At 41.5% G+C, this 72,089-nt stretch overlaps 1 protein-coding gene across 1 annotated transcript; it reads right to left on the bottom strand.

Annotated features, from left to right (window-relative positions):
- Positions 1–203: 203 nt before the first annotated feature.
- Positions 204–35,183, bottom strand: CYSLTR1 (cysteinyl leukotriene receptor 1). The gene is made up of 4 exons (XM_034435001.2): positions 34,866–35,183; positions 15,297–15,438; positions 10,574–10,662; positions 204–5,443 (listed from the first exon to the last, which is right to left on the bottom strand). Exon 4 carries the CDS (start codon positions 5,424–5,426, stop codon positions 4,416–4,418), a length of 1,011 nt encoding a protein of 336 aa, XP_034290892.2. The 5' UTR covers positions 5,427–5,443; positions 10,574–10,662; positions 15,297–15,438; positions 34,866–35,183; the 3' UTR covers positions 204–4,415.
- Positions 35,184–72,089: the final 36,906 nt, after the last annotated feature.

Below are 72,089 nucleotides of genomic sequence, written 5' to 3' on the forward strand. Positions count from 1 at the left end.
ATATATTGGCTGGGAGGAAGTGGATAGGAAATGGGATGTATGCCTATTATTCCATTTCTCCAATATACAGTAGTGGCCAAAATTGTGGAAACCTTTTGGGGAAAGTGTATTTTCTAAAACTAGCTAATAACACCACTTTTTTTTTTTGAGTACTACCATAAAATTATATATCAATGGAAAGATAATTTAATCAAGAATGTAATGTAATAACCTTTATGAAGGATTTGCTAATTTGCTGTTAGAATAGCAGTTACAGTATAAAGAAGAAAAGTGAAACACGTAGAAAAAAATGAGGTATAAAAAATGATCACCACATAAAATGCGAAATGTACAAAAATTATCACCATGTCAGTTAATACTTAGTTGGGTAACCTTTAGCATGAACGACAGCCTTACAATGTCTTCCCATGGAGTGAACCAAGTCTTTTAGTTCTGCAGCTGTTCTAATGTGAAACCAAGATGGAATGATGGCTTCTATTAACTGAGTTTTATTATTGGGTCGCTTCTGATTAACAAGTTTCTTTAGTCGGCTCCATAGATTTTCAATTGGGTGAAGGTCTGGGCTATTCCCAGGCCATTCCAGCAGTGGAATAGGATTATCTTGAAACTCTAAAAAAAAAGTGGTGTTATTAGCCATCAAACCTCAAAAATACACTTTTCCCAAAAGTTTCCACAATTTTGGCCGTTACTGTACAGAGCTATTTCTGCACGAAAGAAAAGAAGTCCATTTTTCTTTCCATTCTCTTTCTTGGGCTACAGTTATTGTTGCTATATAAATCATGGCCCATGTTAGCTAGATATGGCTGGCCTACACAGGTAGTCCTTGACTTATGACCACAATTGAGCCCAACTAAGCGAAACATTTGTTAAGTAAATTTTGCCCCATTTTACCACCTTTTTTTTTTTTAATTTGATTTATATGCCGCCCTTCTCCGGAGACTCAGGGTGTCTTACAATGCGTTAAGCAATAGCCTTCATATTTTTGTATATTTATACAATGTCAGCTTATTGCCCCCACAAACTGGGTCCTCAATTTACCTACCTTAGAAAGGATGGAAGGCTGAGTCAACCTTGAGCCTGGGGAGATTCGAACTTGCAGTAATTGCAGGCAGCTGAATGTTAATAACAGGCTATTAGCCAGCTGCGCCACCAGGCCACAATTTTTGCCATAATTGTTAAGGGAACCCCTGCAGTTGTTAAGTTAGTGACACGGTTGTTATGCGAATCTGGCTTCCCCGTTGACTTTGTTCATCAGAAGGTCACCGAAAGTGATCACATGACCCCAGGACAGTGCCACTGTCATAAATATGAATCAGTTGTCAAGCTTCTGAATTATGATCACATGATCACAAGCATCCATTGCAGGGATGCGGCAATGGTTATAAGTGTGAAAAATGGTCGAAAGTCACTTTTTTCAGAGCCATTGTAACTTTGAAAAGTCACTAAATGAATTGTTATAAGTCAAGGACTACCTGTACTGGAAACCTCAAGTTTCCCAGTCATATGTCAAACAATACTCCTCTCTTCTCCTGGAAATAGATTTGCTCTTTGCTCCTGTGCAGTCCTTAAAACTGGAATTAGATTGCCCTCCAAAATTTAATATTCATTTACTATTACATAGTGTTACATAGTTTAAAAAAATACCTTTTCCTCTATTCTACTCTTCCTGAAAGTTGAATGACAGTTTTGTTTCAGTTTTTACCTGAAGACTAGGGCAAAAGGCAATATTTCATAATAGATTCTCCTTCTTTCTCCAAAATCTCACTGTCCCACATCTCCTTTTCTTTGGTTTATATTTTTAGCTCTCTCTGCCATAATTGCCTCTTCCTTTAATAGCAGATTGCAACTCCCAGTTTAAAATAAGAAGCTCAATTTCCTTTTCCATGTCAAAGAAAGAAAAGCTTGCTTTTAGGATGAAAGAGAAAAGTCTCCCATTATCAAGAGGATATCCTCAAGATGACTCAGCCGAATATTCCTCATTCAACAGTTCTTTACCAAAAAGGGAAAACTCTTTTTTTTTTAAAATAACTATCAGTGTGGAGCCTTAATTAACCTTAGTTTTTTCCCAATTCAGTATTCTCCTCAACACATTATACCAAAAATTACTAGAATCTCTAACCAGCACAAAGGATTCCAGAATTTTAAAAAGTCCAATTCATCAGGAGATTCCCAGGTTAGGAAAATATGGCTTTTTGAACCAGTGGGGGAATTCAATTTTTTTTACTACCAGTTCTGTGGGCGTGGCGGTGGGTGTGGCATAGCTTGGTGGGCGTGGCTTGGTGGGCGTGACAGGGGAAGGATACTGCAAAATCCCCATTCCCTACCCACTCCTGGGGGAAGGATATTGCAAAATCTCCATTCCCACCCGACTCTGGGGCCAGCCAGAGGTGGCATTTGCCGGTTCTCCGAACTACTCAAAATTTCCGCAACCGGTTCTCCAGAACCTGTCAGAACCTGCTGAATAGCACCCCTGGCTTTTTCCCCATATAGTTCATCTCAGCAATCCATATATGCTCATAGTCAGGTACTTGTTGGAGTTGAGAATATCACAGCAAGGGTAGGCAGCCATAATATCACATTAGACATCAATTCAATTCTGACTAGAGCTGGAAGGGGCCTTCGAGGTCTTCTAGCCCAACCCCCTGCTCAAGCAGATGACCCTATACCACGGGTGTCAAACTTGCTACGTCACATTGATGTCACATGACGTATCACGACGGTTTTTTGCCTTTCCCGAGCTGGGGTGGCCATGGCCTGCGCGTAATGTGTCTGGCCCATGGGCCACCAGTTTGACACCCCTGCCCTATACCATTTCAGACAAGTGGCTGTCCAGTCTCTTCTTAACCCCACCTCCCCAGTGATAAAGCACAACTTCACAAGGCAAGCTGTTCCACTGGTTAATTGTTCTCACTTTGAGGAAGTTTCTTCTTAATTCCAGGTTGGTTCTCTCCTGGATTAGTTTCCATGCATCGTTTCTTGTCCTGCTTTCAGATGCTTTGGAAAATAAGTTGGCCCCCCTCTTCTTTGGGGCAGCCCCTCAAACACTAAAGAATTGCTATCATGTCATCCCTAGTCCTTCTTTTCTCTAGACTAGACATACCCAATTCCTGCCACCGTTCTTCATCCGTTAAGTCTCCTTAAATCATCTTACTTGCTTTTCTCTGCACTTGTTCCAAAGTCTCAAGATCCTTTTTGTAATATGGTGACCAAAACCACATGCAGTATTCCAGGTGTGGCCTTACTAAGGATTTACAAAGCAGTAGTAATACAACCAAAGATATTCAACTTGCTCTTCCATGTATGGGCAAAAAGACGGAAGAGATTTGTATCGGATAAGCGTGGCATGCAGAGAGGTGTTCAAGCGCAAACAGTCTTGGGCTTCAGAGAAGAAAAAGCAAAGCATTATTATGAAATCGAGTTGTCTGGTTTAGAGCAGAAATCCCCAAGGTTTGGGGTGGTCATTGGATCCTTTTGGTGTCTTGAAAATCTTGATTGCAAAAGGTCTTCTGGAGGAGGAAATTGTCTATTTGCAAAATAGCTTACTAGGGGATATAACCAGTTCTTTATATTATATCTCATCTTTATTATTTTTAACAAATAAGGTGTGCATATGTCCAATACACTTTCTTCCTCCTATTTTCCCCACAATAACAACTCTGTGAGGTGGGTGGGGAGAGAGAAAGAGGCACTGGCCCAAAGTCACCCAGCCACCTTTGATGCCTAAGGTGGGGCTAGAATTCACCGTCTCCTGGTGATTGGCCCATAGTCACCCAGCTGACTTTCATAGCTTAGACGGGACTTGAACTCATAATCTCCCACTTTCTAGCCTGGTGCCTTAACCACTAGACCAAACTGGCTATTACAAGGCATCAGCTTCAAAGCTACTTACAATTCCTTTAGTCCCTTCTCTTGCCCTATTCCCTTGCTTATCACTGCCTTTTTTTTTTTGAGCAAGTTTTTTTTTTTTTTGAGCACAGTTCCAAACAAAGCATTGGATTGATTTCATCATCATCTTTATGTCTTAAAATATCTTTTAAGTTTCATTCAGGTCCCAGAGACATATTTGGAAATACAGTTGAAGCAAGGAATCTGGTGGTGGCCAAGCGAATGTCTATATCAGAGGTCTTCAAACTTGGCAGCTTTAAGACTCCACAAGTCTTAAAGCTGCCAAGTTTGAAGACCTCTGGTCTATATACACACACTTGCTCCTCTGGGCACCATTTTGAGAAACTAGATAAACCACTGACACACAATAACCAGCATCTCAGGTTGGCATCTGTTAGGAGGGAGTTGGTATAATGGCAAGGGCATTGCTCACACCAACTCATAGTTCGAGTTTTACAGGTTGCTAGACCTACAGTCTTCCCATCACTTCCAAAATGTATGTTTTTGATGAGGAACAGATGAAAAGACCCTTACAAGTTCCTGTGTAGCACAGCGTTTCCATTCACGGCTTCCTCCATCTTTGACATCTTCCGCTGATGAGAACTGGAAATAGAGCCCCTTTGGAAAGTGGAAAGTCTCCTACGGAAATTACCTCCAGAAAAGTAATAGAGAAGTGGGTTGAAGCAACAGTTGAAGGCTGCAAGGGAGTAGGTTATCACCACGGATTTCTGCATGTAAAGACTCTTCTCGCAGGAAGTCTTGTCTTTCATGAAGTGGAGGTGGACCGTGCGCTGGACATGATACGGGGTGAAGCTCACGAGGAAGACGACGGTCACAATCACGATCATCCAGATGGCTTTTCTACGAGTGCCTTCTTTCTTATGCATGGAATTCTTCAGGAGCTTGTTTAGGATCATGGCGTAACAGATGGTGATGGTGATGAAAGGAAAGATGAAACCCACGAACAGTGAAATGTAGTGGAGAACCATCAGCTTCCTCACATCTTTGTTCCTCGGTGGCTCAAAGCATTTGGTTATATTTTCATCAGATAACTGGACACTTTTCTGCAAAAACGGAGTGGTGGTCACGATTACGAAGAACCAAATGCCAACGCAGACGATGATGGCCTTCTTCCGGGAGATAAATTGGATATTCCAGATGGGGAAAACAATGGCAATGCAACGGAAGAAACTCATCGCCGTCATGAACAGGATGCTACAGTACAAGTTGACATACATGGCATAGGAGCTGATCCGGCACAAAAAGTCACCAAAGAACCAGTTGCCGTTATAGAGGTAATAGACCACTCGTAGGGGCAGGGTGCATACAAAGAGAAGATCTGCAATGGCAAGGTTGAACATGTATATCTGGAAAGCTGTCTTCTCCTGGCAGGTCCTGATGAGGACACACAACACGAAGCCATTTCCCATAAATCCCAGGATTGAGATGATGGAGTATGTCACAGGATACACCTGACTCCGGAACTCATCAATGGTGGCATTGCATGACATGTTTTGCGTTGTGTTTGCAGGAAAAGCCATGGGAACACACTCATCTCCTAGGGAGCAAAAAAAAAAAAAAAAAAATGGTGGTGTGGGGGAGAGAAGATATAAGACACTCAATGAGATTCAAACATAAGGATGCTACCAATCAAGAAGCTTAAAAAATGAAATTTTTTTGATTAAAAAAATGTCAGAACCTGGAGGTGGCGTGAAAAGAGGGCTCAGCCTAGAATCCTTATGTAGCCACAAGTGAACTAAGGCCAACCTCACTTGAGTGCCGTAGACCCTTATTTAATTCCAAGCAGGTGCTAACCATTAGTTGAGAAGACTGATTCAATTTAATTGAACCTTCATGGTGACGCAGTGGTTAGAATGCAGTATTGCAGGCTAACTCATTGCTCACGGCCAGGAGTTCAGTCCTCATTGGCTCATGGTTGACTCAGCCTTCCATCCTTCCGAGGTTGGTAAAATGAGGACCCAGATTGTTGGGGGCAAGGGGCTGACTCTGTAAACTGCTTAGAGCGGGCTGTAAAAGCACTGTGAAGCAGTATATAAGTCTAAGTGCTATTGGTATTGCTATTGATGTGTGGATCTGGTCTTTCATGGACAATCATAAACACAAAAAGTGTGGTTCCAAGAATTTCTTATTCAGTTTAATGAAGAAGAATTGGTACTTGAAGTTATGTTCAAAGATGTTTCTCTCCTAGGGTGCAAAGAAAAAAAATCTGCTGCGAACTCCATCTGGCATCAGGAAGGGCATGCAGCCAGTAAAGGACCTTGTGGCTCAGCAGACTGAACATTGTGATTAACACCAGCTGTCTGCAATTACTGTAAGTTCAAATCTCACCAGGCTCAAGGTTGACTCAGCCTTCCATCCTTTCTAAGGTAGGTAAATTGAAGACCCAGTTTGTGGGGGCAATAAGTTGACTTTGTATAAATATACAAAAGTATGAAGGCTATTGCTTAACACATTGTAAGCCGCCCTGAGTCTCCGGAGAAGGGCGGCATATAAATCAAATTTTTTTTAAAAAATGCTCAGCTCTATTTGGTCATCCCAATTCTATCCGGAATAGGGACCCCAGGGTCATTAAAAGGTTTTTGTCTACTTTATATTCAAAGTAGACAAAAAAAAAAAATCAATGAAGCTCTTGTGATATGTGTTCCTGACCTTATCTTAGTGACAAAATGGTTGATGGATGAATGCTATTGTCTGCCTCTCTCCGGTAGTCTGCAGCCTCCCTGGCTGCTCATACAAAGGTCCCAAGAAAAATTATCAAGGCAGCCAGGTTACAGCTGCCTTGTACTGCAGAGTACAGGTTAATCCTTGAATTGTGACCAGTTGCTAAGCAACCATTGGAAGTCACAATCTACTTGGAAAAAGGGAATCATCACCCAGTTCTGAAGTTCTGATGACGTTCTTTGGGTGCTTGACGACATGACCATATTTCCAGCAGTTTGCAGTAACCCAATAGTCACATGACTGTGTTTTATGACAGTTTTAGTTACTTCTGTTTTTTTGCAAAACTGTGCCACGGTGAACAATGGGTTTGCTTAGTAACTGTGGCATTCGTTTAACGTCCACATTGTTCGCTTTAGCAACTGCTACAAAAAAAAAAAGGTCATAAAAATTTGGACAGTCGCATGACCGACCCAATTTACGGCTATTACCATATACGATCATAATGGGCAGACTCTATTATTATGGTTGTATGTCGAGGACTGTCTGTAAGAAGAAGAAAAACCCGGTACCAGTAGCATCCTTTGTCCATTACCGGGGATGAAATGAGCTCAGAACATCCTCCAAAGACAATCTAGAGCAGAGGTCTTCAAACTTGGCAGCTTTAAGACTTGTGGACTTCAACTCCCAGAATTCTCCAGCCAGCTGGCTGGAGAATTCTGGGAGTTGAAGTCCACAAGTCTTAAAGCTGCCAAATTGGAGAATTCTGGGAGTTGAAGTCCACAAGTCTTAAAGCTGCCAAGTTTGAAGACCTTTGAACTAGAGAAGTTCTAAAGACTGAACGGTTTCCATCTAGGCTGCTTCTCAAGACAGAAGAGGAATAGCAAGCATAAAAGTGTTAGCACCTTATCCCAATTTGTGAATCTGCCAAATAAATGAATTCGACTATTTAATTAGAAGTTCCCCTAGGTATCACCTCCTGCCTTACATTCTGCATTGTGTCCAGTGAGACTTTTAATTTATTTCTATTGAAGACAATATAATGAGATAACCAGAAGGGGGCAATCCTGGTTAAAAGGGATTAGACTACACGGCTAAGTAGAAGAACTAGTGACGTTCTCAGTCGGATCTCAGCGAAAAGGCAATTGGTGCAGTATTAAATAGAAAAAAGGAGAATAGTCCTACAAATAAATATATATATAGTATGATGTGCCAGACTGGAAGGATGTACATTTTTCTCTGATTCGTTAAAATCTCATGTTTGCTTTTTGGAATAATCCTCCACGGAATTGAAATGACCTTGTTTTGGGTACCCCTGGAATCTAGAAAGCAGTGGTGAAATTCTTTTTTTTTTTTAGTATCGGTTCTGTGGACGTGGCTTGGTGGGCTGTTGTGGCTTGGTGGATGAGGCTTGGTGGGCGTGGCAGGGGAAGGATACTGCAAAATCTCCATTCCCACCCCACTCTGGGGCCAGCCAGAAATGGTATTTGCCGGTTCTCCAGACTACTCAAAATTTCCGCTACCGGTTCTCCAGAACTGGTCAGAACCTGCTGAATTTCACCCCTGCTAAAAAGTGATGGTTAGACGTCCTGAAACACCATCAATTGATGGAAAGTTAATTGCAAAGCCCAAGTTTTGTAGCAAGAAAATCCAGGTTCTTCCTTCGCATCTCTAGCTAAAGCCAAAAAAGATTTATGTTAAAACCCAGGAGGTGGTGTAAACAATGCCACACTGGATGAACCAATGCTCCTCACTTTCCTTCCCTCCTAAATATGCAGCTTATTGAAATAAAATATTTATTTCTTTCAAAGATAATGGATTAAATTGAAGATGCAGAAGAAATTGAAAACATAACGCCCCATTAGAAAAAACAAAAAGCATTCTTCATTTGAGGAAAACCTCAAAGAGTACATCTCAAATTGTTATATTATTTAGCAAGGAATCAAATAGTTTAATAAATAAGTTTCCAGATCATTTCAAGTAGCTGCATTGTGTAGAAAAATTGGGCATATTAAACCTACATTTGATTAGTCAGATATATCTTCACTGAAACCATTTATCCTAGTTAAGTGTACTGTATCTTCTATTTCAGACTCCCTCAAATTCTATTAGGGTAAGGTAAAGGTAAAGGTTCCCCTTGCACATATGTACTAGTCACTCCCTAGTACTCCCTTTAGGGGGCAGTGCTCATCTCCCTTTCAAAGCTGAAGAGCCAGCGCTGTCCGAAGATGTCTCTGTGGTCATGTGGCCGGCATTACTAAACACCAGAGGCAAACAGAACGCTGTTATCTTCCCACCAAAGGTGGTCCCTATTTTTCTACTTGCATTTTTAATGTACTTTCGAACTGCTAGGTTGGCAGAAGCTGGGACAAGTAACGGGAGCTCACCCCGTTACGCAACACTAGGGATTCGAACCGCTGAACTGCCGACCTTTCAATCGACAAGCTCAGCATCTTAGCCACTTAACCACATCCCAAATCCTATTAATTGCCAATTCATGGCCCTAAATTCCATAAATGTATATACTATTAAAACTCTCACTGCCATGACCTTTAACTGGGCAACAATTTTTGAATCAATGGGCTTAAATGGGCTAATGTATCCAAAATCTGGGATCCATGACTCCAGAAGGAAAGAAATTTTGGAAAGTTTTGGTTGCTTCAGGAGTATTGGCTGCCACTGCGCTGCTGCTGCAGCCATGAGATCTTCATTTCAATGTTCCATGACAGTTTCCAAGCCACTCTCACAATCCCTCGCTCCCTCTCTTATCTAGCAGCAGCCACTTCTTTTCCTTTGATTTTTAGAGTTAACCTATCCATTTCTGCACATTCCAGATTTTTTTTGATTATATTATCATCTGTAGAGGTTTCTAGATTTTTCCAGTATTGTGCATATACAATCTTGGCTGCTGTTAAACATGTAAAATTAAATATGTGTTACCCTTATTATTTTCCTAGAAGCATGCTCAACAGAAATGTCTCAGGTTTCAAATCTATGTGTTGTTTTGTCACAATTTCCAGCCATATGTGTATTTTCTTTCAGTATTTTTTTGCTTTGGGATATGTCCACCATATGTGATAATATGAGGTTGGTATTTGGTTGCATTTCCAATATTTAACAGATTTATTTTTATACATATTCACTAATCTTGCAGGTGAATAATGCCATCTATAAAACATTTTATAGAGATTTTCTTTCCCAAAAGGAAACTCAATGAGAAAGCCAGCAAGAAATCAGAAGTTTCTCCTGCTCCCACTACTTTTTTTTTGCCTGCCTGTGGTCATTCTGTTTCTCTGTTTAAGTAAGGAAATATCTCTGACATGGTCACCCAATGGGGCACGGATTGTCTCATCTCAACTATTTGGAAGAGATGGCACACTGGGTGTGACGTCTTGAAACTAGGGCATGCATCCAAAGATTACCCAACATTGTTTCTTTCACAAAATATCAGATTGTCCACGCTTCCCTTTGCACCTATAAAAAGATGGTTGGGGAACCTAGCTGAAGTGCCAATGGAGGCATTGATTTAAATCCAAGGATTGAGATAGCCATGGACAAATACCACCATGAATCACCTATAGATGGCAAGGGTTGTTGAAGATGGGGCCAGAGTTCAACATTTGTGGATGTACAGCCCTTGGTGCTCTCTAAGCTTGGTGGTTTTCCTGCAGAGGTTTCATTACTCAAACTATGCAAAATGCACTGACGATTGACTCAGCCTTCCATCCTTCCGAGGTGGGTAAAATGAGGACCCAGATTGTTGGGGGCAGTATGCTATTTAGTATACTGTCTTTGGTGTAAGCCGCCCAGAGTCCTCGGACAGTGGGCGGCATAGAAATATGACTAATAAATATGAATAATAAATAAACGAACTGTCTGCAAGAAAACAACCAAGCTCAGAGAGCACCAAGGACCTCTCATTTCAACCCTAAGCTGCAAATATTCCTCTTAATCAGAGCCCTTCATGTACTCTCTCTCCAAGCCAAATAACCATTCAAGTTCTACTCACATCCTTCTGAAGATTTCTCCTTTCTGAACTGAGTTGAGATCCTCCAGAAAGAGTGGAAGAGCTAATAACTGGACCAAAAGTCTCCAATCCTGTTCAAGAGAGAGAGAGATGGGGAGGGAGGGAGAGGGAGAGGGAGGGAGGGAGGGGGAGAGAGAGAGGGGGGGGCAATAAATCTCTTTCAGTAAGTTGAAGTCCGGGAAAGTGTTTTTTCCCCCCTATAATTTCCGCTTTGAGAGGTTGTTAAGGAATAAGTGCTCCTAACCACATTTTTCTAAGTGCTTCCTGGAAGATTACCAAATTAAATTACCAAAACTGATTCAAGCACGAACCTCACACCCTTCAGCTTGAAAAAAACCAAAAGGAACAGAAAATCTTTTAAACTTCTACGGTATATGCAGGGATGGTTGATGGATCAGGAGTTGCACAACTTGAGTTCAAATACTCAAAACAGGCATGCACACAACTGCTCCACACATACGTGCAAGCCTACACACAAACTTGGAGGCAGACACATCCCAGGAAGAATATAGTTACAAACAGAGAAGCACACTCACAAATTCTTCTCCTGATTTCCAGTGATTTAGGCTTGAAATACTCTATTCTTGTTGCAGTTTCCAGAAGGACATAAATCATTTCATTTGGAACGGCTTAGGTGAACAGTTGTCAGTTTGAGTAGCTGTTTTTAAATTGCTTTTATTATTATACAGATAGTTCTTGACTTACAACAGTTCCTTTAGTGACTGTTCAAGGTTACAATGGTTTGCCAATTGCCCAGGGGCAGATAGGACAGCGCTCCAGAGGGTTAACATCATTGCCCAGAGGATCAACAGTTGCCTTCTCCTCTCCTTGGAAGAGCTTTATAGCTCCCGCTGCCTTAAGAAACTTCAAAACATTCTTAAGGATCCATCTCATCCTGGGCACCTTTTTTTTGAACTATTACCATCTAGCAGACGGTACAGGATAATAAAAACAAGGACAAATAGGCTGAAAAACAGCTTCTATCCCAGGGCAGTAACTCTATTGAATTCTACTGTATAGTGCAATATTAATGCAATATCAGGGGTTTTCAATTTCAATTATATAGAATGTGAAGATGTGTATTTGTGTTTTTATTTTTATAGTTATAATGTACACCGAAGACGGCATTTAATTTCGTTGTACCATGTGCAATGACAATAAAGTAAACTTAACTTAACAACAGCCCTGAAAAAAAGTGACTAAGGACCATTTTTCACACTTACAACTTATGGTCACATAATCAGAATTTGGATGCTTGGCAACTGGCTCATATTTATGACGGTTGCAATGTCTCGGGGTCATGTGATCTGCTTTTGCGACTTTCCGACAAGCAAAGTCCATGGGGAATCTGGATTCACTGAACAACCCACATTACTAATTTAACAAGTGCAATGATTCATTTAAGAAGTCTGGCAAGGTAATTGGCAAAATGGGTCAAAACTCACTTATCAAATGTTTCACTTAGCCACATAAACTTTGGGCTCAAGTCGAGAACTGCCCGTATTTATTTGTATCCTGCCTTTATTAGTCGTAATTGGTCAGCAACAGTTTGCATGCCTTGGGAAAGAATAGATGGTCAGTGCCATAACCTTCTTTCTTTCTTTCTTTCTTTCTTTCTTTCTTTCTTTCTTTCTTTCTTTCTTTCTTTCTTTCTTTCTTTCTTTCTTTCTCTTTCTTTCTTTCTTTCTTTCTTTCTCTCTCTATTTCTTTCTTTCTTCTTTCTCCTTTCTATCTCTCCCTGCCTCCTTTCTTTCTTTCTTTCTTTCTTTCTTTCTTTCTTTCTTTCTTTCTTTCTTTCTTTCTTTCTTTCTTTCTTTCTCTCTCTCTCTCTCTCTTTCTTCTCTCTCTCTCTCTCTCTCTCTCTCTTTCTTTTTTCTTTCTTTCTGATCTCTAAATTACTTCTAGCTATCATGAAATCTAGGGCTGCCACCCCCCCCTTGCATGATTACATTTTTTTTTTTTGGGAGGGACACTTGGCAACAGCTCACATTTTACAACTGGTTGCAGCATCCCATGGTCACACAATCACAATTTTATTGCCCGTTTCTAGCAAAAAGCGACCCATTCAGGAGAAAGGGTTCAGACTTACGACTGTATGATACACTTAATAACTACTGTCAAACAATCATAAAATTGAATCCAGCCACATGAGTGCCTTAATTTACAACCATCACAACGTACAACCAAAATTCCAGTCCCAATTGTGGTTATAAGTCAAGGATCCCTTACATAGCTACCCATTTGCATACAAAATTATACTTCTCCCTGCCATCCTATCATAAAGAGGAAGCAGCAAAATAAAAGTAAAAGAAGAACACCTTGAGAGCCTCCAAATACTCTTCTAGCTTTTTGCATACGAGGAGGAGGATGTCCGGACAAATTCTAAGCTAAAATGTGTCTGCCCACTTCCTTAAAGTTTTATACCTTTGAGGACTCAAGGGTAGAAAACTTTAAAGAAATGTGATGAAATATTTTAGCTTAGATTTATTCAGGGCAAGATTCAGGATTCAGGTGCCAACTTTCTTTCCTTCATCCGAATTTCGTGTCATTATTTTTCTGCAATTGGTGGGGAAAAGAGGTTGCTTCCCTCTGCCCCCGCCCCCCCCGGCCCCAACCAACCCCAATCCATCTCTTCAGCTTTCTGCTGTTTTCCTACTTCTTTCTGCTTCTACCGAGGAATGATTGAGTCTGTCATCTGCGCCTCTATAACTGTCTGGTTTGGTTCTGCAACCCAACAAAAGAGACACAGACTTCAGAGGATCATTAGAACTGCAGAAAAAACAATGGCTACCAACCTGCCTTCCATGGAGGACCTGCATACTGCACGAGCCAAAAAGAGGGCTGTGAAAATATTTACAGATCCCTCGCATCCTGGACATAAACTGTTTCAACTCCTACCCTCAAAATGACGCTATAGAGCACTGCACACCAGAACAACTGGACACAAGAACAGTTTTTTCCCGAATGCCATCACTTTGCTAAACAAATAATTCCCTCAATACTGTCAAACTATTCACTAAGTATGCATTATTACTATTATTCTTCTCATCGTTCCTATCACCCATCTCCTCCCACTTATGACTGTATGACTGTAACTTTGTTGCTTGTATCCTTACGATTTATATTGATTGTTTCCTAGTACGATTTGATTGCTTATTTGTTCCCTATGACTATCATTAGGTGTTGTACCTTATGATTCTTGACGAATGTATCTTTTCTTTTATGTACACTGAGAGCATATGCACCAAGACAAATTCCTTGTGTGTCCAATCACACTTGGCCAATAAAGAATTCTATTCTATTCTATTCTATTCTATTCTATTCTATTCTATTCTATTCTATTCTATTCTATTCTATTCTATTCTATTCTATTCTATTCTATTCTATTCTTATTCCATTCCATTCCATTCCATTCCATTCTATTCTATTCTGAGTGAGGAGAGTCAGGGAGGCTGCAGACTAGGAGAGGCGATGAAGGAAATGGCTCGAATGTATCTCTGAGTCACTCAGATGGGGCAGGTGTTTGTGTGTTTGTGGAGGTCTATGTGTGTGATTTTGTAAAAAAGCAATATGGTGTGTGTGTGGGGGGGGGAGAAAGGTTCAACATAGCCAAAGTCAGAAACCAGATCCAGGGATCACAGGTGTGAGTCACCTGTGACAGGATGCCAAAAAAGGCTTTTGACTTAAATCTTGTTATCTAAATGTTAGCTGCTCAGCAGATCCATTAGCTCAGGGGTGTCAAACTCGAGGCCCAGGGATCAGATCCAACCCACAGGGTGTTTAGATCTGGCCCACGGGGCAGCCGTAGAAACAGCAAAGGACCAGCCCATGGTGCCTCTGCGAGTGAAAATGCATGCGAGCCCCTCCCCCAAGCTCCATTTTTGCTGGCAGAGGGTTGCAGGCGGCCATCGCAGCTGAAAACGGAGCTCAGGAGCCCGTTTTCACTGGCTTGGGCCACCACAGGCACCCCTGACACGAGTGACATCGAGCTGGTTATGCCCACCCTGGCCACGTCCACCCCATCCCCTCGACTGGTCAAACACAACTCTGATGTGGTCCTCAATGAAATTGAGTCTGACACACACACACACACACCCTGCATCAGCTCAATAGAATATTGCTTTCTTGACATCTTTGTGGAACTGTTAAAGAAGCTGGAGGAGGAGGGGACAGAGGGAAACTAGCCCAAACTAAATTAAGTCTTCACTTGCAAACCTTATTTAGGTTTAAAGCCTCCTGTTTGCCCAAATGGTGCAATCTTCTAATTTAAGCTGTGCTGAATCATAAATTTCCTTTTTAACTTTGACCAGTGGGTTGTCTGGATCTAAGACTGAAGGTTTTAGAGTTGACCTCCAAAACCTCCCAACAGAACTAGCGAAATTCTGGAGAACTTCTCCCATTTAATGTTGATGATTGTATGCTAGCAAAAAAGAAAAAAAAGAATCTGACTTCATATTTGGCCTGACTTTAGTTTTCAACTGGTTGAAGTAGTTTTGTAAGAAACCTCCCCTCATTGAGCCATCTTTTCTAAAGAACACACTATCGCATAGTTGTTTATGTCTGCTTGTTCAACGCAGTTCTTCCATTATTACTAGGTGGCATTTGATTTTCCCGTTGATTCTAATTTAAGTCATACGTTGCCATGGTATTCTTTAAAACATAAAGGCATCAAGAATTCTTCTTCAATGACATTTTTCTTACTAACCTGCTCACAGATGGTCTGTGAACTTGCTGGGATTAATCTGATGATGGTGAAGGCTCCGTTCCGGAAGACTGTCCCAAGAAGTCTACTTGAGTAATCGTGCAGTAGTCATCGTGGAGACATCGAAAGTTATCTGTGTTGTTCCCTGAAAGTAAAGAACAAAAAGCACAATGAAAACAGAGGTGAATAATTATATTTCAAACATTTATTTGTGTGTGTGTGTGTGTGTGTGTTTGTGTAAAACTCTTGATCACGGATGGATAGAAAAGGAGATGTAGGATTAACTACAACACTTAGAATCAGAGAATCATAAGCCTGAATGGGACCTTGGAGGTTTAAGCCCCTGCCCAAGACAGCAGTCCCGGGCAAATGGATATCCAATCTTTTCTTGAAAATCTCCAGTGATGGAGCACCCCAAAACTCAAGGAGGCAAGCTTTCCCACTCATTAATTGCTCTCACTTAGTAACACATCACTCAAAAATGTCAAAAATGTATCACCTAACACAAGGACAAAAGAGACTACTGGATTGTTAAAATAGTATGTAGGAAGTTAGCACCCACCCTCTCCTAGGAAAATGAAATATTCTAGGAAATATTAAAAAGGCAAAATATTATATTTCCCTGGTTGAGAAATGGAGAAACATGTTTTAGGCAGGAAACAGACTCACTCTTAATAGCCCCCACCATCCTCACTAGCCCACAGCAGATGTCCACACTTAAGAGATAAAGAGATAGCTAGGTCTATTCATAGGCAAATGCCTTCACCCAAATTCCAACAAAGGTAGGATTAGCCCTCTGACCCATCTCACCACATGGCAAGATGAGCCTTGGTGGCGCAGTGGACTAAGTGCTGTTAAAGTAGTACTTAGCTGCCAGCTGCCTGCAATTACTGCAAGTTCAAATCTCAAGGCTCAAGGTTGACTCAGCCTTCCATCCTTTCGAGGTAGGTAAAATGAGGACCCGGATTGTGGGGGCAATAAGCTGACTTTGTATTAAAAAAAAAGAACACCGCTTAATGGCCCCCGAAAGCCCTATTAAGCAGGTATATACAAAAGTATGAAGGCTATTGCTTAACGCATTGTAAGCCGCCCTGAGTCTCTGGAGAAGGGCGGCATATAAATCGAACTAATAAATAAATAAATAAATAAGATTACATCACCCAGCAAGGCTCAGTCGAGCTTGGGACTCACAAACACAACCTACAGAGTTGCCCCTGCATGGCCCCATGGGAATATGACAACCAATCATAATACAAGCTCAAATTCAAAAAGCCCAGAGAGGGCATAAAAGCCAGGCACTCTCAGTATCTCTGCCCTTTTTTTTTTCCACCCAACATCATCAAGGCATGTGATCCTGTCCATCATTAAAACCATCTTTCCGAACAGTCTCCATGTTTCCAGTGTCTTTTTCCCCACTTGGAACTGAACCCAGAAGGAGATTTCTTCCAACAAGTACCTATTAATTTACAGATATCAGAATATATGCAAAAACAATTATTAGGATTTTGAAAGGAAACACCATTTATCCAGCGGAGGCTGAGGCGTGTATGACCAGGTAAAGGATGTGCTATTTACCATGCTCCCTTTTCGTGGTCCTTGATCTTTAAACAGTTTGAAGTCTGGATATGCCATCTTCCAAAAGCAGACAGTCTCATGTAAAATTACCCTTTATTGATATTCTTGGAATATTTTTATTGCGAAATAAATTGAAAGTGAAATAGTCAACTGCTGAAATTGTTGTAACTCCATCCTTTTCATCGCAATAAATCTTGTTAAAGAAGATTTTGTGCTCGGAAAGAATTCCAGTTTGTTTGGCAGCTGCTGCTAAAAAGCTTGACCCCGTAAAAAGGCCTTGCATGTTGGCTCCAGTGCCCCACCCTGTTTTGCCGAGTGTACTTTACAATGTGATGGAGATTTAATATTATTACATCGATAGAGACTAATCAGATGGAGACTGTTCCATTAAACTGACAATTAATGGCATCCACATTTAAATTATGTTAAGTAAAATTTAAGCTTTGGTCTGCCTCCAATCACTTCTTCATCCAGAATCTACATACATACATTCATACATACCTCAACTTTCAACCACAACTGAGTTCCAAATTTCTGTTGCCTGACAAGAGCGTTAAGTGAATTTTGTCCCTGGTTGCCAGGTGTCCACTATTTGAGCGGACAGTCCGCTTTTTTCACATTATGTTCACTATTTTTTTTTCACAAAATAGTGGACATTTTTTTTATTCAAAAGCTTTATGATGAAATGGTCCGTAATCTAAACTGTACAGTCTAAGAGAATAAGGATAGGAGAATCGCGTTTTGTCTTTTTTTTTCATGAGTTAGAATGAGACAAAGATCGAATATCCATTGAACTCGATTCTCCGAAAAAATTAATGATGAGATTAAAATAAAAATTTATTATAAAATTATGTACAGTTCACATTTTTAAAATGTATTGTAGCTTGTGTCGACTGACCTAAAATGGCGTGTTAAAATGTTTGTAAGAAAATATATAATTTAATTGTAAATTTTTTTTTAATTTTTTTACTTCTTAACATCCCCCCTTATTTATTAAATATTCAAATATATAGAATTAGCTTACTTTTACATCTGTATCTGACCTATGTCCTTTCCTTACAAATGTGGAACTGGAACTGCTGGATGACCACGAGGGAGAGGCCTTTTGTACTCAAAGGGAGGAGCTTTGAGGTAAGGTGGGATTATGGGGATAATGGGTTGTGTGGTTGGGTTAACCCTTGCAGGGTAGTATGGAATAGATATACAAGCAAGTTAGACATTTCACCTGACAGGAAGGCTGAGTCAACCTTTAGCCTGGTGAGATTTGAACTGCCAAACTGCTGGCAGCCAGTGATCAGCAGAAGTAGCCTGCTCTCATTTCCTGGTTTTAATTAGATCACAGACTAATCTGATTGGTTCAAAAATGCTTTTCAGCTCCTAACTGTCTTCTTGGGATGTTCTTGATTAGAGCCAGAAGCACAGCAGGGGCTTTGCTAGGAGATGCTGTGTGAACATGACCAGCTGAAACAACAATGAAAACCGGAACAGCATCTTGCAGGAACAATGCTGCCAATCTTAAAATCTTCTCAGTTACATAATAAAAACACAATCGTTTCGTGGAAAGTTTAAGACACATCCCAAAATGTTTCCCGCTCTGTTTATTTGCTTAGTTTTAAATCTACCTGGCAGCTCAGAAATTTATCGAAACGGTACTTCAGTTGGCTACGTGCAATCACTATCTGCTGTTGAATTTCCTGATAACTTGATTTTGATCTCTGTTGTAAGAAACTCTAGCATTTATTTGAATAAGAAAGCTAGAAATGAGTAAGGGTTTTTTTTTTTTTAGAAAAAGCAACAAAACAAAACAGTGATTGACGTAAAAACAATTCAGCGATCTTTAAAAAAAAAGAAAAAAGAAACCAAACCATTGGGAAAAAATGAGAGCTAAACACAGAATAAAACTTAAAGGGTTAGAGTAGAAAATTATATATATGGCTGGAATGAATTTCATGTTGGATTCCAATTTTGCCTTACTTAGAAGAGACTTAGTTAAAATTAAAGGATAAACTTAGAGTACAGTGTATTCCTACATTCACTTAACTGGAAATAAACATTAATGCAGTCAGTGGGGTTCACTTCCTATGGATACAAAAAAAAATACTTTTCTAATAGAATAATTACAGGTACTCCTCACTTAACGATGGTAATTGAGACAGGCAATTATGTTGCTAAGAGAGTCATAAAACAACACAATGTCACGTGACTGGGCTGATTTATGACGGCAGCTCCAGTAATCCCAGTTGCCATTGTTAAGGCGAATCCAGCATAGCTGCAGCATCTCATGATTATGTGATTGCCATTTTCTACTTCCTGCTGGCTTCCCCATTGACGTTCCAGGCACTGAAAATATGTGATAATGAATTATTATTATTATTATTATTTATTAGATTTCTATACCGCCCTACTCCCGAAGGACTCAGGGCGGTGCACAGCCAAACAATAAAAACACATACAATACAAAATTTAAAAAATAGAATAAAATCAAATTAAATAATTTTGGCCCCGACAAATTTAAAACCCCAAACTTTTAAAACCAATTTAAAATTGAATATATAAATACTAAAAAATATTTAAAATTTTAAAAATCTTTTATAAAAGAGGGGGAAAATTAGGCCAGGCCGGCCTGGTGAAATAGTAAGGTCTTTAAGGCGCGGCGGAAGGTGCGCAGATCCGGGATCCTCCGTATCTCTGGGGGGAGCTCGTTCCAGATAGTAGGTGCCCCCACAGAGAAGGCTCTCCCCCTGGGGGCCGCCAGTCGGCATTGTTTGGCTGACGGCACCCGGAGGAGCCCCTCTCTATGGGAGCGTACCGGCCGGTGGGAGGCTATTGGTGGTAGTAGGCGGTCCCGCAAGTACCCGGGTCCTAAGCCATGGAGCGCTTCAAAGGTGGTAACCAAAACCTTGAAGAGCACCCGGAAGACCACCGGGAGCCAGTGCAGCTCGCGCAGGAGAGGTGTTACATGGGAACGCCATGTCGCTCCCATTACCACCCGCGCGGCCGCACTCTGCGCCAGTTGGAGCCTCCGGGTGCTCCTCAAGGGGAGCCCCATGTAGAGAGCGTTGCAATAGTCCAGGCGGGAGGTGACAAGGGCATGAGTGACCGTGCGTAAAGAGTCCCGATCCAGAAAGGGACGCAACTGGCGAATCAGGCGAACCTGATGAAAAATCCTCCCGGTCACGGCCGTCAAGTGCTCTTCTAAAGACAGCCGTGAGTCCAGGAGGACGCCCAAGTTGCGAGCCCTCTCCGTGGGGGCCAATGATTCGCCCCCAATAGTCAGTGATGGCGTCAACTGACTATATCGGGACGTCGGAAACCACAGCCACTCAGTCTTGGATGGGTTGAGCCTGAGCCTGTTCCTCCCCATCCAGATCCGTACGGCCTCCAGGCACCGGGACATCACTTCAAGGGCATCGTTGGGGTGATCCGGGGTGGAGATGTATAGCTGGGTGTCGTCAGCGTACTGATGGTACTCCACCCCGAAACCACGGATGATCTCGCCCAGCGGCTTCACATAAATGTTGAACAGGAGAGGCGAGAGGACCGACCCTTGCGGCACCCCACATATGAGGGGCCTCGGGGTCGACCTCTGTCCCCCTGTCAACACAGACTGCGACCGGTCAGAGAGAAAGGAGGAGAACCACCGCAACACAGTGCCTCCCACCCCCAACTCTTCCAACCGGTGCAGCATGATACCATGGTCGATGGTATCAAAAGCCGCTGAGAGATCTAACAGGACCAGGACAGAGGAGCACCCCCTGTCCCGAGCCCTCCAGAGATCATCAACCAATGCGACCAATGCCGTTTCCGTGCTGTACCCGGGCCTGAAGCCCGACTGGAACGGATCCAGATACGTCGTTTCATCCAGGTGCTGGGGGAGCTGTTGCGCGACCACACTCTCAACAACCTTCGCAACAAAGCGAAGATTGGAGACCGGACGATAATTTACCAACATTGCCGGGTCCAGGGAAGGCTTCTTGAGGAGAGGCCTCACCACCGCCTCTTTCAAGGCGGCGGGAAAGTCACCCTCACTCAGCGAAGCGTTTATAATCCCCTGGAGCCAGCCTCGTGTCACTTCCCGGGAAGCCAGTACTAACCAGGAAGGACACGGGTCCAATAAACAAGTGGTCGCGTTCAGTCTACCCAGAATCCTGTCCACGTCCTCAGGGGTCACAGGATCAAACTCATCCCAGATAACATTCTCAAGACCTGCCCCTGTCTCTCCCCCTGAGACTACCCAGTCGGAGTCCAAATCTTCCCGAATCTGAGTGATTTTGTCATACAGATACTGAACAAAATCCTCGGCTCTACCCTCCAAGGGGTCCTCCCGCGCTTCCTGGTGGAGCAGGGAGCGGGTCACCCTAAAGAGGGCGGCCGGGCGATTATCTGATGACGCAATAAGAGCAGCAAAATAACTACATTTCGCTGCTTTTATCGCCACTAAGTAATTCCTAATGTGGGATCTTACTAGTGTCCGGTCAGATTCAAGAAGACTGGCCCTCCAACTACTCTCTAGGCGTCTTTTCCGGCGCTTCAACTCCCTCAGCTCCTCGGTAAACCAAGGAGCCAATTGAGATCGGCGCCGGGTCAGAGGCCGCAAAGGCACGACCCGATCCAGAGCACCAGCAGCCGCCCTATCCCAGGCGGCCACCAGGTCTCCAGTCGAGGCGTGTGCCAGAACCTCAGGAAATGGCCCAAGCTCCGTCTGGAATCTGTCAGGTTCCATCAGGCGCCTGGGGCGGAACCATCTGACCGGCTCCGCCTCCCTGCGGCGGGGTGCAGCGGTTCGAAAGTCGAGACGAAGGAGAGAGTGATCTGACCATGACAAGGGTTCAGTAACTATATCCCCTATATCAAGATCCCTCAACCACTGTCCAGAGACAAAAACCAGATCCAGCGTGTTTCCCCCTGTGTGGGTAGGGCCATGAATTAACTGGGTCAGGTCCATAGCTGTCATGGAAGCCATGAACTCCCGAGCCATCTCTGACGTCTCACCCACGGACGGCAGGTTGAAATCCCCCATAACCATAAGCTTAGGGGTATCAACCGCCACCGCGGCGATGACGTTGAGTAGCTCGGGCAGGGCTGTTGCCACGTGGCAGGGAATGGGAATGATAATAGCAATAGCACTTAGACTTATGTACCGCTTCACAGTGCTTTACAGCCCTCCCTTTCTAAGCAGTTTACAGACTCATCATATTGCCCCCAACAATCTGAGTCCTCATTTTACCCACCTCGGAAAGATGGAAGGCTGAGTCAACCTTGAGCCTGATAAGATTCAAACTGCTAAATTGCAGGCAGCCAGCAGTCAGCAGAAATAGCCTGCAGTACTGCACTCTAACCACTGTGCTACCACGACTCTTAATAGTTATATGAATGCAAGATGCTGTGTCAGTCATAATTGGAAGCTGGTTGCCAGGCACCTGCATCAGAACCATATGGTCCATGGGGATGCTGCAACGGCCACAACTTTGAGGAACGGTCATAAGTCTCCTCATAGAGCAGCATTTAACTTCGAATGGTCACAGAACATGAGTGTCAAGTGGGGACTTCCTGTACAGCAGAGAAAGAAAACTGGGTGATTAAATTTTCAGCCATAACTTAAACACACTCCTGCAAACCAGAACTGCTACCAAACCAAGTGGCAGATTCTTTGGCCAGTGAAGGAAAGAAGAAGTGAATTTTGGAATGCTAAAAGTGACTGCTAAAATAAAATGAACAAACAAAACACAATGCCACATCTGGGCAGCTGATCAAATGAGAATAAATATGAAGACATTCGTGTTTTCCCCACGTCTGCTCAAATGAACGCCCAATGCAATGCACCCGTGGCAAAACTGAGGCTCCCGACAGAGATATACAGGAATATCTTACATTGGAAATTTTTATTCTCCTGCTTGTTTACATTTTTGCTTTAACCGTGCTGGATTTATGAGACAGATGTTGTGGGAGTTTGAAGTATTTTGTCCTAGTGTCAACATTCCTGCGCATCAGAATCTAATCTCAAAGCAAATTTTAAAACGAGCAGAAAGAAAAATTATTCTCAGGAAATAAATCATAGGGATTAGCAAAGATTGGCAGCTAAGTATGTCTATCCTATCAGGAAAACACTCCCAAAAAAGTGTTCTGTGTGCATTTATTTGCCTGGAAGAATGAGAGAAGGGAATAACCTCTAATTAGCTATTTCATAGATTAAAAACAGGCAGAGGCAAAGTAGGTATCTATACCCCACTGCCCCTTATGGTTAGTAGGTCATGAATTGTGTAGCACTCAGTGGCATATAACAGACTAACAAACAGAATAACGGAGAATAACCAAGATGGAAGGGACCTTGGAGGTCTTCTAGTCCAACCCCCTGCTCAAGCTTTTTCTTCATCTTGTGCCATAACTGTCACTGGACGTTGGCGATCCTATTTTTATCAAAAGCCTCATGAAAAAGTGCTGCTGAGTTTTGTCCAAACCAGTTCCTTAGATTTTGAAGCCATGATGTTCTTCTTTTGCCTGGACCTCGTTTGCCTTCAATTTTTCCCTGGAGGATTAAGTGAAGGATGCCGTATTTTTCCGGGTGTTGCATCACATGTCCAAAATATTCTAATTTTCACTTTTTTATGGTTTTGCTCAAGCAGGAGAGCCTATAATATTTCAGACAAATGGCTATCCAAACTCTTCTTAAAAACCTCCAGTGATGAAGCACTCATAACATCCGAAGGCAAGTTGTTCCACTGATTAATTGTTCTCACTCTCAGAAAATTTCTCCTTAGTTCTAGGTTGCTTCTCTCTTGGATTAGTTTCCAATGATTCTTGACTTGCCTTTGGTGCTTTGGAAAATAGGTTGATCTCCCCTCTTCTTTCTGGCAGCTCCTTAGATATTGGAACACTGCTATCATGTCACCCCAGTCCTTCTGTTCTTAAAACTAGACCTACCCAATTCCTGCAACTGTTCTTCATACGTTTTAGCCTTCAATCCCCCATTTGATTTGACTCCCAACAAATATCTTAAAAGTAGTTGTGAATGCACTTACTGTCTTTAGTTGTGTTGCATCCAGTAATGTTGGTTCTGAAATATTTTTACCAACACTGTAATCATACAATGCTTCACAAACACTGCCTTCCTCATCATTTGCAATTTCATGCCTAATGTTGTTGCACCATAAAAATCTTTGATGTGCATTCTGGTAGTAACTGTAGCATGTCATTTTCCAAACATTCTATCTTCTTAACTGAACATCACTTAGCAACAGTAGTGGCTAAAATTGTGGAAACCTTTTGGGAAAAGTGTATTTTCTAAAACTAGCTAATAACACCACTTTTTTTTGGAGTAGTTATATATATACATATAAAGTTATATATCAATGGAAAGATAATTTAATCAAGAATGTAATGCAATAACTTTTATAAAGAATTTGCTATTAGAATAGCAGTTACAGTATAAAGAAGAAAAGTGAAACACGTAGAAAAAACGAGATAAACAAAAATGATCACCATAGAAAAAAATGAAATATACAAAAATTATCACCATGTCAGTTAATACTTAGTTGGGTAACGTTTAGCATGAATTATGGCCTTACAACATCTTCCCATGGAGTGAACCAAGTCTTTTAGTTCTGCAGCTGATATAATGTGAAACCAAGGTTGAATGATGGCTTCTATTAACTGGGTTTTATTGCGGGGTCACTTCTGACTAACAAGTTTCTTTAGTCGGCTCCATAGATTTTCAATTGGGTTAAGGTCTGGGCTATTCCCAGGCCATTCCAGCAGTGGAATATAACTATCTTGAAACTCCCAAAAAAAGTGATGTTATTAGCCATCAAACCAAAAAAATACACTTTTCCCAAAAGGTTTCCACAATTTTGGCCGCTACTATATTTGATCAACTGGCTCCAACAAGCACTTTATATTCATTGTCAGGTTTAAAGCACAAAATAGTTTGCAAGCCAAGACTACTGACTAATGTAATAGTTGATGGATCATTAATGTACAATGGAAGGAAGGGATCTCGGCAATGTCCTAAGTGATCACTTGGTTGGCTCCCAGTTTTATTTTCAGCCAATTCCCTGTTATTTAGGGACCTGTGGCCTTTCCAATTCAACATCCAGATGTTGCTGAATTACATCTGTGAGGATGGTCAAGGATGCTAAGAGCAACACCTGAAAACTGGAGGTTACCTATCTTTGCCTAGAGATTAAGAGATTAAGTGGAAGTAGAAAGATCCAAGCAATAATATGGAATGAAAAACAATGATTCAGGATCAAATTTAAGGAATCAATTTGACTCTATTGATCTGTCTATTGATCTCGTTGGGTGAACAATCTCTTGAATGCCTAGCTTAATTCCATCAGTCTGAAAAAAGGATTTTTTAAATGTCAGAAGGCGTTGTCCTCCCTGAAGCCGATGAACTCTTGAAGCCATACAATGTTTTCATGAGCATCACAAAGTAGAGCCTACATTTCATATTACGAACCATTGTATTTAACTCAGTTTTAAAATATAATAGGCTTTAATGGCAGTCTGTTTGTAAATATGAGTTATTTGTAAGTCAGACATTCTTAACCTGGAGGCTGTTTGTACATGTGTAAGATTGCCCATTTGAAGTATATTCTCTGAATTGCTTAGAATTCTCATTATCATGCATCTTATAAGTACAATTAACTGTTAATAGCTTCAGTAGGCATGTAGAACACTTTTATTCTCTCTCTCTTTCTCTCTCTCTGCCTTTTTATACAGACATAAAGCTAAAGGTTCCCCTCGCACATATGTGCTAGTCGTTCCTGACTCTAGGGGGCGGTGCTCATCTCCGTTTCAAAGCCAAAGAGCCAGCACTGTCCAAAGACGTCTCCGTGGTCATGTGGCCGGCATGACTAAATGCGAAAGGCGCATGGAACGCTGTTACCTTCTCACCAAAGGTGTCCCTATTTTTCTACTTGCATTTTTTAAGTGCTTTCGAACTGCTAGGTTGGCAGAAGCTGGGACAAGTAACGGGAGCTCACCCCATTACGTGGCATTAGGGATTCGAATCACTGAACTGCTGACTTTTCAATCGACAAGCTCAGCATCTTAGCCACTGAGCCACCGCGTCCCTATAGAGACATATAGCTGAAATTAAATATTGACAGCATGATCTCTAAATCAAAGAAAGCAGCCTGTAAAAGCACCACCTTTAGATGGAAAGTCAAGAAAGGTCTCTTAAGGTTAGTACCATGAAGCACCATGACAAAAAAAAAATCAAATTAATTATCTACTGGAGCATTAGAGTTATAAGTGTTAACACCGATAAGTTATAAGTGTTAACACTTACAGTATAAGTGTTTTGAAGTTGTAAAAACCCTCATCCAATGTGATCTCTTGAATACACTTTATTGTATTTTACATTATTGAGCAATGCTGCTTTTAGAAAAGCTTAACTCTAAAAGTTGGCTGAGACATATTCCAGATATATACCCATATAAGAATTTGTATATATGAACAATGTTATTAAGCTGGCCTATGACCATAATGGAGATTAATTTGACAGATGATCAGTGTCTGTTTTATTTGTGTCTCTGTGTGCATGTCTCTGTGTGTATATTTGTGTGTGTGTGTTATTCAGTGTATTTTTGGCAAGGGATGAAATCATGCCAGCCTTTCATAATTTGCAGATATGTGTTGCAATAAAGTCCACTTAAAAGAGTGACTAAGAGACTGTTGGACAAAAAGTTGGCAAGCAGCCTGAGACTAAGGTTGGATCAGAGAAGGCCCTTTTGCAGGGAAATAACACAATTGGGCAACTGGAAATATTTTTCAGCACCATCTTAGGCTAACCCCACTCTTGGATCAATCCGGGAAGGCTTACATCCAGGGTGTGCTACTGGGGACAGAGTCCTTACATGGTTCTTGAGTTCTGGAGGCCGTTTACGAGAAAGTAGCCACTAAAATCTGCCCAAACTAAAACAAATGATCTTGCTTTACTTCTAAATCTAATTGAAATTAGGTATACAGGTAGTCCTTGACTTACATTCACAATTAAACCCAAAATTTCTGTTGCTTGTTCAGTGAATTTTGCCCCATTTTATGACTTTTCGTGCCACAGTTGTTAAGTGAATCACTGCAAATGATTCACTTAACACGGTTGTTAAGTGAATCTGCCTTCCCCACATTGGCTTTGTTTGTCAGAAGGTTGCAAAAAATGGCCACATGATATCACCACACTACAATGGTCATAAATACAAGTCAGTTTCCAAGTATATGAATTTTGATCACATGACCATGAGGATGGTCGTAAGTGTGGAAAACTATCATAAGCAGAGGTGGGTTTCAGCAGGTTCTGACCAGTTCTGGAGAACCGGTAGCGGAAATTTTGAGTAGTTCGGAGAACCGGTAGTAAAAATGCTGACTGGCCCCGCCCCCATCTATTCTCTGCCTCCCAAGTCCCAGCTGATCAGGAAGGAATGGGGATTTTACAGTAACCTTCCCCTGGAGTGGGGTGGGAATGGGGATTTTACAATATCCTTCCCCTGCCACGCCCACCAAACCCTGCCCACCAAGCCATGCCCACAGAACCGGTAGTAAAAAAATTTGAAACCCACCACTGGTTATAAGTCACTCTTTTCAGTGCCGCTGTAACTTTGAATGGTCACTAAATGAACTGTTGTAAGTCAAGGAGTACCTGTACTTTAAAGTCTTACACAGGTAAACCTCGACTTGCAACCATAACTGAGCCCCAAACCTATTTTGTTAAGTAGAGTTTTACCCCACGTTATGACTTTTCTTGTCGCATTTGCTAACTGAATCACTGCCGTTGTTAAATTAGTAAAATTAGTTAAATGAATCTGGTTTCCTCACTGACTTTGCTTGTCACAAAACGGGATTGCAGCATGGCCCCGGGACACTGCAACCGTCAGAAATGTGAGTCGGCTGTCATGGCATCTCCTTCCACATTCAAAATGAAAAGGTGGTAACAATTTTTGAAATGTTTTAGAAGGTGCACCCACAACTTTGGTAAACTTCACCCAGTTTGAGGTTTCAACATCCTTCGGGTTATGTAAATAACAGTTTGCATAATGCCTGGGTTCCAATAACCGGCTTAAACTGGCGGCTGAATTGACCTATTTTCTGATTTTCCACATAGAATCAGAAGCTAATCAGATTCCTGGTTTCACAGAACATCGCAAGCAATAAAACGATCGGCCTAGCTAGCTGACTACGTTAAAGCAAACTAAGCTGCCGGATTTGTAACTGACCTGATTAAGGCTAAAAACTAGCCAGGGTTAGCGTGTTAAGCAAACAAAGTTATTAAGTTTGTAACTGATCTGGTTAAGCACCGTTAATGGAGCCCAGTCAATGGGTTAGCCAGAACAATGAACTGGGCCTGTAATTTGTCAGGGATGAGCAATTAGTGGTTATCCAGATGTTCATCCAGCTGTTGCCTTCAGTTTTAATTAGTTATCCAGATGTTCATCCAACCGTTGTCTTTAGGCTTAATTAGGGGTTATCCAGATGTTCATCCAACCGTTGGCTTTAGGTTTAATTAGTGGTTATCCAGATGTTCATTCAACTGTTGTCTTTAGTTTTAATCCAGTGGTCAAAAGAGGTAATTGATGAGACCTGCTGCCGGATATACTTTTACAAAGGCACATTTTGTCTTTTTAAACAGAAATTGCCCCACCACCCCCTTCCAAAAGCAACTGTTTTTACCATTAAAGAAAACTTCCTAAAATGGAGATGAGAAGAGATGATGTAAAGCCCAACCAGGCATTTAATTCAGTGATATCTATACTGTGACTGAACTCAGAGGCCCTCTGTCTATGAAAAGATTACGGGAAAAGATTTCCCGTCTTGCTTTATGGAAAATATAAACTGGTAGGTTTTTTTTCAATTGAAGATTATAATTTTGGGCAATTTTCGTCTGTCAATGTGGAGTCCTTGATGCTCTCGGAGCTTGGATGTTTTCTTGCAGATGTTTCATTGCCCAACTAAGTAACATTGTCAGTGCTAGATGGCAGAGGGGTTTGTGGAGAGAAGGAGGAGGAGGAGGAGGAGGAGGAGGAGGAGGAGGAGGAGGAGGAGGAGGACTGTGTGATCCTGGTACTCTCTGAACTTGGTTCTTTTCTTGCAGATGTTTCACTACCCAAATAGGTAACATCATCCGTGCTAGAAGGGAGAGGGGTTTGTGGAGAGGAGGAGGAGGAGGAAGAAGAAGAAGAAGAGGAGGACTGTGTGATCCTTGGTACTCTCTGAGCTTTGTTGTCTTCTTGAAGATGTTTCATTACCCAACTAGATAACCACATCAGTGCTCAAGGGAAGTGGGATTTGCTCTCTGTTTACGTATAAGACAACTGAAATGTTTGCAAGAAAACCAAGTTTAGAGAGCACCAAAGGAGTTTACAGTTCATCCCTGAGCTACAAATATTCTCTTCTACTGAGTTATCTGTCAGGTAAATGGAGCAGCAGAAGTCAACAGAAATAGCCTGCCTTCCATGCATCTTCTCTTTTTCTTTATTGCATTATCACTGCTATTCTTATTCATGAATTTCATTCCTCATCTCTCTCCCTCCCTTTCGGGTCCAGTGTCTTTTTAGATGCTTGGCTTCAGCCAAGGGATTCCCTTCCATTCATTCCTTAAGTGTTCTCCCTCTCCCCATTTAGTTGGCTGAAAAAAGGGCAAAAGAAAAATATTTCTTAGAGTCTGATAAACTGCTCGCGGCTGAGAGTCACGTCTGACAATCCAAACATGAAACGGACAGGATGGCCCGGTGTCTAGCATGAAAAGATATTGTCCACCGGGGCAAATGGAAAAAGTTGTTTTCAAGAAAGGAGATTATTTGTAGCTCAGGGTTAAAATGAGGGGTCCTGGGCTTGGCTGTTTTCTGGGAGATATTTCAAACTAAATAACAGACTAGAATGTCAGCAGTCACGAATTGGTGGTCCCTGGACCACTGGTGGTCCACAAGAAAATTTTGGTGGTCCGCAGAAAAATTATTTGCATTTTTTATATTGCACTAAATCAGGGGTCCTCAGACTACGGCCCCTGGGACAGATACATGCAATGAATGTTTGTGTTGCTGCAGAGAGTCTCCCCCTTCTTTTTGGGTGGGCTGGAGGGGGACAGAAATTCCGACTTGGGGTCTGTTTCAGCCTCCTTGTGCAGGGCTTTGGGTGAAGGCTGGAGGGAAGTGCTGCTGGTGGCAAAGAGCCAGAGGACCTTGTTCCAGTGGGACTACTTCATGGCCTGGAACTGGCTAACCATCTCAGCCCACTGAGCCTCCAGGCACCGGTACCTGGCTTTGTACTCCCGCAGGTCTTCCCTCTGCTTGGAAAGCCTATGCTCGTAGTCTTCAGTGAGGTGCTTCTACTGAGCCTCCTTCTCGGTCAGATCCAATTTGAAATGAGCTGTTTTGCCAACTTTCTCATGGTGGCTGCTTAGCTCCAACAACTGCTTCCTGTTGGGGTCCTAAGGAGCCTGGGCGGGCAGACGAGGAGGGGCAGGGAGGGGAGGGGCGAGTAGAGGCTAGCGAGGTGACATGAGTGATATTGACTTGGCCACGCCCACCCAGTCACATGACAACCTAGCCACACCCACCCAGCCGGTCATTAGACAGATCATATTACTGGTCCACAAGATTTAAAATTATGAATTTAGTGGTCCCTGCAGTCCGAAAGGTTGGTGACCCCTAGACTAGATAACATTGTCTAGCACTGATGATGTTACCTCAAGAAAACAATCAGGCTCAGAGAGTACCAAGGACCCCTCAAAGTTGTTTTCTTCTCGCTCCTTGGTTAATATTAAAAATATAAAATATGAACATGGGTAAAAGTGAAAACAAGGAAACTAAGAATAAACTAAAACAGGCTGGAGATTGTAGCAAGGATCTTGAATGACAGTTGTGAAACTATATTAAAAAATTGACAATCACACTGGAACATGAAGGCAGCACAAATCAGTAAAGTTGCAAAAGAAAAAACAAAAATAGGCAGACACATTGAGAATAAGGAAGCTGAGGAAAATGGTCACAGTTACTGTAGTTAATATTTGTAATATTTTATAATATTTGTACTGATGGAATTACAATAGTGTTTTCATTAATAAATCAGTAGTTATTGATAAATATAAAATATAAGGCAGTTTTTTAAAATTTATTTTTGTTCTTTCCTTTCTTGGCTCACATTTTTACCTTGTTTGAGGTTGTCTCATTTGTGTGTTTTTTAAAGTTTAAATACTATTTTGCTAATTGGTTTTTCATACAATTAATGAAAAAAATCAAGAATCGTTATCTTTAAAAATGATAATTGAAAAACACGGTCAAAGTCAATCACAACATACAAAAAAAAAAAAAATAAGTAAAGAGGCACAAACATAAACCAAATAAAGCTATATACAAGGTCAGGGCAATAATACAATTTACGCAATATACAGTCAAACTGTGAACAAGATAAGCCCATCCGTTAATTAAAGATGGAAAGATACAGGTAGAAGAAGTATGCAATTCTAAGTACAGTGAAAAGAGATCGGTAAACAGTTATAAGAATTTAAACTGGCTTGGGTGTGGAATTTGTTATGATAAACCACTGTGCCCTTGACAAGTAAATAGACACTCCTTCTTAAGTTCCTTGTTATTCTATCAAATATTAAGGGGAATCCCCAGTGGCAGTTTTTTCCACCAGCAGGTAACACTTATAGGTAGGGGAACTAAACTGTGGAAATCCTAAAATTGCTTTTTATAATTTGTTCAGTTTTACATGTAAGGCTAGAAGAGTTGTGGGTGCTCCATGAAAAGACTGGATAACCATTTGTCTGAGATGGTAGACTTTTGTCTTGGCAGGTGATCGGACTAGATGAGGGGTCTCCAACCTTGGCAACTTTAAGCCTGGCGGACTTCAACTCCCAGAATTCCCCAGCCAGCTTTGCTGGAGTTGAAGTCCGCCAGGCTTAAAGTTGCCAAGGTTGGAGACCCCTGGACTAGAAGATCTTCAAGGTAGCCCTTTGAGTCTACGATTCTAAAACAGGTAAGCATGCTTTGAGTCCCTAAGCTCAACTTCAGACTGTTCCTATATAATGCGTTCTCACTTCCCCATGTATTCTCAAGAGCTGTGATGTCAACTGAAAAGCCTTTGCCGAAGGCAAGGTCACGGATGAATGCAGAAGAGAAAGAAGTGGCTGCATTGATTTTTCAAGTCCCAAAATGTTGCAATGGCTGGGTTAAGCAATTGCTGGATTACAGCTGGATTGCACCAAAGAAATGCCCAGAGGTCTATCTGGACAAATATCTAACCTTATTATAGACTGTTCTGTGATGGTTTATTAATAAATTATTTTGTTAAATTCTTTAACGTATTAATGCATCAATAAAAGAATTTATAAAACCATCGATTTTGCTTTCCCCCCCTTCCATGTGAACTGTCCTTCAGTTCAGTTCAGTTTTCTACTTTTGCACAAAGCTTTCTTCCCCATTTCTCTGTGCATAGATACTTTGTGGAAAACACATACTTTGTACACATAGACACCCACCCACACAATTCCTCTAATATATTCATGGACATTATTTTTACTGAAATGTACTTTTGCATGCAGGTTTTGACTGGAGAATTGCATCACAACATTTGGAGGAATGTTGAAAGATGGCCAGCTTCCATAAATCCGCTTACGCACGGATCTGAGCATGCAAAATTTACTTGGCTACTATTAAAAAGTGAGAGTGCCTAATAAAAGGTAGACATGTGTCTATTAGTCTTTTCCATTTTTCCCTTCCAATTTTTCCAGGTAAAAAGCTGAAAAGAACATGATTTCTAACTCAGGCACAACGTATGGCTTTTTCTGAAGCTTTTAGAAATCACAAAAGACTTTCAAAACATCATGGTACCACTCAATCAGTTTGGAGCAGTTCTGTAGTCTTGAGAAGTCCTGCAATTGGACCAAATTGGTCTGCTCTGGTCTGAGACTTAGCCAAAACACGTGCCAAAATCTATTATAAATGTCTCTTTTCTCCAGTATGTTATCTGAAAGTAGAATCTACCATTTTGGTTCTTACCGATAAAAATAAATCTCATTTTAAATCTCTATTGCATCCTGCTAGATTAGTTAAATGTAAAGACTCCAATAATATTCAGGGCAGGGTTATGAATTAATCAAACTAGACCTTCCTGGTTGAAACCGAACAAGTTTTCATTGGACCATAGTGGCTTTCCAGTAGGAGTATGCAGTAATGTTCATTATACCTGAAAACTGAGGATAACTTCCCACTTCCCTTCTAATGTTCAGATGAAAATCCTAAAATGTCTCTCAAGTACCACTGAGGTGCCATCTATTCCTACCTTGATGGTCCAGTTGTTTCAGAATCTCATCCTACTTTTCTGCCTCCTTATCAGCTTTTAGAACAAGGGTGTCTAACCTTGGCAACTTTAAGACTGTGGACTTCAGCTCCCAGAATGGAGCTATTTGTGGGGGTATTCTAGGAGCTGAAGTCCACAAGTCCTAAAGTTGCCAAGGTTGGACCCCCCCCTCCTTAGAGAATAGCTTTAGAACACCAGACTGAATTCCAGAATTAGTTCCAGAACAACTAGACACAAGAACAGTTTTTTCCTGAACGCCATCACTCTGCTAAACAAATAATTCCCTCAACACTGTCAAACTATTTAACTAAGTCTGCACTACTATTAATCTTCTCATCGTTCCTACCCATCTCCTTTCACTAATGACTGTATGACTGTAACCTTGTTGCTTGTATCCTTACAGTTTGACTTTTTCCTAATATGATTCGATTGTTTATTTGTATCCTATGACTATCATTAAGTGTTGTACCTTATGATTCTTGACGAATGTATCTTTTCTTTTTATGTACACTGAGAGCATATGCACCAAGGACAAATTCCTTATGTGTCCAATCACACTTGACCAATAAAGAATTCTATTCCATTCCATTCTATTCTATTCAGAAATAAATATTTCTGGATAAATATTTTGCAGTGCACCTTCAATTATTCCTTCCTCTTTTCACCCAGTAAATCAACAAATGCTTTGTAGAAAGAGTGAATGGATCCACATAGGCAGAATGCCAAAGTGCCCAACCTCTGTTTAAAACAGTCAAACAGGTAAGGCTATAAGTTAAAGGTAGGCAAAAAACAAACCGGTAGCAAGTTTTTGTCTTCCTTATTCATGAGAACATATGAATGGAGGGTTGCTGGTCAGCCTCCAGGATCCATGCCCTCTCAGATAGGAAGAGGACAAGCACCAACTCTCATTGAATCATCCATTTGGCAAGCAAATCTTTTGGTATCCCCTGCCCCCCACCCTCATAAGGGCACAGTAGCTTAATGCCATGAAAAATATTATAAGGATGGGATTCCTAATATTAACCAGATTGAGTTGAATCAAGCCATAAGGCACCGATAATGGGGTGATATATGATTCATAACTTGTGTATTTGAAGACAGAGGAATCTCTCTCTCTCTCTCTTTCATTCAGTAAAGGAATAGTGATAATAGCAGTCACAAAAAGAATTGCGCAAGCCTCATCAGCTTATGCATGCAAAGCCAAGCATTCACATGCTCCAAAGTAAGTGCCTTCAGGTGCTTAAATTGTTCTGGAGATTCTCCAGACGGAGAGTCTAAGACACACTTCTAGTTGGACTAGAAGACAAACAAGCATCTCTCGTCTTAATGAGAAGATATCAGTTCCCGATTCTAAAACTACTAGTTTTTGGTTTTTTGGGGGGGGTTGGGGGGAGGATAACCCATCAATGAAAGAGAGGAATTCAGCTCCTAGCTTTGCACCTTTCCTGTGCCAAGGAGATCCCCATTTTTTTTTCTGCTTAAGTCTGCCTCGTTCATTGCCCTACTTGATGGTCATCTCAACCATCGCTGGGCAGAAGCATGGACCAAATAGAACGGATTCTACTTTGGCACAGAAAAAATGTCAGTGAGGAAACATAACCCACCCAACACATTCTCTCCCCGACGGTAAAGTTTTTTTCCAAAGATTGCAACTTAACTAAAGCCAGGAACGCTTCTGATTTCAGCACAATGACTTACTTGCAAGGAAGGTCTCTGGACAGTTGTCCCTTGAAGCTTCTCGTTCCCTTCCAAGCTGAGCAGGTGATCTTCCACCTGCAGATACAAAGCGATACCGTGGGAAAAATGACTTCAGTTCCAGGGGGATGGAGAAAAAATAAAAACTAGAAAGAAGGAAATCTGCCTTTCCGGGTTGATGAGAAAGACATAAAGCAAAAATTAGCTGGCCATCAAAAACAAGCTGCTATTTCCTCAGTCCCAGTAGGAGAGAATATTCTGAGCAGAGCCAGTTAGCAGATGCAGCCAGCTCCTTTTAAAAAGAAAAGGCAGACAAGCCCCTCCTTGGCTAGGGAGGGGCTAAGTCCTTTCAAAAAAAGATAACTTGGTCCGTACAGTAGTAAGAACGGGTTGCTTCATTCAGCCGCACTTTCTCCTTTATGTTTCAACATGTTTTAGGATCAATGTAGCCTGCCTGAGTTTCTTCATATAATCTACCTGTCTTCACTTGTTGGCTGCCTAATTATATTAGGGCTGTTGTTGTAAGAGTTTGGAAATCTGGCCAAAAGGAAAGCCACATTTTTTTCCTGTCTTGTCTGAGCTGCTCGATTCATATGTAATTGTGTGGTACAGTGGTTAAAGAGCTGAACAAAGGAACGGGGAGACTTACTCTAGTCTAGTCTCCCCATGGGGGACGGGATGGGATGGGACTTTGGGCCAGTCCCTCCCTCTCAGCCCAAACTATATCTCCACAAGGTTGTAGACAAAAACAGGAGAAGGAACTGCAACCTACGCCACTTTGAATTCCTGAACAAAAAGCAAAATATAAATCTCCTGTCCAGGAGTAAAAAAATATGCTTAGCCGCTTCGTGACTCCGTGTGTTTTGTGCATTCTGCCAATTGGACCGATTCAGCAAAACATGATTCAGTTAAACATAGATTTAATCAGTTGCATGAATCCAGCTAGAAAATTGTAATACTTTACAAGCAAGAGCTCAGAAACCCTCCGCATTCTTGAATATATAAAAGAAAACTGGATGTATCGGATCCTATCCAGGGGTGAAATCCAAAATTTTTCCCTACTGGTTCTGTGGGCATGGCTTGGTGGGTGTGTTAGGGGAAGGATATTGCAACATTTCCATTCCCACCCCACTCTGGGGCCAGCCAGAGGTGGTATTTGCCGGTTCTCTGAACTACTCAAAATTTCCGCTACTGGTTCTCCAGAACCTGTTAGAACCTGCTGGATTTCACCCCTGATCCTACCCTTCCTAATGGATATTTTCAGGGAAGGTAAGTGATACCATCCATGTCATGACATCATCACGTGAATGATGTAAAATGTGTTGTTTTGCATTTAGAATGTATTCAAAATCATCCTTCTGACAACAATGATGCATCAGATGCTGGCATCCATCACTTCATCCTTTTCCTCCTTATCCTAGAATTCCTGTAGAGGGAGAAAGAACAGAGAGGAACAGTATAAAGGGGTGTAAAAGATGGATCTATATAAGCCCACTGGCTTAAAAGTCCCTAAATCCTAGTATCACCAATAAGCCATATAACAAATATAGATTCAGACAGAAAATCTAATGTATAATTAGGTCTAGCTGGACTTTCTGGTGTCTACCCATCCATTAGAAATACTCTGATCTGAAATGAGCATTCTCTTTGCATAGCAGTGCTAACAATATTCCAATATTTGAGGGGCTGCCCCAAAGAAGAAGGGGTCTCCAAAGCACCTTGAAGGCAGGACAAGAAACACTGGATGGAAACTAATCAAGGAGAGAAGCAACCTAGAACAAAGGAGAAATTTCCTGGCAGTGAGAACAATTGATCAGTGGAACAACTTGCCTCCAGAAGTTGTGGGTGCTCCAACACTGGAAGTTTTTAAAGAAGAGATTGGACAACCATTTGTCTGAAATGGTAGAGGTTTTCCTGTTTGTGCAGGGGGATGGACTAGAAGACCTCCAAGGTCCCTTCTGACTCTGCTATTCTGTCATATTGCCAGACCATCACGGGGCCTCTAGAAATCTGAGACAATGAACTGTATCTAGCTCAATTTGTGCTATATATAATTCTAGAGGAAAGCTGAGTTGTTTTGCAGCACTTCCTCAACAGCTAAAGGGTGGGGCGGCTTCTCATTGGTGGAAACTGCTATTTCATCCCCCACCTCTTCCTTTGCCTTTTCAAAACATCAGGCATCATGGCATCTTGGTTTCTTGCTTTTTCAAAGAATGTCTGCCTTGTTTTCCCCTGTTCTAGCACGACAAGGAAAAAAGTGAGAAGGGGATCTGGCTGCACCCCAGTTTTGGAACTGTCCCCCTGGGCAGTAGAGCAGAAGTCCTCTCCAGGAAGTGGACAAAGCCAGAAGCTTTGCAAGTGAGGTCTTTGGTCCCTGTGTACGGGAAGTGGATTGGACTTTCAGGTTCCTCTTCCTCCTACCTCCTGGCACTGATGATGATGATACCTAGTTTGGTAATGAAATAATAGAATAGAATAGAATAGAATAGAATAGAATAGAATAGAGTAGAGTAGAGTAGAGTAGAGTAGAGTAGAGTAGAGTAGAGTAGAGTAGAGTAGAGTAGAGTAGAATAGAATAGAATAGAATAGAATAGAATAGAATAGAATAGAATAGAATAGAATAGAATTCTTTATTGGCCAAGTGTGATTGGACACACAAGGAATTTGTCTTTGGTGTATATGCTCTCAGTGTACATAAAAGAAAAGATACATTCATCAAGAATCATAAGGTACAACACTTAACGATAGTCATAGGGTACAAATAAGCAATCAAATCATACTAGGAAACATCAAATCATACTATGAATCTTAAGGATACCAGCAACAAGATTACAGTCATACAGTCATAAATAGGAGGAGATGGGTGATAGGAACAATGAGAAGATTAATAATAGTGCAGACTTAGTAAATAGTTTGACAGCGTTGAGCGAATTATTTGTTTAGCAGAGTGATGGCATTCGGGAAAAAACTGTTCTTGTATCTAGTTGTTCTGATGTGCAGTGCTCTATAGTGTCGTTTTGAGGGTAGGAGTTGAAACAGCTTATGTCTAAGATGTGAGGTGTCTGTAAATATTTTCACAGCCCCCTTTCTGACACGTGCAGCATAGAGGTCCTCAATGCCTATAAGAAAACAACCAAGGTCAGAGAATACCAAAGATTCCCCCCTCCTCCTCTTCCTCCCCCTCCTCCAGTGGTGGGATTCAATTTTTTTTTACTACCGGTTCTATGGGCATGGCTTGGTGGGTGAGGCAAGGGAAGGTTATTGCAAAATCCCCATTTCCTCCCGATCAGCTGGGACTTGGGAGGCAGAGAATAGATGGGGGCGGGGCCAGTCAGAGGTGGTATTTACCGGTTCTCCGAACTACTCAAAATTTCTGCTACCGGTTCTCCAGAATACCACCTCTGCCCTCCTCCCCCTCCCCCTCCTTCCTTTGGCAAGCAAATGTGACTTAAACTTGTCAACATTTATGGATTATTCCCTGGGATAACTGCTTTCTTACTCTTGTTAGCACTGATCCAAGAATAATTTTGTAAACCTGCCTGAAATCTCACACTATTGGCTCATCTCATAAAATGTCAACTGCACACTTCAGAGAGTTGTTAATTTCTGAAATGATTTACTTGTTTATATATTCTATCGCTTATGCTTGACTGCTTGAATAGATTCCAAGCAACCTCCAATAAACCTTCCACAGAAAATAACCATCAAAGCCAAAAGCAGAAACAGAAGTTTTAAAAAACCACTTAAAATATAACTTTATTATTTAAAAATTAACTACATCAGCCCATGACACATAGGCAAATGGCAGATTTGGGATAAAGGCAGATTGTTGTATTTTTCACAAAAAAACCAAACCAAAACAACACAACACCCTAAGAAGTTTGATATGGGCTGCTAGATCTCAAGGGGGAAACTATTTTACAATACACAATAGAAATCTAAGTAGATTCAAGCAGGAATGGCTCCCTTACATAAGACATATTCTACAGCAAGGCGAGCTAACACATTTAGATTGTGGATTTTGAAGAAAAGAGGGAAGTTGGTCACAGAATGACTCAAATAAATATAAGCAATAAAGTTGAAAGCCTAAGTAGTAGCTATTTAGGAGAAAAATAATGCAAGGAAGGAGAAGAGTGTGGTACTATGTATTTTTCCCTTGTGCTGTATCTTCCTTGTTCCTTGCTTCTCTTTTTGGATCTTTCATATTTGTACAATGTTTAGGCAATAAGGAAGTTAAAATTAACCCATTTCACACAACTGAAGCACCTGCAGAAAAGATCTACTCCCTGGATCTTGAGGAGGCAGGGACCCGACATCTCCCAGTCCTGGTTTAATTGCAAAAGATGGACAGACTCTATTTGGAGAAGACAGTCCAGAAGAAAATCTGGGTCAAAGCCATGTAAGACTTCCTAAATAATAGCTAGCACTTTGAATTCTGCTGGGAAATATATAGCCAGCTAATGCAGTGCCCAGAATGCATTGTAAAACTGAAGCAACAGTTGTATCTTACCCATTACCAAGCCAGCAGTTGCATTCTGCACTAAGGGAAGTTTTTTTGAATGATTATGAAAGGCAGCTTCAAGAACATATTGCAATAGCCTAACCCCCCACCCCACCCCCAATGGAGAATTGGATTGAAAAAATGATGGAACTGGCAGAGATGACAAAGGTGACTCCATGAATTAGGGACAAATGTAAATAGTTTTGCAGTTATCTGGAAACCATTTCTGGACTTTTTGCGTGAAAGAGAGAGAAAAAAGAAACGTTGGGTTTTGCCAATTAAGTGGGTTACTGTTATAGAAATGGCTGGTGGATATTGGCCAGTGGCATAACTATAAAAAGTTGACGTTATAACTGCTATGTATTTGCGACACCAAAAATGTCAGAAGTCTCTTTTTGTTTCTTTCTTATTTCTTCTTCCCCCTTCCCTCCTCTATTCACTCTGTCCCCTTTTCTTTCCCGCTTGTCCATTATCTTTATTGCTATTTTATATTTTAAAAATATTTAAACACACACACACACTGCAATAGGCCAGTCTGAAAACTAGAACAACAAACTTTGTTGTTGTTGTTAGTTGCGAAGTCATGTCCGACCCATCGCGACCCCATGGACAACGTTCCTCCAGGCCTTCCTGTCCTCTACCATCCTGTGGAGTCCATTTAATCTCATGCCTGGATGGAGTCATGATGGGTTGGAATGTGAAGTCAACTAACAACAACAACACTACTTCCGTGACTCCATCCCCTCTGTCGTCCCCTTCTTCTTTTGCCCTCACTCTTTCCCAGCATTAGGCTCTTCTCCAGGGAATCCTTCCTTCTCATTAGGTGGCCAAAGTATTTCGGTTTCCTCTTCAGGATCTAGCTTTCTAAAGAGCAGTCAGGGTTGATCTCCTCTAGAACTGACCGGTTGGATCGCCTTGCAGTCCAAGGGACTCGCAGGAGTCTTCTCCAGCACCAGAGTTCAAAGGCCTCCATTCTTTGGCGCTCAGCCTTCCTTATGGTCCAACTTTCACAGCCATACATTGCAACTCGGAAAACCATAGCCTTGACTATTCACACTTTTGTTTATTTATTTATTTAATTTATTTATTTGTCAAGCATATATAAGATAACGGATAAAAGTATAAACATAATTTAAATACATGAAAAGAGTAAGTAAAAAGTAAATATTAGGATAGGGATGGTAAGCACGCTGGTGCACTTATGCAGGGCGATGTCTCTGCTTTTTAGTAAGCTATCTAGATTTGCCATAGCTTTCCTCTCCAGGAGCAAGCGTCTTTTAATTTCTTGGCTGTAGTCCTCATCTGAGGTGATCTTGGAGTCCAGGAAAATAAAATCTGTCACTACCTCCAATTCTTCCCTGTCTATTTGCCAGGAATTGAGAGGGCCAGATGCCATGATCTTAGTTTTCTTAATGTTGAGTTTCAAGCCAACTTTTGCATTCTCCTCCTTTACCCGCAACAAGAAAAAGATAGCGTTGCCTCATAGCCAGCTGCGCAGCAAATTTAATAAATGAAGTCAATAATAAATCAATAATAGAGTAAAACTGTAGGACTCACGGGAAAAGAAACTGCCTTTATAATAATAATAAGGAAAGACATGGAAATGCATTAGATGTGATTCTTGATACAAAAACTGGAATGCTATAAATAGAATCTCTTTTCCCCCCTCTAGAATTGTTAAAGGATGATACAGTATACTTATCACATTCTAAAAATCAACTTTTCTCACTCACGCAAAGATCTTCCTCAGAGGAAATGCCGTATTAATAGTTTTCCTTTTCCTTACCATTCATTTTACTGTTTTTAACAGTAAAGCATTTTCTTCACCTCTGCCCCGGCGAAACTGATTTACTGTCAGGACTGAATCATGGTGATATGAATCAACATTGAATTGAAGGCACAGACACCTTCATATGCAAAGAATACCAATTTGGATAGTACTGTTGTAGACTCCGGGTATCAATAGCTCTGTGGTTAAGAATGCTTATTAGCTGGAAAGGTTTGAGACCTAAGCACTGGGCAACAGGGTGAGTTCCCGTTCCTTGCCCCAGCTTCTGCCCATCTAGAACTTAGAAATTAGAATAACTGTCACGTATATAACTGTAATACAGAATAACTGTATTGTCACTTTGAATGTACACTTATCAGCATACATTAAAATGAAATTTCATTGCATACAGCTCTCAAAGGGTCACTAGTTCCAATATACACCACCTAAACATGACAAAATAAATAAATACAAAATTATGCATATACCCACATATAATATATCACACGGAAAAACAACACAGTCTAGTTTAGATGTATACATGTATATGGCGAGAAAAACGAATCTTGTGAGTTTACCAGATGGATGGCCTAGGGAACAAAGCTGTTAGAGAATCTGGTAGTCCTGCTAGAAATACTTTGAAACCTCCTCCCAGAGGGAAGCAACAGAAACAGACCGTGAAGTGGGTGTGTGGGGTCTCTAACAATGCTTTGAGATCTAAGCACATAGCACTTGTAAGACACATCCTGAATAAAGGGAATTGAGCTTCCTATAATCTTCTCAGCTGTCCTTACCACTCTCTGTATGGACTTTCTATCTGAGGCACTGCTGCCACCAATAGAGATTTGGAATGACTCTAGAAGACCTCCATGGACCAGGGATCTATATTTTTCCTACATCTTCTCTTCCTTTTTTTCACATCCTCTCTCAAAAGGAACATGTTTATGTCATGAAGATTCAGTGGTTCTGGATTTTTTTAAAAAAAATATTCTTTAAATGTTTCACTTAATTCCAAAATCATTAAAGATATGGAATGCTGATGCGGACAACAATAGTAATTCAGGAAAAGTGGAAACATGAGAAAATTAGGTTTTACAATCATCCAAAACAGTTTTCTAGGTGATGGTACATTATGTTCTGCATCAACTCTAAGAGGTCTCCCTAAGTTAGAAATGACAGCATAAGGAAAAACTTTAATATGCTAAAAATATTTTTTTTTCAATATACAATTCTGACTTGTTTTATTTCTGTTTATTTTAAAGACTTCTAGATGTCACGAGATCTGAAAAGGATGCTTGAGAAATTTTGATGTCAACTTTTTCAACATCAGCCCACACGAATGTTCTCCTAAATCCATTTTTATTAAGTCTTCTTGGAAGACGATTTCATGCTAATACGTAACAAGCATGAAAAGAAGGATTAGGGATGATGTGATAACAGTGTTCCAATATCTGAGGAGCTGCCACAAAGAAGATGGGGTCTACTTCTTCTCCAAAGCACCTGAAGGCAGGACAAGAAGCAATGGATGAAATAATCAAGGAGAGAAGCAACCTAGAACTAAGGAAAAATTTCCTGACCATGAGAACAAATAATCAGTGGAACAACTTGCCTCCAGAAGTTGTGCTCCATCACTAGAGGTTTTTAAGAATTGTGTCAGCGTCCCAGCACTGACATATATAAGGAGAGGAGAAGCTTGAATTTTTGCCTACTTAATTCCTTTGAAGATTCTGTCTCCTCGGAGATGGGAGGACGGAGACATTCCTGTGTTCTGATGGAGAAGGGATGAGGAAAGTGGCTTGGAAGATAGCCAATGAGATGCAGAGAATTGGGGATTGGAAAGGGAGGGATTGGGGGGCAAAGGTCAGTACTGACCACGAAAGAGCCAGGGATAGATCACTATGCTCAATAAAGAGAAAATTTCCTCAAAGATCGGCAGTTTGGAAATTAATTAATTTTGAGATAGCATCGAAACCTGACAAATTGGACAATCAAAATGCTTTGTCTTACACATCGGCAAAAAAAATCAGAACATAAAATACAAGCTGGATGGACATGACTTGTAGATGACCCTCACTCTGTAAAGGACAGAGCACTCACCTCTAATGATCTAAGTGCCAGAGCCCACTGTAACAACATTGTCAAAAAGGCATTAAGATTTGTTAATCAAATCTTGCGTAGCTTTTTCTCTGGTAATATTGTACTACTACCCTGTTTCCCCCAAAATAAGACATCCCCTGATAATAAGCCCAGTCAGACTTTTGAGTGCATGGCAATAAGGCCAAGCGCTTATTTCAGGGTTCAAAAAAATATAAGACAGGGTCTTATTTTCAGGGAAACACGGTAACTAGAGCATACAAAACATTTGCTAGACCAATTCTTGAATACAGCTCATCTGTCTGGAACCTGCACTGCATATCGGACATTAATACAATTGAGAGAGTTCAGAAATATTTCATGAGAATAGTCCTCCACTCCTCTGTTCGCAACAGAATACTTTATGTCACCAGGCTTGAAATTTTGGGCTTAGACAACTTAGAACTACGCCGCCTTCGGTCTGACCTAAAAGTAGGTCAGTTACATAACCTACATAAAATTATCTGCTACAATGTCTTACTTGTTAATGACTACTTCAGCTTCAACAGCAACAATACACAAGCGCACAATAGATACAAACTTAAAGTAAACTGCCCCAAACTCGATTGCAGAAAATACGACTTCAGCAACAGAGTGGTCAATGCCTGGAATGCACTACCTGAGTCTGTGGTTTCATCCCCAACCCCCCAACTTTAACCTTAGATTGTCTACTGTCGACCTCACCCCATTCCTAAGAGGTCTGTAAGGGGCGTGCATAAGAGTACCGTCCCTCTCCTACTGTCCCTTTTTATTCTTAACCAACTCATGTATTCACAATCATGTTTATACACTGCTCAAAAAAAATAAAGGGAACACAAGCAGAAGACATCCAAGATCTGAATGAATGAAATAGCCTTATTAGGTTAATAATAGCCTGAGTCCCTTCTGGGAGAAGGGCGGTATACAAATTAAATAAATAAATTAAATACTTTGTTCGTTACATACAGTAGTTTTGTGTTCCCTTTAGTTGTTTGAGCAGTGTATAAACTACTGTATGTATGTCAGATTTTGAGGTCGTCTCAAATAAATTGCATTTCAAACAAAGTCTTTGAAGGAAAACTCCTATTTATTAAGCACGACATTCTAAATCCGACTCCATCGAAGCCAACACTGACTTCCAGACCCAAAACCCTCCCTTTCCGTTCCCCACTCCCCTGCACTCATTGGCCATCATCCAAGTCATTCTACCCCTAATCTACCGCTCCAGCTCAAAGGAATTTCCCCCCTCCCATCCCATCTCCTAGGGGATATTATCTCCAGGGAAAATAAGTAGGTGAAAAGTCAAACGTCCCTTTCCAGACGCCTCTGCTTCTCCTTCTTATGTCAGCACTAGAGTGAATGCAGCTTGAAGTGCTGACATCATAAAGAACAAAGTATTTAATAAGGCTATTTCATTCATTCAGATCTCGGATGTCTTCTGCTTGTCTTCCCTTTATTTTTTTTGAGCTTTATACATTTCATGTATTCACAATCATGTTTATACTTTTATCTGTAATCTTATATATGCTTGACAAAATAAATAAGAATAAAATTAAAAAATCATTTGTCTGTAGATTGGTGTAGAAGACTTCTAAAGTCCCTTCCAACTCTGTTATTCTGTTAAGTAACTGCTTAGGATTGGGCTTTCTCAGGAAACGCCCACCACCATCTTTGGAGAGTCTCCTCAGAGGTAGGTAAGTCTGACATTCACTCCAAATTCTTGTTGACAAGAACAAAAACTACCGGTATTTAAAGAATAAAATAAAACCCAAACATCCCCATCTCCTTTAACTACAAGTAGTCCTCAACTTACAACCATTCATTTAGTTATAGAATATTTATAGAATAGAATAAAGGACTTGAAAGGGACCTTGGAGATCTTCTAGTCCAACCCCCTGCTCAGGCAGGAAACCCTACACCACTTCAGACAAATGGTTGTCTAATCTCTTTTTAAAAACCTCCAGTGTTGGAGCATTCACAACTTTTGGAGGCAAGTTGTTCCACTGATTCATTGTTCTCATTGTAAGGAAATTTCTCCTTAGTTTCAAGTTGCTTCTCTCCTTGATTAGTTTCCACCCATTGCTTCTTGTCCTGCCCTCAGGTACTTTGGAGAATAGCTTGACTCCCTCTTCTTTATGGCAGCCCCTGAGATATGGGAAGACTGCTATCATGTCTCCCCTGGTCCTTCTTTTCATTAAACTAGACATACCCAGTTCCTGCAACCATTCTTCATATGTTTTAGCCTCCAGTCCCCTAATCATCTTCGTTGCTCTTCTCTGCACTCTTTCTAGAGTCTCAACATCTGTTTTACATCGTGGCATCATCGGAGAGACGAGGGTATCTCAACCCTTCCACGTGGACTGATTCATGAAGCTGATGTCTGAACAGGGTACGTCTCCATCCATTTACCCATTTATCCGTCCATCCACTCACCCACCCATCTATCCACCCACCCATCCATCCACCCATCCACCCATCCACCCATCCACCCACCCATCCACCCACCCACCCACCCACCCACCCACCCATCCATCCATCCATCCATCCATCCATCCATCCATCCAACCAACCAACCATCCATTTGTTCATCCATGTACCCATCCATCCATCCATCCATTTGTTCATCCATGCACCTACCCACCCATCCATCATCCATCATCCTCCATCCATCCATCCATCCATCCATCCATCATCCATCTGTCTGTCCATCCATCCATCCATCCATCCATCCATCCATCCATCCATCCAATCAGCTAAATCCTAAAAAGCCATGTACTGTTTGGAACAAACTGATTTAATCAGGATAAAACCCAGAAAACTGATTTCGACGTGGAGAATCTTGGCCCAGCACAGATTCTTGCATTTGTTATGGAGTGTCATCAAGTTGTTATTCCTTCATTTGTAAAGCTCTTTGTGGGAATTTCTTGCCTTACATGCCAAAGTAACCTGTTTAGCTTTGCTGTGATGATATTCCTCAGTTTGGGGACAAGGTGACAGAAGAAGATGTCCTCCTTTCAAAGGCAGAAGGACTTGGGAAGACCATAGATGGAACACAATCCTTTCATGGACATTTGCCAGAATATGGGAGACCTGGGAATCGGGTAGAAAATAAAACTCCCATGCCATTCAGACATTCAGCTGGGAGTTTGGAAAAGCAAATGTGCTATTATTTGTACGTTGCTGTCTCCATTTTTCGATAAGCAGAAGTCCAGCCAGATGGTGTGGAGCAACAACTTTCTTTCCAAATTAATCTTAACTAAGCTTTCACCCCATGAAATTAATCTTAGACCATCCAGTGCAAGATAAATGGACAGTCTTTGCATTTTTGGAACTAAGACATGCAAATATCTCTTTCGTGATTGAGAATCTAGTTTGGAGGCCTCAAAGAAAATTTAATTTGAGTTTCTTGGCCTTGAGATGAGAAACCGAAATCTTGGAATCTTATTTTTAATCTTGAAAATCAGCTTTACAGGAAACTACTCAGTTGCTAAACTTATGCCACATACAATAAATGGGCGAATGCCAAGATATTTGGAGAGGAAAGAATGGGTGAAATACCAAGATACATGCTTTGGAAAATTTTAAAAAAAAATCTGTTGCTGTTCTTTATTGGAAATGTCAGGAAGTTTAGCAGGAAATTTCAGCCCCTCTGGAGTCTCATCAGCCTAATTTGTTCTTCAAAATGCTTTTCCTTTTCTGTGTCCTCTTTATGATTGTTCTCACAAAGCCTTTTCTTTCCCCTTTTGGTACAGATTGTTTTCATTTTTGATTGTATGGCTGTTCGTCACCTTAAGCTCACCTTACATGACAGCTGAAATTATCTTCTGGAAGGGATTTGAACTTGCTTTTATTTATTTTTCCCCTCCATCTGCTCCAGAAGGCCTGATTTAGCATGATTGCTCAGTGGTTAAAGATGCTGAGCTGGTCAGCTGGAAAGCTGACAGTGCCCAGGTTTGAGACCTGAGCTTTTTTTCTTTTAAAAACATTTTTTTCTACAACCTCTTTGGCCCAGGAGGTTGTAAAAAAATGCTTTTGGAAGCCTCTGATGAACAGGCAACTCACCTGGGATCATCAGAGGCAATCCGAACCGGGAGCATTTCACCCCTGCTTTAGAGAAGAGAATTTACCTGGAATTCCCAATGATTGGAATATAATATTGTTCACATGGGTGACCAAGAGAACCAGGTAAAATATTCTCTTTCTTTGTAGAACTGCTTGTCCAGCTGTCTGTCACTGTCTTTCTTCCATATTTCCATCCGCTCCCAGGGTAAACATTCATGGATTTTTCTTTTAATCATTGTGTTGCCAACAAAATCCCATCTTTGAGAACAATGGTTTGGAAATTCCTCTTTCCCTCCAGTTATTTGGAAAAATCACTCATCCAGTATCTCTTGACTAGCATAGTTGGTGGAGAACTTCAGAAGGCTGATTTTGTCCAGCTATGACTTAAAATGGCTCTGATTCCCACTCCAGATCTTCTATGGGCTTACGGGACCTGTGGCCGCAGTATTTGGATCACAGGGCAGAAAAACATGGCAGCAGCTATGGAGGCTCTTTGAAGCCCCTTAATATGATTGAAAACAGGGACACGATAACTCAATGGCTAAGACGCTGAGCTTGTCGATCGAAAGGTCGGCAGTTCAGCGGTTCGAATCCCTAGTGCCGCGTAACGGGGTGAGCTCCCGTTACTTCTGCAGTTCGAAAGCATGTAAAAAATGCAAGTAGAAAAATAGGGACCACCTTTGATGGGAAGAGAACAGCGTTCCATGTGCCTTTGGTATTTAGTGATGCTGGCCATATGACCACCAAGATGTCTTCAGACAGCGCTGGCTCTTTGGCTTTGAAACAGAGATGAATACTGACCCCTATAGTTGGGAACGACTAGCATATATGTGCAAGGAAAACCTTTACCTTTACCTTTAATATGATTGATGCAAGTGCCTGTACTATTCCCACATAACCTGAGCCCTTACAAAGGGTGAGGGGGTTGGACTACATGACCTACAAGGTCCCTTCCAACTCTGTTAGTCCGTTAATTCTGTTATAGCAGATCACAGTGACACCTGCAAAAGCCAACAGTGTAAGAGTATGGAAGGCTTCTAAGAACTGCTTGTTATTCATGTGGCCTGGCTAGCTGGATGCCCAGATGTGTTTTACTGATTTAGAGTTTTAGATGTATGGAGTTGTAAGAGACCAGCAGGATCATTTTGTCCCATTTCTGCATTATGTAGGGAAACCCATTGTACCCTACTTCAAAGGGAGAGGGAGCCGAGGTGGCACAGTGGTTAGAGTGCTGTGCTGCAGCTACTTCAGCTGACTGCTAGTTCAGCAGATCAATGGATCAAATCTCACCGGCTCAAGGTTGACTCAGCCTTCCATCCTTCCGAGGAGGGTAAAACGAGGACTCAGATTGTTGGGGGCAATATGCTATTTAGTATACTGTCTTTGGTGTAAGCTGCCCAGAGTCCTCGGAGAGTGGGCGGCATAGAAATATGAATAATAAAATAAATAAAATAAACGGCGGCATATAAATCAAATTTAAAAAATAAATAAATAAAGGTGACACTCTTACCTCCCCTTCCTGCCATATCACGAAATGACATGTATGTGTGGTAGCCCACAAAGATATTGCTCATGTCTAAGGGGTCTTTGGTGTTCCCTGAGTTTGTTTGCTTGCTTTCTATATTTCATGACCTAAACTAGGCAACATCATCAGTCCTCAACTAGCACTGATGATATTACCTAGTAATGAACCATCTGCAAGAAAACAACCAAGCTCAGAGAGCACCAAGGACCCTACAGTCTTCCGCCTCCTCCTCAAATCTCATTCCCTTCTGGCCTTGATGATGCTACCTAGTTGAGTAATGAAACATCTGCAAGAAAACAATCAGAGAACACTAAGGATCCTTCATTTCAACCCTGAGCTACAAATATGTTCATGTCTTTTTTGATTGTCAACTATATACCCTTGTTAGGCTTAGAGCAGGTGTCAAACTCAAGGCCCGATGTGGTTGGATCCGGTCCACGGGCCATTCTGGAAAATGTAAGGGGCCAACCTGCCTCGCTTTGGCCCAGTCTACCCAAATCGATGAGGAAACATGCCAGCAGTTTGGGGAGTGGCGTCAAGCTGGCCACACCCACCTAGCTAGCCATGTCCACTCAGCCAGCCACACCCAGTGAGTGATGTCATGCTGGCCATGCCCACCTAGTCAGCCACACCCACATGGCCCCCCAAGGTCAACCACCCTAACCCTAACCCTAACCCTAACCCTAACCCTAACCCTAACCCTAACCCTAACCCTAACCCTAACCCTAACCCTAACCCTAACCCTAACCCTAACCCTAACCCTAACCCTAACCCTGATGTGGCCCTCAATGAAATTGAGTTTGACAATTAAGTAAGTAGAGACTTCAAGTCCCTATTTGAAATAACAGCTCCCAGGATCTGAGTCGCAGATTGGTCTATTTGCTCCTGAGTTCTAATCTATACATCATGAGCAGAACTGCTGAGTTTAGAGTTAAGTCCGTTGACCTAAGAACCCGTTACATTGAACAGATTGGGGTATCCTGTAAGGGTGAGGTATTTATGTATCTGAACGTTGATTCCTTGCATTTACCACATCTATATTTTATCGCTGTATTTTCTTTCATCTATTTTACCTTGGGATTAAATCCCATATTTTCTTTTTCTTTTTCATTTCGATATGGTTATAAGACTAATCAATTATCCATCCACCCATCCACTTATTCATCCACCCATCCACCCACCCACCCATCCATCCCCTCTTTAAAACTTCCAGAGATGAAGACCCCATGCTCTGTTAAGGAAGCTGTTCTATTGTTGTCACAGTCTCATCAATAAGAAGCTTTTGCTTATGGGCTCTAGAAGACTCCACAACTGCTCCTTCTGTTGAAGGAAGCTTCTGTTGAAGCTTTTCCTTCAGCTGAGACAAGTGCTTATAAACCCAACCCAATCGCAAAGGATCCTGGGCAGTGTATAATGGGAAAACAATTTAGTAGAGGAAAAACATAATAACAAAATCCAGTCTGAATCCCAAGATGATAATAAAATCCAATCCAAAGCTCAATCACTCATCTGGGGCCAAAAGCTCACTGCAATAATAATGATAATAAGTTCACTAGTTTCAGAATCTCAATTAGGTAGAAGCCATAAAATACTGTTCTCTGGAGGACAGCATTACACAAAATTTTAAAGTATCTGTACGGCAGATTTTTCTCCCTATGGGGCAAAACACATTGCTGCTGCTCTCTTGGCTGCATACTTCACTTCTGGGGTGTCACCACAATTGAATCAAGCAAAAAAAGGAACTGATCCAATGCATAGGTACCAGAGGTGGTATTCAGCAGGTTCTGACCAGTTCTGGAGAACCGGTAGCGAAAATTTTGAGTAGTTCAGAGAACTGATAAATGCCACCTCTGACTGGCCCCACCCCAATCTATTCTCTGCCTCCCGAGTCCCAGCTGACTGGGAGGAAATGGGGATTTTGCAGTAATCTTTCCCTGGATTGGGGAGGGAATGGGGATTTTACAATATCCTACCCCTGCCATGCCCACCAAGCCAATGCCACACCCACAAAGCCACGCCCACAGAACTGGTAGTAAAAATTTTTGAATCCCACCACTGAACTTTTAGGTACATACCGTATTTTTCGGAGTATAAGACACACTGGAGTATAAGACACACCTTAGTTTTTGGGGAGGAAAATAAGAAATTGAGCTGATTGGCGGGTGGATCGGCCTCCCAGAATATCCCCAATCAGCTGTTTCCAGAGGTGAATTTTAGCAACAGGTTCCTTGGTTGTGAGCTCTGTGCCTTGCTTTTTTTTTTTTTTTTTGCTTTTTTTTTTTGCCTCTGAAACTTGTGAAACAGAGCTTCAGAAAAAAAGCCTCTGAAGCTGTGTTTGGGCGCTTCTTTTCTGAAGCTTTGTTTCTGATGCTTTTTTCAGCCTCTGAAACCTCCATTTGAGAAGCTGGGCAGGGCTACATCTGGAGCCAGATTTTTACCCTCTTTTTTGGGGGGGAAAAGGTGCATCTTATACTCAGAAAAATATGGTAGGTCAATCTACCATACAGTGGTACCAGGAAAGGAAGTCCCATAAAGAGCAAAACCAGACTCCTCACAGCCAGTTAGACAATCACACTTGGATATCCATATCCTATTTCCTAGTAAAAACAGTTGGACTTTATGCCCGAGTACACATCAATGTATGCATGTATCTTAGACCATATCTAATATTGGTGCACACAGGTGAAAAAATTGCTAATTTCTATGTTAAAATAGTCCCCATCAAGACATTCCCAGAGAAAATCACCTATATCTCATCGAGGTGAACCATGCCTCCTGCTTTACAAAAGATCTTTTATACCTAGGCTCGTAAGAAGAAAGAGGAGGAGGAGGAGAAAGAAGGGGCACTTTGAGGCTAGCCATCAGCAAAGAGTCTATTAATCTGTGGGAAACCAATTAAATTATACCCTGTTTCCCCACAAATAAGACATCCACTGATAATAAGCCCAATTGAGCTTTTGAGTGCATGGCAATAAGGCCAAGCTCTTATTTCAGGGTTCAAAAAAATACAAGACAGGGTCTTATTTTCGGAGAAACACGGTAGTTTTCCTTGCTAGAATTTGTATCTAGTTCAATTATGCTTTGATCAAATATAATATTATATGATTTATATCATATAAATCACTCCTTTTATAGGGATGGGAGAGAGGCATGGCTAGGTTTAGCATCTAAAAGTATTTTTCCATGTTAGTCAATCTAGCTTCTTTGATCTTTCCAAAGAGGGACAATTTAAATGAACATTTAACCTTTTATATTTCCATCCCCTTCTCCTCCTTTCTCTTCTCCCCAGCATGTCCAGTTTTACATGCACGTGCAATTTCTGTGGGAACACAATTTCCTTGTGACGCTATTTAAGTCGTGTTGACCAAAAGGTCATCACTCTAAAAAAGTTACATGCAAAATTTCCAATCACCGCATCAGAAGCAGCCAGCTGCAGATTCCATTGCACAAGTATTGTGCATCATAACCACCAACACTGTGGTTCCCAACATTCCACAATTTTCCCAAATGGAGTTACTATGGCCTTTTTATTCTAGAAGAAATACTGGTAGTAAAAAAAAACAAAACCAAAACAAACTATTACAGTAAATAAAACAGTGACATCACCATCAGAAATGAGGAAACATGGCACAATTTGGAGAGAGATGGATAAGGATTTCTCCCCTATAAATTTGTTTCTTGGTTCAACACTAAGTATATTTAACCTCATGAATAAAATAAACCAAGTATCAAGAGTTTAAACTGCTACGCATTAAAAACTCTTCAGTCAACAAATTATGTCTTTCTATTGTCACCATTCCATTCCTCTGTTTTTTATAATTTTTTTTCCAGTACTTTGGACCAGTGAATACGTTTGAGTTCCACAATCCACAGCTTTGTTCTGTGGATAAAATATATGTCGTACTAAGCCATAACATTTTATTTATTATTTATTTATTTATTTGATTATTTGTATCCCACCCTTATTATTTTTACAAATAACTCAAAGCGACGAGCATCCAACACATTTTTCTCCTCCTGTTTGCTACACAACAACAACTTGAGCTGAGAGAGTAGGACTGGCCCAAAGTTATCAAGCTGGCTTTCATGGCTAAGATGGGACTTGAACTCACAGCCTCTTGTTTTCCAGCTTTTTGTCTTAATCACTAGACCAAACTGTCTCTCATAATCTCATAATATAGTTTAGCATTTGGGCTGAACTCAGTCACTGCAATTTATGGCTCAGTTCCTTGCCAAATCTCATCAAATGTGGTGTACAGTATTTACAGGATCATAGATAGGCAGGGTTGGGAAGGGACCACAATGGGTTATATAGTCCAACTTTATGACACTTGTAGGAAACTGTTGTTAAAACGAACCCAGCCGTTGCGACCTGATGCTGAATTGTCGTATGTCGAATGGCCTGCAAAAAGGAAGGATATGCCTAAGGAGCAGTGTAGAAAGAATTTCAAGTGAGATGTTAGGAAATTGAAAGCAAGCTATTTCTGTATAGCCAGAAATGGAAAAGAAGAAAACGCTACCTTTTTCTAATTTGACCAGTGATTGTTTTTAAGAGAATATTTGTAGCTCATGATTGGACTATGAGGTCCTTGGTGCTCTCTGAGCTTGGTTGTTTTCTTGCAGTTGTTTCGTTACCCAACTAGGTAACCTCATCAGTGATAGAAGGGAGTGGAGTTTGTGGAGAGGAGGAGGAGGAGGGGGAGGAAGAGGAAATGGAGGAGGACAACTATGGAATTCTTGGTGCTTCCTGAACTTGCTTATTTTCTCACAGATGTTACATTACCCAACTAGATAAAACCTCACCAGTACTAGAATGAGTGAGGTTTGTGGAGAGGAAGAGGAGGAGGAGGAGGAAAAGGAGGAGGAGGAGGAGGAGGAACAGGAGGAGGAGGAGGAGGAGGAGAACGACTATGGGCTTCTTGGTGCTCTCTGAGCTTGGTTGTTTTCTTGCAGATGTTTCATTACCAAACTAGGTATCTTCATCAGTGCTAGAAGGGAGTGGGGTTTGCTCTCTGTTTATTTACAATATAAACAGTTCTAATTGCTCCTTGTATATAAGCAGAAAGCAAACCCCACTCCAGGGGTGAAATGCTTCCGGTTCGGACCGGATCACCAGATCCGGTAGCGATGGAGGCGGGTGGTTCGGAGAACCGGTAGCAAAAATCCCTGCCCCCCCCATGCCCAGCTGAGCCGCGCGATCATCAGAGGCTTTTTTTCTTATAAATGCCTCTGACGATCCAACCTGAGTTGCTGGGATCGTCAGAGCCTTTTGAAAGCATTTTTTTTACAACCTCTTCGCCAAAGAGGTTGTAGAAAAAATGGTTTTAAAAGTAAAAAAAAAAAAAAATTGGCCATGCCCACCCAGTCACATTACCCCCCCCACACACACACACCAAGCCACGCCCCCAGAACCGGTAGTAACAAATTTTAGATTTCACCACTGCCCCACTTCCTTCTAATCCTGATGATGTTACCTAGTTTGAGTAATGAAATATCTGCAAGAAAATAACCAAGCTCAGAAAGCACCAAGAATAGAACAGACTAGACTAACAGAGTTGGAAGGATTAGAGCTTTAATGGCCTCATTTGTTTCTTAGAACCTCTAATCTTTCCTTAGAATAACAGAGTTGGAAGGGACCTCAGAGGTCTTCTAGTCCAACCCTCTGCTTAGGCAGGAAACCCTACACCACTTCAGACAAATGGTTGTCCAACTTCTTCTTAAAAACTTCCAGTGTTGGAATACACCAAGAACTCCACAGTTCCACCCTGAGCTACCGATGTTCTTTATTGGAACCACATGTACGTCTCTTGGCAATTTCCAATAGTGGGAAAATAGACAATGGGAAGCTTCTCACATTAATTAAGATTATGGCATGCAGTCCCAGAGAAATTCCTCTCTGGGGAGCAATCCCAGTTCCAAAGAACTGATCTAAATTACCTTAAAAAGGGAGTAGTGGGAGTCTCCCCTTAGATTCCTTGACCCGAAATGAGATCTGTTAAAATAATAAACAGAACAAGTCTAATCTGGAGATGGACAAGTTGATTTTCTTAGATTGGAACTGGTATAGAGAAGACAAAACAAGATGGGCTGGAGATGGTGAGAACATTTCTCTGCTTTCATTAGAAGAAGCGATTTAAGGACAGTCGTGAAGCTTGGCACTTATTCCTTCCGATGTTCCCCAAATTTTGTGGAGAGGAAACTCTACCCTTCTCTTTCCCGTCTGCCTATTTTAATTTGAGGGCATTGTGCTTCAAAATGATTGCCACAAAAAAGTCATAAAATCGGGTTTACGGCCTCCAAGACATACAGCCATAACAGCAGGCTTCATGTATGTTGAGCACTATCTGTTTATGAAGGCTACAAAAAATCCTTTGGCTGCTCAGTCACTGAACGGGCTCAATAGTAGAGTAGAGTAGAGTAGAGTAGAGTAGAGTAGAGTAGAGTAGAGTGGACTGGACTGGACTGGACTAGAATAGAATAGAATAGAATAGAATAGAATAGAATAGAATAGAATAGAATAGAATAGAATAGAATAGAATAGAATAGAATAGAATTATTTATTTATTGGACACACAAGGAATTTGTTTTTGGTGCATACATTCTCAGTGTACATAAAAAGAAAAGATACATTCATCAAGAATCATAAGGTACAGCACTTAATGATGGTCATAGGGTACAAATAAGCAATCAAATAATACTAGAAAACAATCAATATAAATCCTAAGGATAAGGATACCAGCAACAAAGTTACAGTCATACAGTCATAAGTGGGAGGAGATGGGTGATAGAAATGATGAGAAGATTAATAGCAGTGCAGAGTTAGTGAATAGTTTGACAATGTAAAGGGAATTGTTTTTTAGCAGGGTGACGGTGTTCAGGGAAAAAACTGTTCTTGTGTCTAGTTGTTCTGGTGTGCAGTGCTCTAAAGCATCGTTTTGAGGGTAGGAGTTGAAACAATTTATGTCCAGGATGCAAAAGGTCTGTAAATATTTTCACAGCCCTCTTTTTGACTTGTGCAGTATACAGTTGTTGGCTCAATAATATTGTTGGGAGAAATATCTATCTGGTTCAGTTCCAAGCCAGGAGAAAGGCACTGGAGACAAAATGGAGGCTGGAGGCTGATTGGAAAGTGGGCCCATTTATTGATGAAGCAGAACCACCGAGCACGTGTGATTCTGGGTAGCTGACCACATGGAGTTGAGAGAGGGTGGCTTTTATACCTTCTCTTGGGCTTTGCACTTGAACTTCCTGTTCCTGTGCAAGAACATGTATTCTATTGGCTGTTCTCAGACTCCCATGGGGCCATGTGGGGTCATGTTTGTCTGAGATAAGTTTGGTTGAAGTTGCTGGGTGATGCAATGTCCTTAGGAGATTGTAATGCAGTGGGCTTTTTGTCTTCTGCTAGATAATCCTATTATGTCCTGGAGAGTCATGTCACATCACCCTGGAGCTGGAGGTCTTTTGTCTTGTAGATAGGATGGCCCAGTCTTTCTTATTGGGCACCAAATATCTGCTGGGGGCAGGGAGTTTTTGTCTCCCTTAAGATTTCTATTTCTCTTTTAGGGGAAATATAATATTCTGCCTTTTTAATATTTTCCAAAATGTTTCATTCTTCTAGGAGAAGGGTGGATGCTAACTTTGTACAACATTATATATCAAAATCTGCATTTCCCCCCAAAGGAAAATGTTTGCAATAGAAGGTAACTGGCTGGATTCATTTCATTTTTTTCATTTTTTTTTCATTTTATTAAATTTGTATATCGCCCTACTCCCGAAGGACTCAGGACAGTGAACAGGCACAAAATAAAACACATAAATACGAAAGTTAAAACATGATTAAAACATAATTAAATAATTTTTGCCTGAGACAATTTAAAACTCCCAATAATTTAAAACAAATTAAAATTTGAGTTTAAAAATTTCCAGAAAATTCAAGGAAGGGATACTTCAAGCTGCTGAACAGCATAAAAAAATTGACACTAATTCAAGATTATGCTGAAATTTGGAATAATCCCACTGGACTTGACCCTTCTTCACCAACCAAAGGAGAATAAGATCCATAGGAAAGTTTAATTGTGCTCATGTGAAATCTTATTATGATTGGCAGTAATGATCCAAGCCAAGGGCATGTATAATACAGAGGTCTGCAACCTTAAACATTCAAAGAGCCATTTGGACCCGTTTCCCACAGAAAAGAAAACACCGGGAGCTACAAAACCCTTCCTGTGCTTGACTATTTCTTGAGCGGCTACAAAACTAGCATATGTAGTTGAATTAAACATTCTGTTTTCTTCTGAAACCTTTCTTTTCTTGGATTTATCCATGGTTGGCCTACCGGAGGTTGAAAAGCTTAATAAATTGCGTACCAGTGGGTGTCACACATTGGCGGTTGTGACGCATATTTTGAGTGACAGGGAGCCACAGCAGAGGGGTGAAAGAGCCACATGTGACTCCAGAGCTGCAGGTTGCTGACCCCTGGTATAATATATTTAAAAAATGACCCTGATCAAGTTAGATTTCTTTTATTGTATATTTCTCTGTTTTTTGTACAGGAGAGATTGCACGTAAATCTTGTTAGCACAACCAAGTTGAACTAATTAAATGAGGCAAATGGGATCATTAGGCATTTTCTTATTATTATTTCCTAAGAATCTCTCAGCACATCAGTTGATAAAGTCTGAGGTTTTGCATGCCCAACAAACCCATTTCAGATAGTTTGCAAGTAATAGCATTCTGGTGCCAGGAAACCTAAAGCCCAAGGCATTTACCAATTTAGGAGATTAGATTTGGAAAGTTGGGTAGAAATGTCTGCTATTTTGGAGCGCCTAAATAAATCATGTCAATGGCAAAAAAATAATAATAATAATTGGCTAATAGAAGCGACACTTTCCAGTGTCATGAACATAAAGGTTTTATGGAAGAAAATTACACAATGGAACTTCTGCATTAAAAAAAGTATGTCGTCTGTCCCCCTGCAAACCTAGTTTCTTTCCAATTTTAGGTATCCATGGCAATTCATCCATTGTCTCAGTGGTGAAATCCAATTTTTTTTACTACCAGTTCTGTGGGCGTGGCTTGGTGGGCATGGTGTGGCTTGGTGGGCATGGCTTGGTGGGCGTGGCAGGGGAAGGATACTGCAAAATCCCCATTCCCTCCCCACTTCTGGGGAAAGGATATTGCAAAATCTCCGTTCCCACCCCACTCTGGGGCCAGCCAGAGGTGGTTCTCTGAACTGCTCAAAATTTCTGCTACTGGTTCTCCAGAACCTGTCGGAACCTGCTGGATTTCACCCCTGCATTGTCTGCTTGAATGTGCACGAGAGTCTGCTTCTTGCTACATGCACCCCGTCTTTATCATACATGTATGTGATTTTCTGCAGATGTTACTGACTGTGATAAACCAAGACAATTGGCTCTATTATCATTGGCATCTGTCAATTCATCTACTTTTACCAAAAACTTTAAGAACGATTCTCAAATCACTGTCCAAAATATATATTTCCAATAATAAGGCCAAACGTACTTGCCAGCATAATACATTGGTACAACACATAATGCATAATACAGAGAGAGAATGCAGAATAATAAGAAGACTTTTCTTGATGTTATTAAGTAAAACCAATAAAAATTTTTTAAAACTCACCAGATAATCCAAAACATGTGCCAATTTAACTACCTCTAACCTTCACGTGACATCTGTGTATAGGAGAGACAGAGGTTTCTGTTGTTTTCCAATGTTCCTTTCAGAATAAAATGAAATAGGGCCAAGTAGTGGGTAACTATGCGAAACAGTAGAGAGGCAGATAATAATGAGGAAGAGGAAGAGGAGGAAGAGAAAGACTGGAAAACTGCTAGAAATATAAAATAGATCCCTTGCCCCCTCAAGGCCTAGATTTGCATAACTACAGGTTTTTCCCCTTTTCGAACTAAATCACCTTAAATTACACAATTAAATTATTGAAAGCCTTAGGGAAAGAAATTAAAATGGATAACGCACTTGGTGGATAAGCTCAGTTAAAAACCAGGCAGTAAATGGAATTGCCAATATAAGGAAATATTGCAATGTGCAATTGAAGACCCATTCATTTTTATGCATGCGTGCTAAAAGGAACAGGAGCAGGAATATTCTTTATTGGTCAAGGGCAATAGGATACACAAGGAATTTGTCTCCGGTGCATAAGATCTCAGTGTACATGCAAACAACGAAGTAAGAAGTGATGGAACATAAATCACAAGATACAATCAAACAACAAGTGATCAATCATAAGATACCAATAGAAGAAGGTAGTAGGAAAGAGAAGAGGATGTGAAAGATGAGAAGGATAATAGCAATACAGCCCTACTATATGGGTAAATATCTTTAAGCATAAGACAATGCCGTGGAAATGAGATGTTTAGCGGAGTGATGGCACAAGGGGAAAAAACCGTCTTTGTGTCTAGTTGTTTTGGCATGCAATGCCCTGTAGTACCATCCTGAGGGGGCATGTCTTGGCTACTATCTTGGTTTTTTTTACCCCTTTCCTTTCACGGAAACTCTCAGGCAATTGTGCAGCTAACATTTGGCCGTTGCACAGACATCTCTGAAGGGTGTTGGTGTCCATGAAATAGAGATAATTTGTTCGGGGAGAGATGTCCTGCACAGCCATGTTATGTATACACAACTGCAATCCACAGTGATGCTCCAGGATTGTAAACAGTTTTTACCGCTTTTGGCAGCTCTTAGTAGAGATGCCAGGAACCAAACGTATCTGTGTAAACTGTGTTTTTTTTCCTAAGCCAAGCTCTTTTCATCCCTGTCACTTTGTTGTGAGTATAGATAATCCCGAATCTTCGCCTGTTGATTTATTCCTGTTCTAAAGTTAACTTGGGTATACTATCGCATTTTGGATCAAAAAGACAAGGAGAAAAGAAGTGCAGTGCTGAAGGTGTTGGAGTGATGCCAAGGAAAGCCCTGTGAGAAGCAGTGTTCCAATATCTAAGGGGCTGCCACAAAGAAGAGGGGCTTTCAACCAGTAGTGGGTTCCACTTACGTTTGCTACTGGTTTGGAACTGTGAGCCCGACCATGCGCAGAACCTTCGGCACATGAGCAGAGTGTCCATGATGACATCCGGGTGGGTGGGAAGAGCCTCCCGCCGCCGTCAGTACCAGTTCGCTTGAACTGGGGCGAACCGGTAGAAACCCACCACTGGGGTCAAGCTATTCTCCAAAGCACCTTGAAGGCAGGACAAGAAGCAATGGGTGGAAACTAATCAAGGAGAGAAGCAATCTAGAAATAAGGAGAAATTTCCTGACAGTTAGAACAATCAATCAGTGGAACAACTTGCCTCCAAAAGTTGTGGGTGCTCTATCACTGGAGTCTTTTAAGAGACTGTACAACCATTTGTCTGAAATGGTATTTTCTCCTTGAGTAGGAGGTTGGATTAGAAGACCTCCAAGGTCCCTTCTAACTCTATTATTCTGAAGGAAACACCATGTAGAATAGAATAGAATAGAATAGAATAGAATAGAATAGAATAGAATAGAATAGAATAGAATAGAATAGAATAGAATTCTTTATTGGCCAAATGTGATTGGACACATAAGGAATTTGGTGCATACCCTCTCAGTGTACATAAAAGAAAAGATACATTCATCAAGAATCATAAGGTACAACACTTAATGATAGTCATAGGGAACAAATAAGCAATCAAATCATATTAGGAAACAGTCAATATAAATCATAAGGATACCAGCAACAAGGTTACGTCATACAGTGATAAGTGGGAGGAGATGGATGATAGGAATGATGAGAAGATTAATAGTAGTGCAGACTTAATAACTAATTTGACAGTGTTGAGGGAATTATTTGTTTAGCAGAGTGACGGTGTTCAGGAAAAAAACTGTTCTTGTGTCTAGTTGTTCTGGTGTGTAGTGCTCTAGATTGACTTGAGCTTCTAGACAAGAGGTGGGAACTAAATCTAATTATATCTAACCCTATGTCCCTCAAAAACAAGTAAACAGCCAACCTGAAACTGACTAATTAAAAGGAAAACAGCACGCACAAATTATGGGATTACACCAGGAAATAGGAACCATCTAACCCACAGAGGATGAAAAGCACAAATTGCATAGAATGTGAATGAGTCCTAATATTCCATACCTTGGAGAAGGATTTTATAGGTTAACACTACTAAGTACATGGGATGCCAAAATATGCAAACTTTTTGCTAAGAAATGAGCCATGGTGGTTCAGTGGTTAGAATGCAGTATTGTAGGTTAGCTCACTGCCAGGAATTTGATCATGACTCAAGGTTGACTCAAACTTCCATCCCTACCAGGTCAGTAAAATGAGGACTCAGATTGTTGGGGACCAAGTGCTGACTCTGTAAACACCTGTTGTTGTCCGCCAGCAGCCTGTGGAGTTGACAGCGGAGTTGGACAGCGATGAGGCTGAGGAAGAACATGGGCCAGTCCTGGAGGCTGGGGAAGGCCCGAATGAGGGCTTTGCGTCGGAGGCAGAGATGGGGCCAGGGCCATCAGGGAGTGATGCGTGGACTCCGGAGCCTCCAGAGGCTGACAGTGGAGAGGCAGAGGAACAGGAGGAGCCTGTTCCTAGTGTACGCATGAGAAGAGCTGCCAGAAGACAAGAGCAGCTAAAGCAAAGAGGACAACTCGGGAGTAGGGCCAAGAGATGATTGGCCCCTCCCATAAGGCTTAAAAGACCAGCAACGGCTCTTGGCCTCTTTGCCGGAAAACAACGTTGATAGACTTGTTCTTGCCTTGCTGCACTTATCTCTGGTCAGCGTCTTCTGCTTCTGAACTTTTGCCAAGAGAAGCCTTTGGGAGTTTGCTTAATTATACCAAGGTTGGTGATTAGACTGAAGAATCTGTGTTATGAAGAGTTTGTTTTAATTTAGTTTGGACTACGGTGAGAATGAGTTAATTCTCAGCTGTTCTAATAAAGTCTGTTTGTTTTGGAACTGTTTGCGTCTAATACTACCTACTTGGGCCTGGGTCACAACAACACCTTAGAGGGAGCTGTAAAGCACTGTGAAATAGTACATACTGTACGTCTAAGTGCTATTGCTATTGCTATCACTGTTTATAAGACATAGTTGCTCATCTCAAATATGCACATTCTGTGATGCTTATTCATTGTGCTGGAGATGTGAATGGGAGTTTACTTCCCATTATACTACAACCAGCCGTTTCCTCTTCCTCATGATGGGACCCAGGCTGAGTTCCAAATGAACTTTTAATTCTAAACAGCCTATGCAGGATTACTCGTTCTCATGTTGTGGGACAGGGTTTTCTGGATAATTCCTTACACTAAAGCTAGCCAGAGATATAGCCTCGGTAATGATCTGCCGTCTCTAGATTCAATTTATAGTTTTGCAGATGTCCAGTGTGAGATAGGTCACCGTTGCTGTTGACACAAGGAATATTCCCAGGTTGCAAAACGATAAAAATCCAAGGCAATACTAACCATCTGCTTTTTGCAGCAAATGTTTGAAATGTAATCAATTTGAGAGAAATATTTTCCCATAAGAGAAAACTAGATTTTACTAGTCAGGCTAAAAAAAAAAAACATTTTAATTTCCTTGTTTGTTTTTAATTTCCTGTTTAAATTTGTGTGGGATGGCATTGTAAATCTCCTTAAATTGAGTGGGACATCTAATTCAGTCTCTATTGAGTGGCAATCCTATTAGTTCCTTCAGAATAGCCAACTATTTAGTTAATTGTCTCGCACAATCCTTTAGGTCTATTTCCAACAATGTCTCAAAGGTGCTTTTTCAAAAGGCAACTGGACTTCCTTTGTTTTCCTTGAAGATGTTTTGCTTCTCATCCAAGAAGCTTCTTCACTTTTGACTTCTTGGATGAGAAGCGAAACGGTCTTCAAAGGAAACAAAAGAAAGTCCAGTTGCCTTTTGAAAAAGCACCTTTGGGACAATCATGACCTTGATGACTGAGAACCTCCGTAGATATTTCCAGCAACAATTAAGCTTCCATGGAGGCATAAGTGACTGAAACAGAAACATGTTTATGCCCATTGGACCTTTTTATGAGTATTTCTGAATTGGTGATGTTTTATTTAAAAAAAAAAAACTGTGGTTTTTAAAAAGATTTTTGTATAGCTGCCTAGAGTTATTTGTTCAGATGAGTGGCAATATAAATTTTCTAGCAAGCCTGGCTGAACCTTATAAAACCACTTCAGTGCTTAAAGATCATTCCTTATTGCCTCTTAGATCCCTTGTTATTGTTGTGTGGATGGAAGATTCTGGATTTGATCTGTAAATGCTGGTCAAAGATGGCAACGAAGACTAGTTTTTCCAAGCTGAGTCTCTTTTCTCCGAAGGATACCCTTGGCAAGGAAGTCGGTTCAGGTTGGAGCCTTTTTTAAAAAAATAACAAAAAAGACCTGATTCCAGACTCTCTAACTCACATCTTCTAGAAGGGTTTGTCCAGTAGATTCAGTATCCCATACAAGTTACAGAATTCTGGGGTCCTAACCAAGGGTAGGTTCTAATTTTTTTTTACTACCGGTTCTGTGGGCGTGGCTTATTTTGTGGGTGTGGCTTGGAGGTCATGTGACTAGGTGGGCGTGGCTAGCTGATCAGAGTCATTTCTAGAAGGTCCTCGCACTTACGACCAGTCCTCACACTTACGACCTGACTCATCTGTTTGCTTTTAACACTGATCAGCTATAGGACGGCCCTTTGAAGCCCCGCGGCAAGAGTTTAAACAGTTTTTTTCCCTCTAGTCATCAGCTGGGACTCAGGAGGCAGCAATAGATTGGGGGTGGGACCAAATAAAAGGTAAGAATAACGTGGGTGGGTGGGGAGAACCGGTTCAGTGACGTCATATTGTCACCACTACCGGCTCGGCCAAACCGGACCGAACCGGGAGGAACCCACCACTAGTCCTAACCCATCTGGACATTACAGAGTTGGGGGGAAAAACCCTGCAGTTTACAGACAGAGTCAAGCTCATCTTATTGCAAGTTCGAATCTCCCCAGGCTCAAGGTTGACTCAGCCTTCCATCCTTTCTAAGGTAGGTGAAATGAGGACCCAGTTTGTGGGGGCAATAAGCTGACTTTGCATAAATATACAAAAAGTATGAAGGCTATTGCTTAACGCATTGTAAGCTGCCCTGAGTCTCTGAAGAAGGGCGGCATATAAATCAATTTTTTTTAAAAAAAAGCTATTTTCCAAAGCACCTGAAGGCAGGACAAGAAACAATGGATGGAAACTAATCAAGGAAAGAAGCAGCCTAGAACTAAGGAGAAATTTCCTGATAGTTAGAACAATTAACTTGCCTCCAGAAATTGTGGTGCTCCAACACTGGAGATTTTTAAGAAGGAATTGGACAACCATTTGTCTGAAATGGTATAGGGCAGTCATGGCGAACCTATGGCATGCGTGCCAGAGTGGGCATGCAGCACCCTCTCTGTGGGCACACAAGCCATTGCCCTAGTTCATCTCTGCCGCGCATGCATGCATGCCTCCTGCTGGCCAACTTGTCTTCGGGTCTCTGCCGCACATGCGGGGGGGGATGGGGCATGTGCGCGGGGATGTGCATGCATATGGGGGGGCATGCAGGGGGGCATGCAAGCATGCACAGGAGGTGGGGTGCATGTGCGGGGGCTGCGCATGCATTGCATTTTGGGGGTTTGTGCGCACACACACTTTGGGCACTCGGTCCGGAAAAGGTTAGCCATCACTGATATAGGGTTTCCTGCTTGTATAGGAGGTTAGAATAGAATAACAGAGTTGGAAGGGACCTTGGAGGTCTTCTAGTCCAACCCCCTACCCAGGCATGAAACCCTACACCACTTCAGACAAATGGTTATCCAACATCTTCTTAAAAACTTCCAGTGTTGGAGCATTCACAACTTCTGCAGGCAGTTCCACTGATTAATTGTTCTAACTGTCAGGAAGTTTCTCCTTAGTTCTAGGTTGCTTCTCTCCTTGATTAGTTTCCACCCGTTGCTTCTTGTCCTGCCCTCAGGTGCTTTGGAGAATAGCTTGACTCCCTCTTCTTTGTGGCAGCCCCTGAGATATTGGAACATTGCTATCATGTCTCCCCTAGTCCTTCTTTGCATTAAACTAGGTTGGATTAGAAGACCTCCAAGGTCCCTTCCAACTCTATTATTCTATTATTCTGTTCAGGCTTCCCTCACCTCAGTAACCAACCAGATGCCTGAGGGTGTGAGGGTTTGCCGGTGTCATAAATAGACGCCATAAAAAAGATCAACATTGAACTATACACAATGTGCAAAGCTAATATTAAACACTCAATATTGCTTGTGAGGACATAGATATTTGCATGTGTTTTGGGGTGTCTTGTCTTGTTTTGCAGAGTGGTTCAGGGGCCTCCTTACCATGGGTGGTCTTTAAACCATGTGGTCCATATTAACCAATATTTATGGACACCAGAAAGCAAACCACCACAGTGGAACCATTGCTTGGTTTCTTTCTTTTAAGGACAACTCACATCTCCTGTGGTTTGTCCCACTCCCAATGTATTTAAGGAAATAATAGGAAATTGCACAGGTACCGTATATGTGGTACCTTGCTCAATAGTAGTAATTGTGAGAGGGATCTTGGAGTCCTAGTGGACAACCATTTAGATATGAGCCAGCCGTGTGCAGCAGCTGCCAAAAAAGCCAACACAGTTCTGGGCTGCATAAACAGAGGGATAGAATCAAGATCACGTGAAGTGTTAATACCACTTTATAATGCCTTGGTAAGGCCACACTTGGAATATTGCATTGAGTTTTGGTCGCCATGATGTAAAAAAGATGTTGAGACTCTAGAAAGAGTGCAGAGAAGAGCAACAAAGATGATTAGGGGAATGGAGGCTAAAACATATGAAGAACGGTTGCAGGAACTGGGTATGTCTAGTTTAATGAAGAGAAGGACCAGGAGTGACATGATAGCAGTGTTCCACTATCTCAGGGGCTGCCACAAAGAAGAGGGAGTCAAGCTATTCTCCAAAGCCCCTGAAGGTAGAACAAGAAGCAATGAGTGGAAACTAATCAAGGAGAGAAGCAACTTAGAACTAAGGAGAAATTTCCTGACAGAACAATTAATCAATGGAACAACTTGCCTCCAGAATTCGTGAATGCTCCAACACTGGAAGTTTTTAAGAAGATGTTGGATAACCATTTGTCTGAAGTGGTGTAGGGTTTCCTGCCTACGCAAGGGGTTGGACTAGAAGACCTCCAAGGTCCCTTCCAACTCTGTTATTCTAAGGAAGGATTAGAAGTTCTAAGAAACAAATGAGGCCATTAAGGCTCTAATCCTGTTTAGTTTGGCAGCAAGCAGAGTGAAACTTTAAACCGGATCACGTTCTTTGATGGGAAACCTTTTTCAAGAGAAGTGGAATCCATGAATGCCTTCCACAGAGGATGTACGTTTGGAGCCTGGTACAGATTTTTTCGGCACCTTAAAAGGGGAATTATCGTGACGACCTGGCAAGCATCCTAATTACTGAGGCAGGTATCACAACAAGCGTTTCCTGCAGTGTGTCTTTGAATTCTGGCAGCTTTTCTTGGACTTACAACAGAAAGGAGAAAGAATAAAAGCAGAGCTTCTAGATCAAGGAAATACAAGTTTGGATGGGACAAGAGCCATCACCAACATGTTAAGGGATGTGTGGGTGGAGCCAGGAGGACAGTGGGTGTGGCCAAAGCAGAAATGGGGTGTACCTAAAGATCCTATTTTTAACATCCAAATTAGCTATGGTAAACAGATTCTGCGGAACTGATCCAGCTACACAGGTTGTCTTTTGCTTTCTTAAATGCCCCAGAATATAGGTAGTCCTCAATTTATATCCATTTAGTGACTGTTTCAAAGTTACAGCAGCACTGGGAAAAGTGATTTATGACCGTTTTTCACACTTACGACCATTGCAGCATCCCCATGGTCACATGATCCAAATTCAGGTGTTTGGTAACTGGCATGTATTTGTGACAGTTGATAGTTGTTTATTGAGTACATCATTTCGGCACTGGTGAGGGCAAAACCAGATCTAACTATTTCCCGCGTAAACCCACATAATTAAAGTATAGAATTCTCCCTCCCCCTCTTAGTGCACGTCACGTTGTCCAACTGAGTCTCATTATAGTGTTGTGAGAAAAACTGTTTCGCTTTGGCAAACACCTGCAGAAGTGTCCTTGGCTCTCACACTCATCTTCTTGATGTCTGGAGCCTACATTCCATCTTCCCCTTCCCCTGTTGCCAAGCCGAGAAGGAAAAATGGTTGTGACAGCAAAAAAGCACTTCAAATCTTGACATCGGGATCATGTGTTCGTCATTTGTGACCTTCTCAGTTGGCTTCCGACATGCAAAGTCAATGGGGGAAGCCAGATTTGTTCAATGACGGCATGATAACGATTTTAGTGGTTCACTTAACAACTGTGGAAGAAAATGGGGCAGAGCTCATTTAACAAGTGTTTTGCTTAGCAATGAAATATTTGGACTCCGTTGTGTTCATAAGTTGAGGACAACCTCTATAATAAGGTAAATGGTAAGGTTCTAGCACCTTTCAACCAGTGCTAATCCTTACACTGGGATTAGCTGGGAGAAGAGCCAGTTTTCATTGCCTTCCAGAAGACCAAGAAACTAAGGGTCTTCAAGATCATAGTCGAATCAGAGAAAAAGTGCCTCCTATGAAATGGCAACATTTAAGAGAAAAGATTTGGAGCATGTCCGACTTGGTGGAATAGGGAGATTCTCTCAGGGAAAGGCAAACCCACAACCTGGTTCTTTGCCACTCAGGGATTTAAAGCAGTAATGAGTTTCACTTATCTTTGCTACCGGTTCGGAGAGCGTCCGTGATGATGTCCGGGTGGCTGGGCAGAACCTCCTGCTGCCGCCGCTACAGGTTTGCCCAAACTGGGGTGAACCAGTAGAAACCCACCACTGCTTTAAAGGTGATAACCAGCACCTTGAATTGCACACAGAAAAACACAGGAAACCAGTGCAGCTCACACAACAGCAGTGAAACAAAACGAAACTGTGGAACACCTAAGAACTGTGCATACTGCTGCATTCTGGAGCAGTTGTAGCATCTGGGTAGTCTCTAGCAAGCTGTTCCACTGGTTAATTGTTCTCACTGTTATGAAGTTTCTCCTTAGTTCTAGGTTGCTTCTCTCCTTGATTAGTTTCCATCCATTGTTTCTTGTCCTGCCCTCAGGTGCTTTGGAAAATAGATTGACCCTCTTCTTTGTGGCAGCCTGTCAAATATTGGAACGCTGCTATTATGTCATCCTCCAGACCTTCTTTTCACTAGACAAATCCAACTCCTGCAACAGTTCTTTGTGTGTTTTAGCCTTCGGCCCTCTAATCATCTTAGTTAGTCTTCTCTGAAGCCTTTACAGAGCCTCAACAGTGGCTCTGTGGGAGCCACTGAATCCCAGTGGTGGGATTCAGCCAGTTCGCACCTATTTGGGGAAACTGGTTGTTAACTTTCTAAGCAGAGAACCAGTTCCACTTGACAGGGCTAATCCTGTAAGGAAGGCAGGAAGGAAACATTCTGGTGTTATTTCTAGCCTAATCTTTATTGCCCTACTTACAGAAACTGCCTCTCTGGTTAACCCTTATTACATTGTAACAGCTAAGGCGAAGCACCCATGGACGTGAGTGACATTGAGTTGGCCATGCCCACATGGTCACATGACCACCGAGCCACGCCTACCCAGCTGGTCATTAGGGCAGAGAACCGGTTGTTAAATTATTTGAATCCCACCGCTGCTCAACATCTTTTTTTATATTGTGGTGACCAAACCTGGATGCAGTGCTCCAGGTGTGGTCTTATTAAGGCTTTATAAACTGTACTCGCACTTCATTAGTACTTTGTGTCTGACATTCTACTCCCTGGAAGCACAGAGAAGCCAGGATCAATTTCACAGTTGGCACAGCTTATCTCTGGAAGTATCTCTACAGAATTCCATCTCTTCCCAGATAATTCAGTTGGCATCTAACAAACAAACAAATACAAAGCATTTCATCCACAAAGCATTTTGCTACCAACTCATCGCAGCCAACTGATTACTCTTCCAGCCAGCCCATCCTTCTCTAAAAGGGGTTGGGTTACTTTAAAAAGGGCCTTCCAGATGGCACTCTGCAAATACAATCATTCCTTTATTAAATTTATAACCCCCATAACCCAGAGTCCCTTGGAGAGGTATATCAATAATAAAACCACAGTAAAAATTAGGAAGACACCCATAAGATCAATAAATTCATCAACAGGAACAGGATTTCTAAACTGACGGCACCATTTCATCCTCTATGGCCTCTCTGAAACAATTCAGTTTTTAACAGCTTATAAAAAGCCAACAATATGGAATCTATGTGATTTTTACTGGGAGGTTGTTCCATAGCATAGAGTCCTTTATGTTAATAGAATAATAGAGGTGGGAGGGACCTTGGGGGTCTTCTAGTCCACCCCCTGCTCAAGTAGGAGGCCCTATACCAGTGATGGCTAACCTTTTTGCTGTCACATGTCAAAAGCAGGGCGAGTGCGTGGGGGTTGCGCACCCATAATTCAATACCCCCCTCCCCCGGGGCATGTGTGCGACACGACAGCAAAAAGGTTACTGGTGGGTCTATTTTTTTCCCTCCCAGGTTCCAGAGGCTTTCTTGGAGCCTGGGGAGGGTGAAAACGGCCTTCCCCACCCCACCGGAGGCCCCCCGGAGGCCGGAAATGGCATATTTCCTGACTTCCGGTAGAACTGGAAGGCCTGAAAACCAGCTGGCTGGTGCACAGATGTGCACTGTAGCTGAGCTAGGGCATCGCTCATGTGTCCACAGATACGGCTTCGCATGCCACTGTGGCATGTGTGCCATAGGTTCGCCATCTCAGCCCTCTACCAATCAGAACAAATGATTGTCCAATCACTTCTTAAAAATACCTCCACCCACAGCTTCTGGAAGCAAGTCATTCCATTGATTGATTGTTCTCACTGTCAGGAAATTTCTCCTCAGTTCTAGATTGGTTCCCTCCTTGGTTAGTTTCCAGCCTTTGCTTCTTGTCCTGCCTTCAGGTGGTTTGGAAAATAGGTTGACCCCCTCTTCTTTCTGGCAGCCCCTCAGATATTGGAATACTGCTATCATGTCTCCCCTAGTCCTTCTTTTCACTAAACTAGACATATCCAATTCCTGCAATTGTTCTTCATATTTTTAGCTTCCAGTCTCCTTTGTTGCTCTTCTCTGCACTCTTTCTAGAGTCTCAACATCTTGTTTCATTGTCTTTCAAGATTACATCAGAGAGGTTTACCCAGCAGAAAATCTCCTGGATGAACAAGTATGAAATGTACTATTCATTAATTAACCAGTGGAACAGCTTACCTTCAGAAATTGTGGGCGCTCCAACACTGGAGGTTTTTAAGAAGAGACTGGACAGTCACTTTTCTGAGATGGTATAGGTTCTCCTCGTTAAGCAGGGAGCTGGACTAGAAGACCTCCAAGGACTCAGCTGTATTCTATTCTATCTCCACAAAGAGCTGCGACGGCGCAGTGGTTACAATGCAGTACTGCAGGCTACTTCTGCTGATCACCGGCTGCCTGCAATTTGGCAGTTCGAATCTCACCAGGCTCAAGGTTGACTCAGCCTTCCATCCTTCCGAGGTGGGTAAAATGAGGACCCAGATTGTTGGGGGCAATATGCTGACTCTGTAAAACTGCTTAGAGAGGGCTGTAAAAGCATTATGAAGTGGTATATAAGTCTAAGTGCTAGTGATATTGCTATTTCTCTCTGGATAATTCCTACAAATCTATTAACATTTCTATAAATAATGGCAAAGATGGCATTTTTACCGTTGTTTGTTTGCACTCTCTTGAACAGTATGTTGGAGCAGGTAGCAGCCGACATCTCTGAATATCTGAGATTGATCTCCAGTCTTCTAAACAATGTTGGCATTTGAATCAAACCTCTGTTTTTGCCAAGTGTAAGAAAGCAGAAATTCCTCAGATAACCACATTTCCAGGGAGAATCACACCCATATAAGGAGAGAGAACAAGGTCAGACAAATAATGAAGGAAGCAGAGTCTATTCCAGATGGCAGAAGCCCAATGTCATTATATCATTCCTATTACATCCTGGAATCTTTTGAATTAATTCATTTATAAGTGGGACCTACAATGAAAGGATGGAGCAGGATATTAGCCACCAAGCCATGCCTTTCCCCAAATAACTCCATTATGTGTTCCTGTTGATTTTCTACTGCACTCATCTCCGAAGACCAAGCTGTTATTTCATGCACAGGGAACATGCTTAGTTAGCAATGCCCTATTTTGCATGCTTCATGTGCATGAAATAACAGCTTGGTCTTCGGAGATGAGTCCAGTAGAAAATGTCTATGGAGATTCTCAGTCAACCACGTCAAAGGTGCTTTTTCAAAAGGCAACTGGACTTCGTTTTTCCTTGAAGACATTTCACTTCTCATCCAAGAAGCTTCAGTTCTGGAAGCACCGTTGGGATAACAATTGGTCTTTCAATATTTTCCACAAGTCGTTAAAGATGTACAGAAATCTGCTTTTCCTCCCAGCCTTCTTCTTCTCTTGGAACATTTTTGAGCCATATCAATAGTTGGACCTAGTAATAGAACTTGCTATTGTTACTGCTGATGCCTTTCATATTTACGTAGACAATGCCATTTGACTTATGAGATGGTCCACAGTTTGAAAATGGAGTTCTCTATGTAACTTCACTTTTGTCGCTGTTTATTTCGGCCTCCCCCAGCTGGGCTACCTCCATCTGCCTGGACTTCAGTGCCTCAGGCTCTTACATCCAGGGCTGAAAATGTAGAAAATTTCATAAATTGGGAAGAACCCCAAGGTGGAGAAGGCTTCTTCTGTTGCTGGAGAAGTCAAATGATGTCAAACAAGAAGCAAGAATAAACTCCCCTCTTCCATTTTCTGGAATAGCATTTTTCTGAAAAGCAGTGCCCTCATTAGGTTTCAAACATAATAATAATAAGGACTGGTTTTTCTGCATCCTTTGAAGCACGAGATGCTGTTTTTCATACTTCTTGCAAGAGAGACTATTATATGGGACTAGATCCTATGTATACTATTTTACAATCTTAGGTATTGTGGAGTCCTTGGTGCTCTCTGAGCTTGGTGGTTTTCTTACAGATGTTTAATTACAGAACTAGGGAACATCAAGTGATGCAGAGGTGGGTTTCAGCAGGTTCTGACCAGTTCTGGAGAACCGGTATCGGAAACTTTGAGTAGTTCGGAGAACTGGTAGTAAAAATTCTGACTGGCCCC

This window comes from Pantherophis guttatus, chromosome 12, assembly GCF_059756535.1.
Source record: "Pantherophis guttatus breed Tessera chromosome 12, ASM5975653v1, whole genome shotgun sequence".
Classification (NCBI taxonomy): Eukaryota; Metazoa; Chordata; class Lepidosauria; order Squamata; family Colubridae; genus Pantherophis; species Pantherophis guttatus.

Coding starts and splice junctions, on each gene's coding strand:
- CYSLTR1 (XM_034435001.2), bottom strand. CDS start 5,426: ATGGCTTTTCCTGCAAACACAACGCAAAACATGTCATGCAATGCCACC.